This window comes from Trichosurus vulpecula, chromosome 1 (assembly GCF_011100635.1).
Source record: "Trichosurus vulpecula isolate mTriVul1 chromosome 1, mTriVul1.pri, whole genome shotgun sequence".
In the NCBI taxonomy this organism is placed as follows: domain Eukaryota; kingdom Metazoa; phylum Chordata; class Mammalia; order Diprotodontia; family Phalangeridae; genus Trichosurus; species Trichosurus vulpecula.
The window spans coordinates 168,295,886-168,367,974 of NC_050573.1; the positions used below are offsets into that span (position 1 = coordinate 168,295,886).

Genomic DNA, 72,089 nt, shown 5'->3' on the forward strand with positions numbered 1-72,089 from the left:
GACAACAATAGGTATTTCCCTCAGGGTAAGGGGGTGTATTGTATGCGCATAGGAAATAAAATTTGGTGGCATTGCATTGGCAATGCCAGGTGAGGGAGGGTACAGGTTTTTTTGAGGCAGTGTGTGCACATGCATTTGTAGATGATACTGAAGTGTAGGGGGTGGCATGGGGTGGGGGAAGAAATAGTTCTTCCCCTACCTTGATCTTGGGTGGAACTATCCCTGTTTAGAGAGGTAGCAGCCAGGCGTGTACCTGGAATCTCAGAAGCTCTTGCCTCCTGGCTTTACCAAGAAGTTAGTGGGAATCTTTCAGCACAGAAGGGGTTGGGGAGAGAGGTGACAATCACTAGAGGGTTGTTCGGGTGAACCAATGCTTGGTCAATGAGATGGGGTCTTTCATCCTAGTCTCCAATGAGAAAGGACCTTGCTAAGATGGAGAGGACCCCAGTATGGAAGGGTACAGGGAGGAAGCCCTACCACAAGAGGGCATTGGAGACTTGGCAAGGTTATGAGATGACACAGGGGCGAAGGCTATTGGCAATTTTTTCCAGGGGTTCTCTACTACTGGCTAGTCAAACAGCCTCAATGAGATCCTTTTCATAGGGAAACCCTCCTCCTTTCTCTGGCTTAGAAAAGATCAGCTGCCTATTCATCTTGATCCAGAAGATGCCAGTGCCCCTGAGGTACAACTTAATCCCAATGCCAGAGTATTTTTCTTTCAGAGTTCTGGCCAACTCCAAGTAGGTGGTCAACAGGTCAGTCATCTCTGGACTGAAATGGTAAGCCAAAAACCTTTTCCATGCACACAGCTTGAGTTCTCTTCTCTCAGAGAAAGATAGGGACCAACCTTAGCTCTTTCCAGAATCTGAAATGGGGGAGTGGGGAGGGGAAGCCAAACTCCAAAATCCATTATGTTTGTTGGTTTTGTAAGGTCCACAGATCACACCTGAGGGGCATTAGGTTCTGAGAACATTTCCTACAACACAGAAAAAGAAGGATGCATAGCTGGGATCCAGAAGGCATAGGCCCCTCTTCACTCTGGCCAGTGATTCTCTCATGAATGATTACACAAAGGAGTAGAAAAAAAGCACCTTGAAACTGAGCCATCTTAAATAGACTTAAGGAGAGTAATATATTTTATTTCATTAAAATAGATTTTAAAACATACTGTGTAAAAGAATTAGGATTCTCAATAATTTACTATTATTTACATTAGCAAATGTTTGTGGTTAGTAGACACTTAGCAATGGAAAGTTTCTTGGGAGAATGTAAGGCAAAGCACCCAGGGGTGCTCCCAGGCTAAGGAAACCACCACTGGAGAGGTAACCAACTCACAAATAGCTTTCTTCCTGTTTCCCCTCCTTTCAGATTAAGCATGGTAATTATTTTATTAAATACTTGACGAACAGCAAGTGAGGTCAAACCTCTGACTGCTGGGTGATAATAAAGAGACTCATTATTCCTACATTGAAGAGCTGTTAGCCCAGAACAGATTCTTTTCCTTTTGGCCTGATCTCCCAAAGTCTATCATTAAATCAGTGTGAGCATATCCAGGGAGAAGCCTGATCCTCAATGGTCTCTTGCGCTGCAGACAACATTACCCATTCGTGATTATCCTCCAGTAAAAACAATGAAAGCATACTTTAGCAGAACCCACTTGTCCAGATGTGAGCTGAAAACAACTAGAGTACACATCCTGGTTCCCAGGGATGTCCTGTAGCTACTCATGGCCTGGCTGGCTGACTCACTTTCCCTTCCTGTCCCCAGAACTTGGCAATGGTTCACAATCTCATTCCAAGTATTTTCTAAACTTGCCATGTGAGTCACAGATGTGTGTGAGGGTGGAGGAGAGCAGGGTTAGGAAGGGCATGCCCAGGGGTCTTTAAAGAAAGAGGAGAAAGTGGGACACTCCTCTTCAGGAAACATAGAGTGCAGACCTGTCAGAACCAAATGCAGTAGTTGCCCTCATAATATGTCTCCCCTGTAGGCACTGGGTGATTATCCATTGCACCAGGTGTGACGTGTGGGCTTCCCAGGAAATGAAGAAAGGGCTGGTTTTACTGAAAGGAAAAGGAATTTCCATGGGGGTGTTTTGACTACAGTGAGTCATATAGATGGTCCTGAGGCTTCCATGGCTGCTGAAAACTTTGCCATATACCCTTCCCTGATACCAGAATCCACCTGAATGTGAGTTCTCTTCCCCTGTTTCTGCTGTCTTCCAAAAATTTGTACCTTAGGAAGTGCATGGAGACCCAGTGACCATCTGAGCCACAGCACTGATTTCTTTGCAGGCATCATCTCATATCTGGGGTTAGATGACCACCTTTTGGTCTAAGTGGTTGAGGACTATGGAACAGCAGCATAAGTCAGTAATAAAAGGCCAGAAGGTGGGAGAATGGTCTACTGGAAGGTCAGTCCAAAATGTCCGTCTCAAAAGGGACCAGGTGATAGTAGGACAGGTTGGTGACATAGGCTGCTGGGTCTTCACTGTCCTCCAGCTCTGAGGTAAATTCACTGCCATTCTCAAACCTGAAACCAAAAAACAAAACAAAACAAAACAAAACACCCAGAGATGAGAACCTATTCATAGGTACCCATGTAGCGAGAAGAAAAGGGAGAGATACAAAGTTAAACGGACAAAATCCAAAGAACTCTATGGAAAGGCACTCCTAAGGGATGCCCATTCCCTCAGGTGGGATCTTTGGACAAGAGCCCTTTCAAGGAAATGCGTTCCAGGAAAATAATTCTAGTCAGTGCCCACATTTATAAAAAGCCACAAGAGCTACTCATGTGTAAACCTTGGTGAAAGGGATCCTTCTATCCCTAGTAAGAGCTCTTAATGCCTCATGACACCAATTCTCCTTGCAACCTAAAAATGGCCTTCTAAAGCCATAAATAACTGGGAGCATAGTTTTAGATCTGGAAGAGACTTTAGAGGTCATCCATTTTAACTGTCTCATTTTTTATCCTTGTAAGTAAACGTTAGCCCAGATAGGATATATGACTTATCCAAAGTTACAGAGGTGGTAAATACTGAGACCAGGATTTGAACTCAGATTGTTTGACTCATATAAAGTACTGTTTCCACCATACTACACTGATCTACAACCAATTCAGATATTTTAAAATCTACAACTAGTTCTAAGCCTTTAAAAAATAAAGCTGGCTTGGAAAACAAGTGAAGGCAATAGGTATCATACAAGAAGTAGCCCTCGTTTCTGACACACTAGAAAGAGAGAATTAGGGATCTGATGCTTTACTCCTCCATAATAATTAGTGTCCAAATCTTTTCTTTTGAGTAAACCCTTGATCAAAATTCTAGTAGGTGGGACAAAAGGTATTTATTAGAAGAATGGTGAATATAGCTTTAAAAATGTTTTGAAAGGAAGACACAAGACTAAACAAAACACACACAGAAGAGAGAAATAACTGGAAATGCCTGGTGAGCTTCCTTAGAGTTGTTGGCAGATGAGGCTTGAAAGCAGGGCTTATAGATCATGTTGCACAGCAGTAAAAAGACCCAGCTTCCAAACGACCCGATTGCCATCAAAACTCTATAGAAAGGGTTTCCCTAGTGTAGGTGGAAAAGGTGTATGTCATCATTTCTTGGGCAAACTAGTCTCATAGAGCAGTGGTTCCCAACCTATGGGCAGAGAGTTATTGCAAAGGGTCCATAAATCCATATGCGGCCTAAATGGTCATCCTATATTTTATATAGCTCTAACCACATAAGAAGCATGACTTAGTACGGTAACCAAGCAAGCGTACCTTCTATGGACTGAATAAACAATGTCTTAAGCATATATATGTTACTATTTTGTATGTATGCATCTGTTATGATTAATAAAATACAAATTCACTTAAAAGCACAATTGAATTTATGGATGTTCTTTGTCATAAGAAGACTTGAGTTCACAATCCCCCCTTAGACACTTACCTTGGGCAAGTCACCAAATCTCTGTCCACCTCAGTTTCCTTATTTATAAAATGGGGATAATAAGAATAGTCCCTACCTCCCAAGGCTGTGGTCTGAATAAAATGAGATAATATTTGCAAAGCACTTTCCAAACCTTATAAGCACTTTATTAATGCCAGGTATTATCATTTGGTGAGTAAAAATTAAATAAACCAAAGAACCAGCTTGCTTTTGTCTTTATGAAAACATGTTATGCTCACAGTGGTTTGGAACAAACCTATGAACTTGAAAATGACATGGATAAAGCATCTGCCAAGGTGCAAAATCTCCTGCTGAATGTTTTCCTTTCCATGTGCCACATCTGCCTCATTCCACAGGATGAATTAATGCGATTCAGGAGTGATAGAGAAGGAAGGAAGGAAGGAAACCCTGGGGAAATAGGTCAGGTGCTAAGGCCATGGCTTTAACTACTGAATTCACATGACCTCTGACAGTCGTGTCAAATACCTCTGCTCTTGAAACTTGTTTGAGGAGGCTAGAACAACCTGTTCCATTTCTGCCCTGAGGTTTGGGGTTTGGTACCTCTTTTAGCCAACCATGGCCAAGAGAGGGACAGACAGTGCTGTTTTTCTGTTCTTTCACGGGCTCATATGAGGACACAGCAGACAGATATAGTACATTTCCAACAAAGCACAATCATTTCATGTTGGGTTATTGTTAGTTAAAGTCTCAGGCACCCACTGTCTTTATGCTGTGACACCACGGAAACGACACCATCAGAAATAAGCTCCATCTCATGTCCTAGCAATGTGCCTACTCTCATCTGATTCACGGGCACAAGGCCAAGTGGTTAAACCTTAGTGGAGCTGAGGACAAACTTTAATGTAGAGAGACAGCCTGAGGGGCAAAACCTCCAATAAATCAAAACATCATTTCTCTCCATCCCCACTCTTTGCCCTCTGACTGGCAACTTGTCTGAAATTAATAAACAGACTAGTTCCCCAAGGTCAGGACAGCATTTCTTCCCTGGATTCCATATATCAGAGAAATGTTCCTGCTGAAAGGGTAAGCCAGGAGTTTATAGACAGTATTCCCTTTAAATGCTCACTTGAATTACTAACAGTCAGACTTCTGGGGTGGGGGAGCAGGGTCAGGGAGAGAGAAACTATTCAGAAAAGAGTCATAAAGGCCAGCTTTCTACCACCCTCTCCCCGAGAGGTCTTCTGTACTTTTTTAAAATCAAAATTTTTATTGATATCTTTTATTTTTTACATAGCCTAATTTCCCTCTGAATCTCTCATGCTCTCTTCCCTTCCCAGATAACTATCCCAGATATCAAAGACTTTTTTAAAATTAAAAATAAAGAGAAAAAAAGCAAAACTGTCAACCTGTTGAAAAATTCTAACAATACATGCATTGTTTGACAGCTATTCTCTACTCTACCTCCAAGTATACACACATACCTCTGCAAAATAGTGGGGTAAAGTGTCTCCTAATCTTTGGGGCCAAGCATATGCTTTATAATTTTGCATCTTTCAGTTTCAATTGCTTTGTGGTTGGTGTCCTTTCAATTTACATTGTCATCATTGTGTGTGTTGTTTAATTGGCTTGGCATACTTTCTTGTATCAGTTCATGTAAGTCTTTTCATGCTTTATCAAAATTGTTGTTTCTTATGACACAATCATATTCCATTATGTTCATGTACCACAATCAAGTTAGCCATTCCCTCATCAATGGGCATCTACTTTTGTCTACACAACTCTTTGCCACAATAAAAGATGCTTCTATAAATATTTGGCACATGGAGGGACTGTATTTTTAACATCCAGTTTCCCCCAAACAAAATAAAGACCAGATCTATCATGTAATACCAAAGTCTTTGCCTTCTCTTTCTGTTTCTACTGGGTTCCTAAGTCCCCGAATTCACACGATCTCTTACAGTCATGTCAAATATCTCTGCTCTCAACTTGTTGAGGAAGAAACCTTTTAAGTTTAAAGACTGGGTAGAGAGAGTAATTTTAGTGCTCAAAGTGCTTATGGGAAAGGACCTCTCTGACAACAGGAAGGACCCTCAAGTGTATGAAGAGCACCACAGGGTAATATTCTTCAAATATTACAACAGTTTCTAGGACCCCTTAGTAACTGAGGATAGAGGCAGGCAACAAGGATGGTGAAATGACTCCAGAACGTGCCACTGGATCAACTGTAGGCTTCCTAGTATGGAGAAGAAAAGACTTGGTTGAGGTTTAGGAGTGGGAGAAGTGGGAAAAATGCTAGGATATGATTTCTGTCTTCACATATTTGAAGGGCTTATATGACTTAGTCCCAAAGGAAAAACCAAGACTAATGAACAGGAGCCAAAGGAAGGCAGATTTTGGCTTAATAGAAGGAGAATTTGCCTAATGATAGGAGCTCTATGCAAAAGTGAAATGGGTTGTCTCAGAGGGTGATGAGTTCCCTGTACTGAGGGATTATAAAAGAAAGACCAAATGACTACTCATTAAGGATGTTATCCAAAGGTTTCATGCTTTAGAAAAGAATTGGATCATAGAAGCTCTGAGATCCCTCCCAATGCTAATAATCTATAAAGTGTCTAAAGAGTTTGGCCTTCCTCATCCTCCAGTGTAGTACATGAACTCAAATTTCCCTGTGGACAATGAAAAAGCCATCCTTAAATATTACTGTGCTCTAAGACACAATTAGCACAACAAACACAGAGAATCATGAAAAGATTGACACAAACTGATGCAAAATGAAGCAAGCAGGGCCAGGAAAAAGAGAAATGCATTGACTAAAAACAATGTAAATGTAAAGAATCATCACAATAGAAAAAGGAATGGTGCAATATTATAAAGAACAAGCTTAGTTCCAAAGAAGACATAGGAGGTATCTCTCAGTTTACACCTCTCCTTTGTGGAGGTGGAATCTATGGGATATGGAACACTGTATTAACGCAGATTTTTTTTCAATGTGCTGATTGGATTTAGTGAATTTTTTCTTTTTCTTTTCTTTAAGATAGAATAGTGGGAGAAATCTAGGTGATGTAAAAACAAAAGATATCAATAAAAATATATTCAAAAAAAAAGAAAAATCCACCCTTATAAGCTTCTTTAGAGCACGGACTATGTAATTTTTTTTTAATTCACCCATTAATTCAACAAACAAAATGAATATTAAATACCATTATTCTAGAGGTTGTAGGAGATACAGAGTTTAGTTAGGAAATAGTTCTTACCCTCAATATTATAACTTAGTAGGATAAGATATAAACACAGGTAGCTCCATGCACATTATTACATGACAACATGAATTAAAGAAATGTGTCACAAAAGGAATGCCGTCTGACAAAAGGGAAACTTGGAAGAGGGCCTAATGATGATGTGGATGATGACACTGATGACAACAACTAGCATTTTTATGGCACTTAAAGGTTTGCAAAGTACTTTGCAAATATTATCTCATTTGATCCTCAAAACAACCCTGAGATAATAGTATCCTCCTTTTGCAGATGAGGAAATTGAGACAGGAAGAGGTTAAGTGACTTGCCCAAGGTCACACAGCTAACAAGTCTTGAGTCTAGATTTGAACTTGGGTCTTCCTGACTCCAGCATTCTAACCATTGCACCACCACGGGTAGGGTTTTAAATGATGGGTAGGGATTTAGCAGGGGAGAGAGAGCATTCCAGGTCCATTGAAGAGCACACACTGCTCTGCTGTTACTTATTTTTTTCTCTCCCTAGCACTATGATGCTCGTGTCAGAAGCCTCATAAATGTTTGTTGAACCGAATCACCCTAAAGTTAATCAAAGTTTACATTGCTTTTTCTATACAACCAAAATTCAAAACAAAATACTTACAAATGTTCTGTTGAATCCACATCCAAGTGATTGTCTTTTCCATTTGGTATACTGTGGTCAATAACTATTGTCTCGGTATTTGCTAAACAAAATCCGTTAGACCTCATGATTTCTGAAAAGAAAGGCAACAGGGTTAAAGACACAGAATTCATCGCAGGATGTAGGCCTCATGGCTGAAATCAAAGCCAAGGAGAGGAATGCTACAAGGAGAAGTGTTGGGGGTACTGAACTGGTTTATGGCTCACTACTATGAACTGTTAGACTCAGTTTTCTCCTTGAAGCCCAAGAAGGAGTTAGCAAGATGTAGATGTCCATCAACCTGCCAGCTTCCCCTTTCACCTAATCCAAAGGTTCTTAACTTTTTTTGTGTCATGGACCTTGCTTTAAATCTTCTAAAGCCTATGAATAGGTAAATGAACAAAATAAAATACATGGGATCACAAAGGAAACCAATTTTATCGAAATACAGGCAGCTAGGTAGTACAGCATCAGTGCCAGGCCTGAAGTTGGGAAGACTCATCTTCATGAGTTCAAATCTGGCTTTAGGCACTTACTAGCTATGTGACCCTGGGCAAATCATGTAACTGTTTGCCTCAATTTCCTCATTTGTAAAATGAGCTGGAGAAGGAAGTGGCAAACCACTTAGTATCTCTGCCAAGAAAACCCCAAATGGGGACAGCTAGGTGGTGCAGTGAGTAGAGCACCAGCCTTGGAGTCAAGAGGACCTGAATTCAAATCAGGCCTCAGACACTTGACACACTGTGTGACCTTGGGCAAGTCACTTAACCCCAATTGCCCTGCCTTCCCCCCTCCAAAAAAAAGAAAACCCCAAATGGGGACACAGAGTCAGATGACTGAAAAACACCTGAACAAGAATAGTTATCAAAATATTAAAAAAAAATTCACAGATCATCACTGGCTCATAACTAGCAAGATCAGAACTTTCCTACCAAGATGGGGGGACCGGGCAGAAGGCAGAAGGATCAATATAGGCATACTTCAAAGGCATGTATACCATCTGGAAGACTATTGAGAAAAATAGCTACACAGACTATTTTATAGCAGCATTCCCTCCTGGGCTTCCTCTGCCTACCCTGCCACCTCCTATGTAAACTGATAGATGCCTCATCCCTCTCACGGAAAATCTTGCTAAAATAACCAGCTCCAGGCAGATTTCAGAAAAACCCGGAAAGACATGCATGAACTGATGCTGAAGGAAATGAATATTACCAGGAGAACATTGTACACAGTAACAGCAACACAGGGAGATGACCGACCTTGATAGACTTAGCTCTTCTCAGCAATGCAATGATCTAAGACAATTCCAAAAGACTCATGATGGAAAATGCCATCCACATCCAGAGAAGGAACTATGGGGTCTGAATGCAGATCGAAGCACATTATTTTCTTTTTCTTTTCTTTTTTGTTTTTTCTTTCTTGTGGTTTTCCCCTTTTGTTCTGATTCTTAGTTCACAACATGACTAATGTGGAAATATGTTTAATATGATTGTACATGTGTAATCTATATCAGATTGCATGCCATCTTGGGGAAGGGGGAAGGGTAGGGAAATTTAGAACTCAAAATCTTATAAAAGTAAAAACTAAAACTAAATAAATAAAATAAATGAAATAACCAGCTCCTCCCAATACCAGGCAAGGACTGAGCTCAAATATTAGTGAATAGTGCTGTCTTATTTGCCTCCATGTTTTAGCTTGCAAAAGCAATCCCTTAAAGCTTGGTCTTTCTGAAAGAGAGGTGGCCAGGGTAGTACAATGGAGATCTCAATGGGCCTCCATGTCAGAAGACAGTTTCTGACCCTAGCTCTGCTTACAACTGCCTGTGTTCACTGAGCTGTAGCTTCCTCATGTGCACAATGAGAGAACTGGACAGTAGGATTTCTAGTACTCTATGGGCTTTGAAATTTTGTTTTTTCTGATTCTAAGTCATCTATCCATCTAAGGGACAAATGTAGCCTCTAATGTCATGATATACTTTCTCACATCTGGTTCAGTCAAATTTATCTTTTCCAAGTGAAGATGTTTTCCATCACTTCCTCTGCAAGGTCACACCACAATCTAACAATAGATCTGATGGACATTAATAGCTCTCTCTCCTCCTTGGTGTTTATACACATGATTCAATTATTTGTAAATCTTGGCATATTCCCTAATCCCTAATTGTCCTCCAGCTGAGGCCCCCGTCCCTTCATAAATAATTGGTTTTTTCTCTTACCAATAAAAGGAACATTTATGCTACAAAATAACCTCCAAATTCCTGGCATATCCTCAACAACTCTTCACTGGAGAACTCTCTCACTTCCTTGGTCAAGATCTGAAGCATGGCAGCATACAGCTTAAAATAGCCTTTGATGGCATGTTGGCACCTCATGAGGCAAATGAGAACCTAGTTTGCTGTCCATAATCACACTGAGCCTCTAAATGCTCTAACATTTCAAAAGCTTTTTCCCCCTTCTGCCTTTCCAAGATTTGTTTTATTTCCCCCACCTCTCAGTCTGTGTTTTTATAGTCTAAATTGGCTTATGATTTTTTTTTTGGGGGGGGGGTCAAGCAATAAACTATTAGTTAAGCCCTTACTAGGTGTACTTACTACGGTGCTAAATTCTGGGGATATGAAAGAAAGGCAAAAACAGTCTCTGCCCTCAGGGAGTTCACAATATAAATAAATATACGTGTATATACATATATGTCTGTGTGCATCTATGTGTATGTACACACATATTTATACACACACATATACATACCCGTATAGTATAAATGGAAGATAAGCTCAGAAGAAAGGCACTGAGGGAGGGGTGAAGGACGGGGGACAGAAAGAACTTGTAGAAGGTAGGTTTGGAGCCAAGGTTTGAAGGAAGACTGGGAAACTAAGAGGTGGAGGTGAGAAGGGGAAACATTCTAGGCATGGGGGACAACTAGGGCAAGGATATGGATTCAGGAGATGGGGTGCTGTATTCAAGGAACAGCAAGCAAGAAGGCCAATATCACCGGATCATAGAGCACATGGAGGAGAGTGAAGTATAAGACGATCATAGAGGTAAGAATGGATCAGGTTGAGCAAAAGGCTATAAAATTGCATACCCTTTGAACCAGCAATACCACTGCTAGGTCTATATCCCAAAGAGATTTTTAAAAAGAGAAAAGGACCTATTTGTACAAAAATATTTATAGTGGCTGTTTTTGAGGTGACAAAGATTTAGAAATTAAGTGAATGCCTATCAGTTGGGGAACGGCTGAACAAGATGTGGTATATGAATGAAATGGAATGTTACTGTGCTGTAAGAAATGACAAGCAGGCTGATTTCAGAAAAACCTGAAAGACTTACACAAACTGATGCAAAGTGAAGTGAGCAGAACCAGGAGAATAATTGTATAGTGTAACATCAATATGGACACAATAACAGCAAGGATAACCAACTGTGAATGACTTAGCTATTTTCAGAAATATAATGATCCAAGACAATTCCAAAGGATTCATCCAAAGAGAGAACTGATGGAGTCTGGATGCAAATCAAAGCATACTATTTTTCACTTTATTTTTTTCATGTTTTCTTATTGGGGGGGAGGGATGTCCTGTGTCTTCTTTCACAACATGACTAATACATAAATATATTTTGCATGATTGCACATGTAGCCTATATCAAATTGCTTGCTGTTTCAGGGAAGGGGAGGAGAGGGAGGGAGAAAATCTGAAACTCAGATTTTTTTAAAAAAATGAATGTTAAAAAGTGTCTTTATATGTAATTGGGAAAAATAAAATATTATTTTAAAATTAAAAGAGAACTTAAAAAAAAGGAATAGACCAATTCAGGGCTGGGGAACCTATGGCCTTGAGGCCACATGGGGCCTTCTAGGTCCTTGGGTGTGGCCTTTTGACTGAGTCCAAGTTTTACAAAACAAATCCTTTTATTACGGGGATATTTTCTGTGAAGTTTGGATTCAAAGGGCCACACTTGAGAACCTAGAGGGCCACATCTGGCCTCAAGGCCACAGGTTTCCCATCCCTGGACCAAGTTGTAAGGGCCTTTAGAAGCAAAACAGAGGGTTTCATATTTGATTCTTTTTATTTAATATATGTTATTACAATTTCTATTTCTATTCTATTATGATTTATAATGCATGTTTATGTAGCATAATGTTTGATACAAGTATAATTTATTATGCTATTTTGTACATTTATCATTTTATACTTATTCTGTTTTTTAAATTCTAGGTTATCTGTGGCCATGTCAATAGAACAAATGAGGTAGTGATCCAGTTTCGATTCAACAAGCACCTCTTAAGCACCTACTGTGTGCCAGGCACTATGCTCCTTGCAGGGGAGACAAGCACAAATTTGAAACAGTCAAGTCACGGTGCTGCACTCATCCGGCCCCTCACTTGATCACACTGCCCGGACGATTGCTTAATTCTCTTGTATGACTGTCTGGTGAAGCTGCGGGTCTCGCTTCCCAGGTCTCTGGCCAGGAAGCAGCACTGACACCCTATACCCCTACAAAGCTTACTGCTTCCCCTGGCCCCTCCTCCTACTCATCCTTCCCATTGCCAGAAACAACACATCCTGTATTTATTTGGTGCTGGAGTTCTTCGTGTCATGTGAAAGGGCACAGGAGGTAAATTGAAACTTGAGGGTTTTTTTTTTTTAAATCCCAGGGGTCAACCCTACTTCTAGGTACAGAAGAGGAAACAGTATGAGGTTCTCCAGGGCCAGATTCCACGGTTTCAAGGTTTCTTGCCCCCTCCCTCGAACCTGGTTCTATAAAATGGACTAAATCTTACCCCAATGGTTTAGATTCACTTACTGGCCAAAAAAAGAAAAATAGTTACATTTAAAAACACCAAACTTCTTTCCCATTTTGATAAACTCATACTCTTAGCGACCATAATGCTGCAAACTGACATTTTCTCCCTTTACCAGGGGATTTTTCTAAATTGACAAATAACAAAGACCATCGCTACAAAATGTTCATAAGCAAACATCTTAGAAGGTTTTTCTTAAAAAGGCTCTAGAAAAATGGAATCCTTCCCACAAATAAATCTAGATTTGGAAGTAAATTTTCTAAATCCTACCTCTAAAAATGAAGATAATGGGTGCACAAAAAAGAGACTAAATAATTCCCAATGCCAGGCTGGAGCCTCAAATTTAAACCCCGCCCCCCTCCCAAAAAACAAAAAAACCTATGCTGCCTTGCTGTGTGACCCTGGGAAAGTCACAGCTTCAGTTTTCTCATCTGTAAAATGAGGAAAATGATAGCACCTCCCTCATAGGATTGTTGTAAGAATCAAATGAGATGATACATTACGCTCTTTGCAAACCTTAAAGTATTACATCGGCCTTGGCTATTGTTATTGTCACTAAAGATACGGAAGACTTCACATCCACTGGCTTTTTTCAGGGGTATCTACACTAGCCTGACTGAAATGAAAATGAAGCCCAGCCAAAGCATGTGGATGTTCTGGAGCTCATTAAAACAAGTCCTGGAGAAACATCTTTTCCTTCTTGTCCTCTTAAGTTAAGGTGTCCCCCAAAGCTCTATCCTCTGCTGTCTTTTCCCTCCGATGATCAATTTTATGTCAAATGAGTCTCTCGCTAGTCAAGGTCAAGGTCCCCCTTCATTTCCACCTTCCATTTGACCTCTCATCTGGGACCAAAATTGAGCTCGTCATTGTCTTTCCTACACCTATGTCTCTCCCAAACTTCCTTCTTTATGCTAAAGATACCACAAGCCTCCCAGTCACAGAGACACAAAACTTCAGTCATCTTTGATCCTTCCTTTTCTCTGACACTCCAGCTGCCAAATTCTGTTGATTCTGCCTCCACAGTAACTCTTATATCCATTCCTTCCATTCCAAACCAGTCTCTAATTCAAGCCTTAATACTTCCCATCAGGGCTCTTTTAATGGACTTCTAATTGGTCTTCCTGCCTCAAGCCTCTTCCTTCATCCTTCTCATCATCGCCTAAATTATCTTCTCAGTACATCCCTTGGATCCTCTCACCAGGACCAATCTAATGGACTTCTAATTGGGTCTTCCTGCCTGGAGCTTCTCCCTTAACCGATTCATCCTTCCCACTGCTACCTAAATTATCTTCTCAGACAATCCCTCGAATCACATCAGTCTCCTGCTCTCGAGCCTCCAGGGTTTCCCAACTGTATACACAATAAAATCAATCTCTGGAAACCTGGAGTTGAAGGCTACAATCTGATTGCAACTTACTTTTCCAAGCTTATTTCATGTTCTTCTTTCATCTAGTCTCGATCCCAGCCACACTAACCCATGATCTCATCCTATCTTGCTTTGTACGCCCACAGGCTGGACTGGAACATGCTCCCTCTACACCCCCACTTTTTGAAATTGTTCTCTCCTGATACCCCCAGCTGAGAGCATTCTCTTCCTTCCTCAAATTTCTCATGAAGCTTCATTTAGGCCTCTCCTTTGCACCTACCGAATTTTGTCCTGAGGCATGCATGTCTCTATGCACGTTTTAGCTGCACAATTAGATTATAATGCTTCTGGACTCCAGATGGAGACAGTTTTTATCTTTGTATTCTCTGCACAGGGCCTTACATATAATGGTCACTTAATAAATATTTGCTAAATTCAACTGAATTAAGCTAACCCTATTCTTATGAACAACCCTGGTCATAGAGTCAGAAGGCCTGTGTTCATGTGCTGGCTCTCTGACATTTGTTGTGTGACTCTTAATGTGTTTGAGCCTCAGTTTCTTCACCTGTAAAATTGAGACACTTGCACTGCCTCCTTCATAGGATTGTTGTGAGGAAAGTGCTTTATAAACCTCAAATGTGAATCCTTATAGCAAGTAAGATTTTAGATTCTATCTATCTAGGTTCATAGGTTCATAGAGCAAGTATATAGAGCAAGGCCTTCTTGTAAAGACATGGGAGAATGGCCCCTCCAGGCCACTTGGATTTGTCCAATATCAGTATTATTATTTCTTGAGTCGGTCTGTTTTTTTTTAAAAAGACATTTTTATTGATGACTTTGGCTTTACAATTGTTTCTCACCCCTTCAGAGTACATCCTCCTTTGTGACAAATAATAAAGTGAAAACACCCAATATCATGCAAACGGTATTCTGTTTGCTAATGTTTGCTAAAATGAAATGAATTAAGCTAACCCTATTCTCATGACCAACCCTGGTTGTAGAGTTAGAAGGCCTGTGTTCATGTGCTGGCTCTCCGACATTTGTGGTCCCTGTGGTCCTTCACCTCTTTGCCATGAAGAATCTCCATTGATTCATATGTTTCATTATTAGTTCTTCTAGACCTTCACTGGTTTTTCAGTCACTCAGATTCATCTTTTAGTTTAAAACATGGTTGATTTATTGGGACTAAAATCAGCCAAATCAAGTTGTTTGGCTAAACTGAGCAGCCATCTCAATCAAAACATTTGCTCTCAAAAAGATAACCTGAAGAGGAAAAGTATAAATGTCCTTTTTTAAAAAAATAGGTAGTTGTGATTTTTCTTAGTGCAGAAAAAGGACAGAATTACTTAAATGCATTTGGATTTTCAAGCTATTGACACTTGTACATTTTTATTTTCTCTCAAAAAAAGAGTCCTGCTTCATCATCTACCTTTCCAGATTTATCTCATATTACTGCTCCCTACCACATTCCAGGCAAACTGGATTACTTGCTAATCCCTAAACATGGCCCTCCATCTCTGTGGCTTTTTGGAGGTTCCAGTCACCACCACCTCACTTCACTTGCCTCGTGGCAACCTTTCTGGAATTTGCCAGATGTAGGCCCTCTTTCCTTTCTCAAAGTATTTTGTATTTTCTTGTCTATTAAGTGTTGTATACCCTCCCCCTCTTCCCCCATATAAGGTCCCTAAGGGCAAGGATGATTTTTCTGCTTTTGGCTCTATATTTCCAGAAGTTTGTGAAATGAATTGAAAAGACTTTTGCTTAAAATCATCTCCTTCAGATTCTCAGTTTGCCACCCCCAGGTTCACATATGCACTTCAGTTTGGAATTACTCTTCCAGTATAAACCAGGAGATAAAAATCTTAACAAGTATCTTTTCATTCATGGTTAAAATATAGCACAAAATGAATATGATAATTTTCTGCTTAATTTAACCAAAGTAAATATGAACATTCAGGAGAAAGAATGATCAGCTTTTGCAGTCTACACTAATCAAATTAGCCAGTTAATGCTTATCTTCATTTCCCTTTGAGTTTACAAGTGTAACCACAATGCTAGCAACTGGGAACTCTCCCAGTGGTCATAGGATCATATATTTAGAAATGGGGGGAGAGGGGGACCAACATGAAGTCCATCCCCTTGATTTACAGATGAGGAACCAGAGACATAGGGAGATAAGTGACTTAACCAAAGCCACACCAATTTTGTCAATTTGAACTCAGGTCCTCTGACTCTATGACTCTTTCCACTCTTCCATAATGGGTTTTCTTTTCTCATGTTGGATGAACATTTATTTTAGTAACAAGTCACTATATTATAAACATGTTAGGACGCCTAGGACACTATGGCATTTATTCAAGGACATATGTCCTTGATATTGTCCTAACATTTTACAACAATTCTCCCATTGTGAGTAATTTTTCAGAGGTTAACACTTAGCACCACCTAGTGGACCCACTAATCAAGCTCAAAAAAGCCTTTGAAAGTATACCTGAACCTTCAGAACCAGATTACTACGTAACCCATTCATCTCAAGGGAAAATTCTTTGTATAGAACCCAGCTATGCTAATCACAAGAGGCCAGCCCATTGATGACAATCCTGGTCAAAGTAAGTCTGGATGCTTAACCCAGAAATGCTATACAATGCGCAACCCTCTTCGTATGTTTATCTCAATTCAGTAAAATTAACCAAAATGTAGGTGCCATATAAATGATTATTTCCTTCCCCCTCTCATAATAATTACTATTTGCTGAATTAACAGAAGATGAATTTCCTGAGGTCTACAGGTGAATAATGTAACCATTTCTGAAGTTCCAAGGCTCATCATAGCCGCATCTTGAACATAATTTCCTAATTGCTAATTGTCTTCCACCCCCACACCCCACATTAACTAATATTTTCTATAGTACTTTAAGGTTCACAAAGTGAAATTTATGAGCTGCTTGTTTCTAAAGTCACTGTTCCTGTCTATGCTCACCTCTTGGTCTGGACATTAGTGGAGTAAGTAATTGAAGAAACCGGTAGGCAGACAGTTCAGTGGTATAGTGAATAGTGGGTTCAGGAAGAACTGAGTTCAAATCCTGCCTTTGACACTTACTGGCTGTGTGACTCTAGACATTTAACCACTGCCTGCCTCAGTTCTGTCAACTATAAAATGGGGATAATAATAGCCCCTGTTTCCCAGGGTTGCTGTGAAGATCAAATGAGATCATATTTGTAAAGAGCTCTGCAAAGCTTTAGGTACTGTGTGTGTGTGTGTGTGTGTGTGAGAGAGAGAGAGAGCTATTAGTAATTGCAAGAACTGGGTTGTGCAAATAAAGTATGGTGGCCCAAAGGTAGAAACTGGCTTCTGAGATTAAACAGATTTCAATTGAACTGATAATTTCTAAATGCCTTTGTGCACAAGACATTTTGATGTGGAGGATATAAAGGCACGATATGGCAATACATGACTGGGTCCTCTACCTTACAAGAGTTTAAAATTAAGGGAGAAAAAAATAATTACAAATACTTAAATAACAATGAAAGGCAATAAGTCTAAAATAAGTTGCACTGCCACTAAATGCAATAGGGGTTTAAGTGAAACTGTTTCTCTTTTGGCCAGGAACCCTGAGGGTCTTCCCCTCCCAGTTTGATTTTTTTTTTTTTTTGTTTTGACTAAAGGGGCCATGCCTTGACTCACTTCTTAAAGAGGCCTATTCACCGAATGGGCATTACCTCACTCAAAGTGAGAACCTGAGAAGAGCTTAGCCTGAAAGGGCCGGGGTCTCTCAGTGCATCTCCAGTCATCCTGCTGAACATTTGGCCACTGGACCCAAATGGCTCCGGAGGAGAGAGTGAAGCTGGTGACCTTGCACAGCCCTCCCTCACTCAAATCAAAGTCAACCAAAAGTCACGTCATCATTTCCCTGATGTCATGGTCCTCTTTGAGAATGAAGGACAAACACAATACGTAAAGTGCCTTACAAAGGACAGCAATTCTGGATTCTCAGGAGCTGGGTTCAAGTACTCTCTCTGTCACTTACCATCTTTGGGACTGTGGGTGGGTCACAGCCTCAGTTTCCTCTGCTGTAAAATGAAGGGGTTGGACTAGATGACCTTTGAGATCTCTTCCAGCTCTAGCTCCATCATTCTACTCATCCAAGGGACATAGATAGGGATTAGGCCTGTTATTTCATTAGTCTAGGATGTTCCCAGATGAGGAATTTCCCTCTAGCTGTGCAGTTTGGCATCTACTCTGAGATTTAGAGTCTTAGAATTGCCTTAGAGCACTGAGAGGTTATGTAACTTGCCCAGGGTCACACAGCCAGTTGGGGTCAGAGGCAGGATTTGAACCCAAGCCTTCCTCCAACATCATTACTCCATCCACTCCTTCAGGCTGCTTTTCACCTACCCAGCATACTATATAAATGTCAGTTGCCATTATTTTAAAGGAAGGAGAAATATCCATGGGGCTAGCTGGTTGGAGAAGGCTTGACAAGGGACATGGCCTTGACACATGCTTCCAAGGATGGGTATGACTGGCTAATAGGAAAGAAAAAGGGAGGATGTTCTAGGCAGCTGGACCAACCTGAGCAAAGGTAGGGATAAACCTAAACAGAGAGAAAGAAACATGACTAGAGATATCATACTACTTGCCTTCTCAAGGGGTGGGAGATAGGGAGAAAATATGAACTCAAAATTTTGAAAATGAATATCGAATTTTTTTCATGTAATTAAGAAATATTTAATAAAATAAATAAGCCTAGAATGGTAAGAAAGGGCCAGGAACTAGAGGTATAATGAGAGACAACATGTAAGGGCTAGACTATAGTAAGCTTGATGAAGTGAGTTTGACAGTTCTCTACCTATTTATTCAAATATTTTATAAGGATATATGTGGCTGTATGGCCAGTCATATCTGGTAGGTCCACCTTTAAGTTTCCTTTGAATTCCCTTCAGCTGGAGAGCTCTATCAGGGCTGGGGAACCTGCAGCCTTGAGGCCGCATGTGACCCTCTAGGTCCTCAAGTGCAGCCCTTTGACTGAACCCAAACTTCTCAGAATAAGTCTTGGCCACATGTGGCCTCGAGGTGGTAGGTCCCCCAACCCTGTGTCTAGATGATGCCCTCACTGTTCTCTGTGACAATCACCAAGTCTCATTATACGCATTTCTCTAAACAAAGTGTTAGAGTCAATCAGCTCTGCCTCTAACTCCAGATTGAAATGGACCTATACCTATATATACTAATATGGAAAGTGTATTCTTTTCCCTTTGACTTATTTACATGTTTATATTACCCTCCTACATCTATTTTTAGAGATTTGGGGGATGAAGATATTGAGGAGGAAAGGATTCTCATCCGGTTCTTGGATTAACCTCCAGAATTCTAAACATTGGGCAGAATTTGGTTCTTCCTATCTTCTGGAAGATAATTCCTCTTTAATGGAATGCCAGCAGATAGCATATCTAGAACCTAAGGCCCAGTTTTTATTACCCTTGGACTAGTTAGGAGAAAACTGGCCAGTTTAACTTGTTTGATATACCCTACCAGAAGGGGAAAGGGAGAGGGAGAGAGAGAGAGAGAAAGGAAGGGAGGGAGGAAGAAAGAAAGAAAGAAAGAAAGAAAGAAAGAAAGAAAGAAAGAAAGAAAGAGAGAGAGAGAGAGAGAGAAGAAAGAAAGAAAGAAAGAAAGAAAGAAAGAAAGAAAGAAAGAAAGAAAGAAAGAAAGAAAGAAAGACAGAAAGGGGAGGGGAGGGGAGGGGAGGGGAGGGGGGGGGAGGGGAGGGGGGGGGAGGGATATAAATCTACAAATAATTTTCAAAAATTAATTTAATTTTATTTAAAATCACATTTTATGTAAATTAACTATTTTTGGTTTGCCTGTTATTAATGTGAATTAGTAGTGCAGTATTGTCATCTGTTTGAGGACTGATTTGAACATCAATTCACAAATAGATAATTTTACATGATGAAAGGTAAAAAATTAAATCATTGTGAGTGCAAAGAGAATTGTCTAAGTGTTTCTGAAATAACATTTCTTGTTGCCTTGAGGGGTACAATGAAATTATTTCCACCATCCACTTTATTTGCCTCTTAGAGAAGAGCCTGGGAGCCATGTTTCCATTTAGATGAAATGTCTGGTACAATGTCATTACAGTATTGCAATTCTATTATTCTAGCAGCATTATCAATTCATTGATGGCCAATTAGTGAGCAAAGGTTTCCCATTTAGAATGCCAAGAGTCAAATTAATGTACAAAGACTAAGAACTGTGTGATTTGTAGCATCCTTTAAAGTCACTGCAGTCGGGGTCGAGGTTTACAGAGTACTGAGAGCCATTTTGTATTTCTGTCCTTTGCATGGATGACTGGGGCCCCAAAAAGTTCATCGCTTGAAGGCCTTCATTCTCAAAGAGGACCATGACATCAGGAAGGTGATGTCTTGATTTACAAGTGAATTAGATTTAAGTGAGGGAGAGCTGTGCAAAGTCACCAGCCTCAGTCTATCCTCCAGAGCCATCTGGGTCCAGTGGCCAGATACAGACCAGGATGACTGGAGATGGCCCCAGATGCAGTGGGAGACTTTGGTCTTTTTAACATTTGAAGTCTAGTCTTCTGGTGAAGAGCTTCTCCATACCTGTCTAGACTAGTCCTCATGCAACAGACACAATTTTATCATTAGGCCCATAGTTAAACCTTTCCAGCCTGGGAGAAACTGCCATAGCCTTCAAGAACTCAACATGAGTGCCACACCCCAATAAAGCATTAGAGTAAAACTGTTACGGAGGAATTTCAGTCTCAAAAAGCTATGTCTTAGCTCCCCTTTCTTTGTAATTTATCATAGCAGTGCCAATATAGGCCACACTCTCCTCCAAAATCTGGCTTACAGAAAACTTGCATGCGGTCAATACTCAATGTTATTTTTCATTGTATATTTCCTTACAAAGAGATATTATTTTAATGGTATGGCCTTCAATGGAAACAATCTCATTTATCTTAACTCCTTAACACCATTAAGTGAATTGAATTTATGCAAAAAGGAAGCCAGTCCTTCTTGGTCTGACACAGGATCTGACCACATTTGACCAAAAGTGATGGAGTAGGGGTTGGACTTGGAGACTTCATTATCACTAGAGCGGCTCAGCACCAGTTACATCTGAACTAAGAAATGGTGCATTTAGTAGCCATTAACAACCGTTTAAATAAAAGGTGATCCTCGAATGACTCCATCTAAGAACAATTCATTCAGTGTCTTGGGGAAGTGCCTTTGGCAGCCAGCTCACTCTGTTGAGAGTGAGAGGTAGTATAGTACAGTGGAAAGAGTGTTGAATTTAGAGACCAAGAACCTTATTTTTAGTCCTGGCCATTGACTATCTGTGCACAATTGGGCAAGTCACTTCATTTCTCTGGGTCTCAGTTTCCCTATCTGTAAAAATAAGAGGCGTTGGAAGTACTAATTGACCTCTCGGGCCTCTTCTGGCTCTAACTCTATTCTCCTATCAGAATCTAGGTTTTAAAATGAGGTAGAGAGTGGTCAGTGGACAAAATGATCAGCTGATCACACCTGCCCTCAACACTTTTCAGGCAATAATAACCTCTCTGATGTTATAAAGCTGCAAGAGATAAAGAGAATAAGCTTTTTTTAAGCACTTATTAGGAGCAGCCAGGTGGTGCCATAGTGCATGGAGTACAGAGCCTGGAGACAGGAAAACTTATCTTTGTGAGTTCAAATCTAGAATCAGACAGTACTAGCTATGTGACCCTGGGTAAGTCACTCATCCCTGTTTGCCTCAGTTTCCTCATCTGCAAAATGAGCTGGAGAAGGAAATGGCAAACCATTCCAGTATCTTTGCCAAGAAAATCCCAAATGGAGTCACAAAGTGGTAGACATGACCGAAAAATAAAAACAAACAAAAAGCAAGCCAAGCACCTATTATTTGCCATACTTTTTTTTAACAAATATAATTTAATTTGACCTTTGAACTTTGGCATATAAAAAAAAATCACTTGCCCAAGTGATAAATATCCAAAGCTCTTTTGGAAGGAAAACTTTGGCTCCATCTACCTAATGCCCATGCCCATACAAAAGTGTGCTTGGCCCTCTCTCTGGGCAAAATTACAATCTGATTCTTAAAACTTCTACAGAAAAAAAAAAAAAGCTGATAGCTAAAGCACGTGATCTTCATTTTAACCAGCAACAAAGACTTCAATCATTAATCCACTATGATCCAGTTGTTCTTAAATTTAAGATACCTAATACGTGAAAGCAACTCAGTGGAAAAAGCTTTCCACTGTTCAAAATTTTCCACGGTCCATTCCAGAGTTCATTAGAAAGTAAAGTATTTGAACCATATTAACCCAGCTCCCTGCAGAAATGCCTTCACCGACTTACGATTCAGTATTATGCCCCCAGGCTTTTAAGAAGCTCAGTGCCAAAAGAAGCTGTCTGAATGTTCCTATAGCTTCTCCCAAATCATAATGGTACATGTTTTTCCCAGTGCCATTTATCTACCGATCTGAAAAGAACTGAATTTCTCTTTGTTTAGTTCTAGGAGGACCAAAAAAAAAAAAAATTAGTGTCTATATATGCAAATGCTTTCTTTTATTGGCTAACAAATGATTAAAACCATGTGACCCAGTGTAATATTTTGGGGGCTTCTTTTCTGGGCAACTTAAAGGTGACTTCAGAACAGGGAGCATTTGGAGTTGTCATATTGCTCTCCGTGCTCCTTTTAAAAGGAACCAATTCAATACCCAATGTTTCATTTTGTATTGGGGTCAATTTTGTAAGCTGCCTCAGATCCTTTAGAAGTAGTCAGGATACATACCCCAAATCAATCAGTATATGCTATTTAATAAAAATGAGTTGTTCTCTCTTTGCTGTCACTTATACGACTTTTTGAACTTATTCCAGTAACTTTTTCCCTCTGGCCTAAGAGGGAGTAGATAGAACGACTGCCCACCCCAAAATCCTTTTTTCCCCTCACTGAAATGATTCACAAACAAAAATGTTTTTGAGAGCCAGAGTAATCAAGAAGGATGTGGTTTTTTTCTTACCTGATATTTTGACTGGACTCTGAAAACTTGGTTGAATTTTATGTACGTTATCATTCTTTAATACTTGATCTAAAGGGGATCTTTCAAAGAAGGTAAGCACCACTTCTGACCTAGAATACTGGAAAGAAAGATTGATCATTTAGAATTTGGGCTTATTTTAATTTCCTTTAATTTCCCCACAGTTTTTTATTTCAGAGCTTCGTAGAATTTCAGACAGAAAAAAAGGACCTCAGGATCACAGAATGTTAGCTATAAAAGTTACCTTAGGGATTATCAAGTTCCACCTTTTAATTTTATAGCCAAGGAAGCCAAAGCCCAGAAAAGCTAATATAGGTGTAGATTGGTAGAAATGGGACCTGGGTTCAAATCCAAGCTCTGACACTTTGTAGCTGCATGATCTCAAACAAATCATTTTACCTCCAAGCCTTGGTTTTCTCATCTGCAAAATGGGGATACTGACACTTGTACCTTGAAAGGTTATTTTTTTTTTGAAGGCAATCACGTTAAGTGACTTGCCCAGGGCCAACATAGCTAGTAAGTATGTGAGGCTGGATTTGAACTCAGGTCGTCCTCTTGACTCTAGGGCTGGTACTTTATTCACTGCACCCCCTAGTTGTCCCCTCAAAGGGTCATTGTGAGGAAAAACTTTTCAAGCTCTCAATGAATTAGAGTCATTACTAGGGCACTTGTCCAATGTGCCTGGTTAGCTAACACCTGGTTAGCAGTAGGCAGATGGACTAAAATTCACATCTCCTCCTTAGTAAGAAACAAAGAAACCTAGCCAACAGTGATGCTTTGTGTGCCAAGAGGGTAAACTGGCTTAATTCATCAAGGACCTGGGTTCAAATCCTGACTCTGAACCTTGCTATCTGTGTGACCTTGGAGAAGTACACTTCTTTTGAGTCTCCATTTTCTTATGGCTCCATGTCAATGATTCTGAGGACAATAAGGAAGTTATGGATAGTTATAGGAATTTAAAAAAAAAAGAGGCTAGCCTCTGCCAAGGTTGTCCTTATTCAACCCACTTCAATGGCACTCAATCATCTAGGAGTTACCCAAAAGGAAGGTGCTATCCCACAAAAAACTTATTTAGCATGAAAGGAACTGACCAACTTCAGACTCCTTTGATGCCAGCGGACATCACACTGCTTTGTTGTCATTCCCCACCCTACCCCCAAATATATCCACTTGTGATAAAAATCCTTCTCTCCCTCCCCGCTCCTTCCTTCCTCTTCTCTCCCTCTGTTCTCACCTCTTCTTTCTCTCCCTTCATCACCCCCCACTCCTGATCTCTTACTCCTCCCCCTTCCCATCAACCATAACACAAAGACGATAACACTTACTTTGCACGGCATGCTAATAATAGTTTTCAGAAGTTTCTCCACTTCATTAAGTCTGGCTTCTATATCATGAGCATCCTTTATTGCAATTAGCCCTAGGAATTAAGAGAGAAAACCCCGTCAAAATAAGAATCCCAAAAACATGGGCTTTTTAAACAAAGACAATGATGGTCCCACTGAAAATTGTAGCTTGTCCTGAAATGTGCAGAAAGGGTACATAGTTCCATTTTTAGTGCTTATACTGAACACTTAATTCTAGAAGGGAGTAATAACATTCCAGAAACTCCTGGTCTCGACTTTTACTATTTCCACTGATGACGTAATGAATTACTTTGAGTAGCTTGGCTATCTGATGATGGGGAAAAGTGAAGCCACATAATGAGAAGGCAGGACTCACTGGAAAAGATCCAGATATTGGGAAAGATAGAAGGCAAAAGGAAAAGGAGATGGCAGAGGATGAGATAGATGCATAGCGTCATGGAAACAACGAACATGAACTTGGACAGACTTCAAGAGATAGGGAAGGATGGGGCCACAGGACACAACTGAATGACTGAACAGCGACAACAACAAAAGGGAAGCAGGAGTGGGGTTAATAGCTGAAAGCAGGAGAAAATCTCTGCTATTTCTGAGAAGTCTGGATTAGGGACCCATACAGCAAGGGACAGGAAGGAGCCGGAACTACAAGGCTCAACTCTGGAATATCACTAACTGTGCTTAAGCATCCCTCAGCTGAAGTGGGCTGCAGGGGAAGATGGGAAGTCTTGAATTAAATCCACCCACAGAACTTTGTGGGTATGTAGCTACAGTGGCCTGTCGCTAGAGGGCCTCAGTAACCTTCACCAATTCGCAGAGCCTGTTGGAAAAGTGCTTACTTACATTCGCCATTTATTTAAACGCTGAGTTTACAGGGGAAGATGATTAGCTCTTTGCTCTAAGAAAAACAAACTGGATATGAGTCATAGGTCTTTCCAAGAACCACATGAACTATCCCATTGATGTAAGGAAGTAGAGTAACTCTGAGCTCAACTCAAATATTCACGAGTATTTGAAAATTCTGTTGATTTCAGTGTTTGTGTCGAGTAACTCTACTTAAATAATTATGACTACAGACACCAGACCTGTGACGTCACTGGTATGTATCATAGGGAACTCCCGGTGAGTGGCTTCCTTGGACAAAGCTGGTCTCCATTACTTATGAGCATCATCCCTCAACTTAGGCTCTTAAGAGAGCTGCCTAATAGGAATGTATATGCAGAGCCTATATTGGAGGGCATGCCATCTTGGGGAGGGGGGAGGAGAAGGAGGGGGAGAAAATTTAAAACTTATGGAAGTGAATGTTGAAAACTAAAAATAAATATATTAACTTGAGAGAGAGAGAGCTGCCTAGCACAAAAGTGACTGTCAAACAAGAGGCAGCCATGGGCAGGCCCACAATACTCCTGCTGCTGAGCCAGATTAAAATGGAAATATTTACGAAGTAAATAAAAATAAAATAAAATATAGATAACATTAATATGTGGTTTTCTAAGTCCAATATGTAGTCCAGGGAGATCCTCACCTATGGTTTGGTGCAGGAGAACCTGCAGCCTCGAGGCCACATGTGGCCTTCTAGGTCCTTGGGTGCAGCCTTTTGAATGAGTCCAAGTTTTATAGAACAAAAACTTTTATTGAGGGGATTTGATCTGTGAAGTTTGGATTCAGTCAAAGGGCCGTAAAGTCAGTTTTCTAGAGGTAGGAAAAGAAGACTGCCAAGCATACTAGAAACTTCCCCATAACTCACTTAGCCCAGGAACCATTGTCTGTACTGCCAATGGGCAAACCACAGAAACTATGTAACTGTTGTTGTTAAGACGTTTTTCAGTCACGTCCGACTCTTCGTGACCCCATTTGGGGTTTTCTTGACAAAGCTACAGGAATGGTTTGTCATTTCCTTCTCCAGTGTGTCCCCATTTTACAGATGAAGAGCTGAGGCAAGTGACTTGCCTAGGGTCACACAGCTACTAAGTGTCTGAGGCTGCATTTGAACTCAGGACTTCCAGACTCCAGGCCCTGTGCTCTATCCACTGTGCCACTTAGCTGCTAGAATGATAGGAGCCACTGATTAAGACAGGTTAGGAAGTTTAAACGTCACTAAAGCGCTGTGCCCACAGGCATGGATAGAACCCCAACGGCCCCACAGTGCTTGGGGTGCATCAAAAGGTGAGATCTAATTTTGTGGGGCTCAGTACTTCTGTGGAAAAGATGGTTAATTTGTATGAGGGGGGTGAGGAGAAGGCTGGATTCAAAATATAAACTTAGGCCACTGGCTGGATAAATTGTTTATCAATCCAGTATATTTTCCCTTCCCCTACTAAATTCCTATAGCACCTATTATCTGTATCCTTCCTGGTGTACACACACACATAATATACACGTACATGTATAAACACACATATATGTGTACATTGCATTCACATTCATATATTCATATACAAACACACATATATGCTCTTGTAAGGACAAATTTATTTGAACGCTAAGCATCTGATAAATAGATCTAACAAAGCAAAAGCAATAGATTAAATTGGTCTAACATGACATTCCAAGAAAATGCTTAGTCCCCAATTAAATACACGCAAAAACTGTAGGTGTCTTACTACTTAACATTATCACCAACTTTACTGGCTCATGTCCTCATTTGCGTATTTGAAGGTTTCAGGAGCCCAAGGTGTGGCCTTGGGCAGTGGTTCAAGCAGGCAGCAGGAAGGGGAGTGGGTAGGAGGAGGCGGTGACACCTTGGAAGCCAGCCTTGGAAGGTGTTATTTAAAAGTCCAGAAGCCCTTGAACATACAAGCAGCCTATAAAACAGCTGTGCCATATTTAGGTAAAGGAAAACAAGCATCCCTACCTCCCAAATCCTCCTTCCTCTCTGCACCCCCACCCCCAACCCTCTCATGTTGCCTTAAATAAGAGGAGGGAAATGCCAAGAAAAAAAAACCAGATGTATCAGATTCAAGAGAGTCCTTCCTGCTCTCCAAAGGATCCCCACTAAAGTCTTGAGTGCTCTCCTCTAATATTTCAAGTCTCTAACACCTGCTTTTCAAAAGAATCATTCCAACTCTGAGGCCAGCTACATACAATCCTTTTGAAGACCTCTGCTTAATACAGAAAAAGAGCACAGATCCACACTTTCCTGGAGAGATTCTTTGTCCTGGGAAGAGAGGCAGACCTGTGCATTTCTTCCTTCCACTAATGGCGGATCGATAACTTGTCTTACCTTTGTAGACTTAGACAGTAAGCAGCCTGGGACCTTGAGAGATTAATTGACATGCCCAGGGTCAGAGAAAGCCTTTACGTGTTAGATGTGAAGCTTTAATCGAGGTCGGCCTCAATCCCTTATACTTCACTATCTTTCTGACCATCCAAATAATGCCTCCTCCTTCCCCCTCCCCTGAAAAATATTTCTAAATCCAAAGGAGGCAAACCAAACCACTGTACTTAACATTTAGTCAGTAGAATTGTGAATTGGGCCAACCACTCCCAACAGCAAAGAAAGTTACTATGTAACCGAAATGTCCATACCCTTTAACCCAGAGATCCCACTGCCAGGCATTTTTTGTTCTTTGCTATAAGGGCTCTCTGGGATCAGGAGATATATTGGGAAATACAGGTGGTGTAGGGGAAGGGAATAAACATTTATCAAATGCCTACTGTGTGCCAAGCACTTTACAAATACTGTCTCATTTGTAAACTAGGATACCAATAAGCAGATATTTGTAAAATATTGAATGAATGCTTATGATATAGCTAGCATATTAGTTTCATACAAGTCAAATACAGTTTCTTACTCATAGGGCTATTGAGTAAAACTCCCAGAACTTTATTTTTGTGTGTTCTGTGACTGTACACTGGAGCCCGCCCCCCACCTTTTAAAATCAATGTGCACAGCCCATCTCTGCCAGTTTTCATTAAATATTAGCCACGAACCTCTGAGATCATCTAGTTCAATCTCTATTTTACAGAGGGAAGGGAACAATCATTTCTATAGGCCCTACTATGTGCCAGGCACTGCGCTAAGAGCTTTATAAATATGAACTCGCTTGATCCTCATAACAATGCTGGAAGGTAAAGGGTTATTATTGTCCCTACTTTCAGACAAAGAACATGAAGCAGATAGCAGTCAAGTGTCTTGCCCAAGATCACACAGGCCACATTTGAACTCGGGTCTTCTTGACTCCAGGCCCAATGCTCTGAAGACTTTTGCCACCTAGCTGCCCATAATAAGGAATAAGGGTAAGGAAACTGTAGCCCAGACAGGGGCAGAGACTGGCCTGCATCAACACGGCAAGTAGCAGAGTCCTGATTTGGCCTCTGATTTCAACCCCATTGGGTGTTCTTTGCATACCACAGTGTCTCTGTAATATTCGCAGGGTAATATGATTTTTTTTTATTTTTTAAGTTTATTTTTCCCCACTTAACAGTATTTCATTTTTCTAATTACATATAAAGATAGTTTTCAACATTCACTTTTATAAAATTTCGAGTTCCAAATTTTTCTCCCTCCTTCCTTCCCTCTCCTCTTCCCCTCCGCAAGACAACAAGCAATCTGATATAGGTTATACGTGTACAATTGGTAATATGATTTTGAAATGACTACAGAGGTTTGTGTATTTGTAGTAGGCACAGAGATTTAGAGTTATTTTATCTTAGCTATTATGGTGTACTCTTGGTTCTGTCTATGATTTATTGAATGTAGAACATTGTTCCTATGGGGAAATAGGATGTGTAGAATGACATTGTTTTCAATAACAGCTGTGGCAAGACTCAGGGCGTGCGTTAGAGAATGTTAGAGGGGGCAGCTAGGTGGCACAGTGAGTAGAGCACCGGCCCTGGAGTCAGGAGGACCTGAGTTCAAATTTGGCCTCAGACACTTGACACGCTTACTAGTTGTGTGACCTTGGGCAAGTCACTTAACCCCAACTGCCCTGCCTTCCCCCCCTCCAAAAAAAAAAAAGAGAGAGAGAGAATGTTAGAGCTGGCAGCTAGGTGACTCGGTGGATAGAATGCTGGGCCTGGAGTTAAGAAGATCTGAGTTCAAATCTGGCTTCAGACACTTACTAGCTGTGTGACCCTGGGCAAGTCACTTACCCTCTGGCAAACCACTCCAGCATTTTTGCCAAAAACAAAAAACAAAAACCCATGGGTCACAAAGAATTGGATACAACTGAACAATGCAAGAGCTAGAAGGGACCCTAGGGCAAATATTATTTATGATCTCCCTTTTACAGATGAGGAAAGTAAGAACTAGGGAGGTTGGCTTATCCAGAAGGACTCAGCTAAAGAGTGGGAGAGCTGGAAACGGAACCTAGATCTATCCAGAAGTCCTGTGCTCCTTCCACTACACCACACTGTACTGTGTTAGAAAAACCACAGTCTTGGGTTATAGTGTTAGGCCAGAGCAAAGCACTCTTTGCTTCCCCCTTTGTAAAGTAAGAGAGTTGGACTAGATCAGTGCTTTGTTTTGCAAGGCCCATGGTACCTAATAATCTCATTACGGCACCTAGTGCTTTTAGTGGCAGCTTAGATGAAACCACAGAAGTACAGCTCTGCTTCTCATCCGACTCTCACATTAACTCAAGGAGACACCCACAGCACCAGACAAGGTCACTTGATGAAGGCAGCAGTGGGGACCTCCTTAGGGGTTTCACCTGTCAATGCAACTTGTCCAGCCCTGACTTGGGCACTAGTCCCACGGTGAATGGCGAATGGGGGTGTGGAAGGTAGGGGATCGGTAGGAGGGACTATGTGGAGTTCCCATGGCTGAAGAAGAATTCTGATCTGCCATGCTCAGCTCTCCAAGATCACAGAATGATGAATCTAGCAGTAGATAGGACCTCAGAAGTCATCACCCTCCCTGTACAGATATGGGAACTATGACCCAAGGAAGTTGATTGGCCCAAGGATGCAACAGGCATTAGAGAGGAAAGATGAAGGGCGAGGGGGGGTACGATCACAGAGTTGACATTCTTTGTCCTCTTCCCCACTGCTTCACTTTGATATTTTCTAGCTCTGTCAAGATCTTTCTGCGGGCCTTTTAAACAGTCTTAATTTGAGTGCAGACCCAATGGAAACCAACACTCTCAGCAACAAGCTACCCACGTTCATTCCTCTTTCTTTAAAAATGGAAAGATTCAAGTGGCTCCTACATTTCTGAAACATCTCCTAGATTCAAAACAGATCTGTCAGGTCCTGAAGAGCTGGGAAAGACAGTTTTCACCACCAAAGTCCTTGGCAAAGGTCACATGCTTCAATATAAGAAATGGATGCGGTTTTGGCAATGGAGATATCATTTTAGAAGATGCATTACCAACCTCTGCTTTGCCGACATACCCAAAAGACCACAGGGACTTTCCATATGACTTGCTGCCCAAGCCTCTCATGTATTGTCCCCCGGTATGAGAATGTGAGCACCGTGGAGCAAGGGTTGTCTTGCTTTCCTATTTGAATCACCAGGGCTCAGCAGAGTGAACTTAGTAAGTACTTAATAGATAGTTTGTTTTTTTGTTTTTAATCATTATGTTCTCTCCCTTAATTATCATTCAAAAAAAGAGAAAGACACAGACAGAAAAAAAATAATTATGCCCTCCTCCCACACCCAATTTCATCAGAAAACATCGGAAAAGAAATGCTCATTTCTTTGGACAAGTGCACTGTGGGGATTTTGTGGTTTTTTTCTAAATAGGTCAGGTCCAAAACAAAATCATGATTATCAATCAGTCAATATTTATTTAGTGCCCACTGTGTACTAGGCACTGTGTTAAGCATTGGAAATAGACGCTCCTGCTTAATTTACTCTTCTCTTTTCTGCTAGTCCCCCCGCTCCCAGGTTTACATCCCAAAATGAATCTTGTATTCAGTTTCCCACCTTTCCTCTTAATACTCCCCCACACGTATGAACCAAACTGAACCATCTCCTGGATGGCTCTCCCACCCCAGCCTTTGCTCACGCTGTTCCCTTTGCCCATCATGTCTTCCCTCCTCATCTTTGCCTGCTGAATTCCTATCCTGACTTTAAAGCCTGATTCAAGCATTTCTGTTTCTATTAAACCTCCTCCCCCCAACCCCTAACCCCTCCAATGAATGCACAAGTGACTGTTTGTACTCTCTCTGACGTCTTCCCATATACACCACTAGGTGGTAGTGGGCTCCTCCTCACTGAACGTCTTCCAACAGAGACAGAACATCCTAGAGCTAAAATTAGTTATTTCTATACCTGGGACAAGCAGCAGGGGTGAGGCCACTATGGGAAAGAAGAGAGCCTCGTTACAGCTCTGGGATGATCATCGATTTGTCACATGTTTAAGGAAGAAACTCTTTGGAAAGACATTGGTCAGCATTGGCCCGTCAAGGTTCTTTTCAGCTCCTATGATTCTGTGATTGAGTCCAACACCCCCGCTTTCCAGATGAGGCCCAGGGCGGGTACAGTGACCTGTCCCGGGACAAAGAGCTGACAAATGTCAGAGTGAGACCTGCCTCCAAGCCTAGGGCTTTTTCCTCCTCTCCCACAATGTCTCCTTCATCATGCTGGTTGTCTTTTTCTGTGTTTATGTCTTGTCTAACTGAGAACGGGCACCTGTGTTCTCCTTCTGGGCATCATACTTGGCCTCTGCCAGCCATTGTGAGCACTTCTGGGTAAATATTTGTTGGTTGCTTCAGATCACGGTGAAACAGTCTGAGAGTGAACCATCATTTAATCCACTGAGTCACTGTGGGCCATTGTTGTGGTTGATAACAAGAACTGACAGGGGCTCTTAACGCACTTCACTATTAGTAAGAGTTGGTTCTCATCACTGTCTCGCATGATCTTCAGGACACCCACACAAGCCAAGCAGGTACTGAAATTACTATTTCATCCCCATTTAACAGATGAGGAAACAGAAGGTCAGAGTGTCTTGTCCAAAATCAGACAGTTAAACATCAAAGCTGGGAGCTTAATGTAGCTCGTTCACTGACGAGTCCAGGGCTCTATTAACTAATGACACGTTTTTCACTTCCTGATTCTTATATTTTCCTCTTTGTGTCAGGGTCAGTCAGTCAACTAGCATTTATTAAATGCCTAGTGCCGGGCACTGTACTACATACTAGGAATTTAAACAAAAAAAAAAAGTCCCTGCCCCCAAGGAGCCTACATTCTAACACACAAACAAGCTATATACAGGATAAATTAATAAAATAGTAATAAATGAATGACAATAAATAATAAGATAATTGAATAATAAATGACATAAATAATAATAAAATAATACAGTCTCAGAGGAAAGGCATGAAGATTAAGGAGGACTGGGAGGAGACTCTTGCAGAAGGTAAGACATGAGCAGAGACTTGAAGGAAGCCAGAGAAGCCAGAAAGTCAAGATGAAGAGGGATAACATCACAGGCATGAGGCCAGCCAGTGAAAATGCCCAGAGTTGAGAGATGCAGTGTCATGTGTGGGAAACAGCAGGGACCCACTATCGATGGATAGATTGCAAGTGCATAGAGGACAATAAGGTATAAGAAAATGGAAAAGGGAGGAGGAGGAGGCCAGATCATAAAAGGCTTTGGAAGCCAAACAGAGGATTTTATATTTGATCCTTAAGGTAACAGGGAGCTGTGAGAGTTTATTGAATAGGAGGATGATACGGTCAGACCGGCATTTTAGGGAGATCAATTTGACAGCTGAGTGAAGGACAGAATGGAGTGTGGGGAGATTTAAGGCAGGGAGACCAGCCAGCTGGCTAACCGCTGAGTACACTGTATATATGTAGAAATGTCCAGAATCTAAAGCTATTTCTCCATTTCAGTGTGTCTGTGTTTGCTGAATGGAAGCCAAGAGACTCTCATCAAAGCCTGAACATATTTCAATGGAGCATGATGCAGTGGGAAAATCAGAAGGCCTGGGTTCAAATCCTGCCTCTAACACTACCTGTGTGACCTTGGGCAAGTAAGTCATTTTACCTCCCTGGGTCTCAGTCTCCTCATTTGAAAATGAAGGGATTGGCCAACATGACTTTTGAAGTCCCTTCTAGGTCTAAATATATAATCCTGTGAATAGAAGAATGCTTTATAAACAGCCATTCACTCAATAAGCATTTGATAAGAGGGCACTGGGCATACTTCCTATGTTCTTCACTGTATTCTAAGAAAAACAGGAAGGGAAATGGGGATGAGGCTTGACATAGGAAGAGAGGAGATGCTGAATCTCCAGCACTGAAAGAAAAGAAAAAGCAGATAATAGTTTCTAATAAAACTGTGCTCCAGTTGGTATTAGACATTATTATCTATTAAATCCCCCAAAGCATTTTCAGGCTATTGGTGAAAAAAAGTGCTGGACTTGGAGTCAGAGGACATGACTTCAAAACCCAGCTTCCCTTCAAACTGCCTGGGTAATAGGGAAGAAGCCATTTAGGTCTTTGTTTCTTCATATGTAAACTGAGGAGGGGGCAGAGACTATATGATCTCTGAGGCCCTTTCCAGCAATAATAGTACTACCAATAATGTTATTTTATACATATATATGTATATATATATACACACATATATATACATATATACACACACATGCATATATGTGTATATATAGAGAGAGAGATGGATAGATAGATAGATACTGTTTTAAGTTATCCTATTAGATCCTCACCACAATCCTGGGGGTAGGTGCTATCATTATCCCCCTTTTACAAGTGAGGGAACTAAGGCAGAGGTCATATGACCTGCCCCAGTGTCACACAGCTAGTAAGTGACTGAGGTCACATTTGAGCTTGGGACTTTCTGATTTCAAATTCAGAACCCTAGACACCCCTGGAACTTACAATGGATGCTTCTTGGGCAGCAAACTCAACCTCAGTCTCAAGGATGGGCTTTCCATGGTGCTGATATCTAAGAAGTTGTAAACTATTGAAAGGAAATACAAAGCTAAGGGCTCCAGATGTGAACTTCCATTTCTCCGCAGAATTTAGTTATTTTAGAGTTTACTTAAAAGTGCCTAGCCCAAGACAAGAAAGTTAAGGTATGGAGACCCGCCCATGTTTCATCTAATTCAACAAATATTCATTTCACTACTAATGGCATTATTATTGGCATCCAAACAGATCTCCTAAATTCAGAGAAAAAGGCTCTTTGCCTTATTCTACACTTTGCCTCCCTTAGGTGGAAAAGTAACATTTTAGTTGTGTATGTGTGTCCTGGGAAATGGAACTTGGGCACTATTTAATCAATTACTGTTAATTTCTTTTGACCAAAGCATTACACTTGAGACTATATTCCAAAGTACTTAGTTAAATGCAGTAAGAAAAAAATGATATAGGCCAAGCATGAGGGAACATGCCTATAATCACTGCTATTGGGGAGTTTGAGTTTGGTTGCTTGAACTTAGGACTTTTGAGCTTCAGTAACCTAAAGCTGGTCCAGTGATCCTACTGAGTCTGGCACCAGGGGGCCACCAAGGTGCCAAAGAATGGACAAACCATCCCAGGTTGGAAATGGAGCAGGTCAAAGTTTCCACACCAATCAGTGGTGGGGTTGGACCCACTAGTAGCCACTTCACTCCTAGGCTGGGCAAGACAGGGAGACAGTCTCAAAAAAAAAAAAAAAGGGAAAGAGAGAAACGAGCAAAAAATCTTCATAACAGCATTATTAATAATTTTTAAAGTGAGTATACTGTAAAAAGATATTCTCTTCCAAGTATGGGATTAAACTAGATGGCCACTGAGGTCCCTTTGAATTCTGAAGTTCTACATTCTGGTCCAGGAGGAATAGATTATTTAATAAAACGATAATATGTTCAAAAAGCACAGCTCACCCAAGAAGAGCTTAATATATCCACAAATGTCCCAACCTCCACAATTTTACAAACTCCTATCATTGTTCTTTTTCAAGATTTTGGTACTAATTAAATGATTAGTTTAGACTTTTAAAAATCTGCCTGCCTAGTTGAATAATCATTTAGAGGTCAATCCTGTTAGGTTCTAATTTTTGCTATTATCATCACAATTTTGAACTTTATTTTACAAATGCACTGTTGAGAATCACAGAGCTAAAAGACCTTAAAAACTATATAGCCCAAGCCCCTCACTCTATAGACTGAGACCAGAGATTAAGAGATTTGCCCAAGGTCATACAAGGTCATACAAGCAACAAAGGCAAGATGGTGGCATATACATTGTCTACACAGACTAGAATTTTTGCTTCATTTACTTATTTTTCTGATGCCTTACAAGGCAAGAGAGAAAAAAGAAAAAGTTTTTCATCAGTGAAACATTTATGTGCATGTCTATAATGGCAGGACACAAGAAAAAATGTTCTATCACCCCTAAACAAAAACTTGCAGCAATAATTCTCCAAATGTGGTCTGCAACCCCCAGGCCCTTTCAGGGTGTCTATAAGGTCAATCAATCAATAAGCATTTAAATACCTACTATGTGCCAGGCATTGTGCTAAGCACTGGGGACACAAAAAGGAGGCAAAATACAGTTCCTGTCTTCAAGAAGCTCACAATTTAACAGAGGAGCTATTTTTCCTAATACTAAACTATTTCCTAATACAAACTATTTTCCTAATACTAAAATGTTATTTGCCAATTAAAACACTCCTCCCTTTTCAAGCTACGTATCTGTCTGAGGCTGGATTTTTTCCAAATACTTCAACTAAAACAGCAAAACACAACAGGATGAATGCAAAAGCAGATATGATCATCCAGCTATTTTGCAAGCCAGACATTACAGAGATTAGCAAAAATATTTAAAATAATGCCACCTCTTTCAATAAGTTTTGTTGTGGGAAATATAATTATTTTTCATTTATAAAATGTTATTTATGTTAACATATAACAGATTAATTATTGTAATTTTAATAAGTATTTTTAAATGCAGCCCTTTTCAGTTTTACTATGATAAATATCAATATACACAAAACAAAAGGGTCCTCAATAACTTTTAGGAGTATCAAGGCATGCAGAACACTAACTTAGAGAACAGGACTCACAAAACTTGGGCTGCCACTCTGGAGATTGATCAGAAGGGGGCCCTCAAGTTCCATGTGTGCACCGAAGCTTGTTTCTATTAGTAGGCAAAGATCTCACTTGGAAAGAAGTCCACCAGCCTCAATTAAAGAATTGCTCTCAGGGAGCTGATACAGAAAATGATGCATGCCCTGGCAATTTCCCTAATTTCTGCTAAAATACAATCACTTAGCATCTATTTGACTTTTGATTTTACATCACATAACACCGGTGGCACAAAGGGCTGTATTCAGCTTTGCTCCAAGCATCTGGAAGTTGGAAATAGAAACTTGGCGATAATACCCTCTTCACAGCAGGTTGCCAATTCCATACTCATATAGGGAATGAATTGCCGGGAGCAGTGAGTGCTCTTCTCTCCTAAACTGGCTCCCTCCCTGAAATCTACTAGCAAGGAATCTGTTTCGCAGTCAGTTTCCAGTTAAATGTCTTTATGCACATAAAAATGATTGATTTATTTCTGTGTGCCGAAATAGATCACTTTAGGAAAACACAGGAATCGCTGAAGATGAGTTATTGTTCCCTAAAATTTCAGAACTGGAAAAGATCTTGAAGATTTAGAGCTGGAAGGGACCTTGGAATCCACCTCCTCCAGCTCCCATATTTGACAAGGATATCTAATTTCACTGCTTGTGGGCAGCCATCCCTCCATGCCTTCATGAGCTGCTGTGTCGGGAAAAAAAAAAACAAAATAAAACTGTCCTTGGTGATGTGGCTGTTCAGTTTTCAGTCCTGTCTGACTCTTTGTGACCCCATTTGGGGTTTTCTTGGCAAAAATACTGGAGTGGTTTGCCATTCCTTCACCAACCCATTTTACAGATGAGGAAACCGAGGCAAATATAGTTAAGTGACTTGCCCAGAATCACACAGCTAATAAGTGTCTGGGGCCGGATTTGAACTTAGGAAGATGAGTCTTCTTGACGTCAGGCCCAACACTCTATCCAATGAGCCACCTATCTTTCCCCTGTACCCCTCACCCCTTTTGGTGATGAGCTTCTCTGAAATAAGCCACATTGGATGATCCACAATCCTGGATTACAGACACATCTGCACCTGAAGCCTTACTAGTTCCATAGGCCAGCCAGAACTTGTACTTGGGTGGGGGATAAAGCCTTTGAAAATCCAGGGTGTCATGTCTAATCAATGATGAGGCATCTGAGCAGGTTTTTAGAAGAGGTTCGAGGCGTAAATAAAGCAGATAATTACCTCCACCCTCCACATTCAGAAACCTAACTGTAATTTGTGTGACTTGGTCCTAACATTGAAAATGTAACCAAATGATGACATCTCTAGTGAATTGCTAAAGACTATTATTTCCAGAGAGCTAGCCAGCAATAGCTGAGATGTCAAACACGTGGCCTGCATGTGGCCCACAGCATTCCAAAACCAGATTAAAATGTAATTGGGAAATATTTGACAAAACAAATAAAAGTGCAATGTTCTATCAGGCCTGACTCTTTGTGACCCCATTTGGGGTTTTTCTTGGCAGAGATACTGGAGTGGTTTACCATTTCCTTCTCCAGCTCATTTCACAGATGAGGAAACTGAAGCCAACAGGGTTAAGCGACTTTCCCAGGGTCACACAGCTAGTAAGGGTCTGAGGCCAGATTTGAACTCAGGAAGAGGAGTCTTCCTGACTCCAGGCTGGGCATTCGGTGCACTGTGGTGTCACTTAGCTGCAATTGTTGCTGTGGTTCAGTTGTTTCAGTTGTGCCACACTCTTTGTGACCCCGTTTTGGGGTTATCTGGGCAAAGATATTGAAGTAATTTGCTATTTCCTTCTCCAGCTCATTTTACTCATGAGGAAACTGAGGCAAACCGGGTTAAGTGACATGCCTAGAGGCACATAGCTAATAAGAGTGTCTGAGGTCAGGCTGAACTCAGGAAGATGAGTCTTCCTGACTCCAGGCCCAACACTCTATCCACTGCACCAGCTAGCTACCCATTAATTAAGCGGTTATTATGTGCCAGGCACTGTGCTAAATGCTTCACAAACACTATTTCATTTGGTCCTCACAACAAACTTGGGACGTAGGTACTATTATTATCCCCGTTTTACAGCTGGAGAAAATGAGGTGAACAATTTAAGTGACTTGCCCAGGGTCACACAGCTAATAAGTATCTGAGATGGGATGTCAACTCAGGTCTTCCTGACTCCAGGACCAGTGCTCCACCTAACCTGAACACAGCAGGTATTGAATAAATGTTTGTGGACTTGGCTTGGCTTAATTTGAAACTATTAAAGAAACCCTAAAGTCCAGAGAACAGGGAAGAAGGGGAGATTATGATTCATGATGTATAGGAGGCACTGGGTTTATACCCTGGGCAGATTAATAATAGCAATTAAAGACCCATATGCACAAAAATCTCCAAAGAAGCATTATGTGTCGGAATAAGAAGCTGGAAGCAAACTTTATGCCCAACACTGGGGAACTGCTGAACCAAATGTTGTTTGTGATTGTCGAGTTGTATCTAACTCTTCATCACCCCATTTAGGGTTTTCTTGGCAAAGATACTGGAGTGGTTTGCCATTTCCTCCTCCAGCTCATTTTACAGATGAAGAAACTGAGGCACAGAGAGTAAAGTGACTTTCCCAGGGCCACACAGCTAGTAAGTGTCTGAGGCCAGATTTGAACTCAAGAAGAGTCTTCCTGATTCTAGGTCCAGAGCGATAACCATTGTGCCACCTAGCTGCCTATATAAATGGCAGCTATTAATGTGTCAGTGGTTGGTCTTGGACCTATATCATTCCTTATGTTCAGTATTGCATTCAAATACACTTGGAAGGGCAAAAGTTGTCATGGTGGATAACACACTGGGCTTAGAACTGGGCAAGTCACTTAACCCTGTTTGCCTCAGTTTCCTCAACTGTAAAATGAGCTGGAGAAGGAAATGTCAAACCCCTTCAGTATCTCTGTCAAGAAAAGCACAAATGGGGTGGTGAAGAGTCTGAAACAACTGAATAAGAACAACAAAAAATGTTCAATACTGAACAATAAGGAATGGTGACTATGAAAAATCCAGGGCAACATAGGCGAACTAGAATAAGGTGATACAGTGTAAAGAAAGAAGGCCCAAAAGAACAATATATGCAATGATTATGATAATTTAAATAAAACCTATCGAACTCAGGTCAAATGCAATGGACAATTCTAGTATTAAGCTATTAAACAGTCTTCCACTCTATTAATAATCAGTAAACTACAGAAATAGAAAATGTCATGGACAATCAGTCCCAATTATTCTTTTAGGCGGTTTTCCTTCACTGATTTCTGGTATTGTATGGTTGAGTGGAAGAGGAGGGGTGATTTCTTTGGGTGTAATTCCCATGTCCTGGGATTAATGTACAAGCACATCCTATCTTAAATTCACAATGATTACTGCCTGATTTGTTGGTTTATAAATCCAGGCTACACCTACTTGTATTGTTTAGGTTTTAGGAAGTGAAAGGAATAAATGATGGGTTTGGGAGCAAGCAGTCTTACAGCTTGGAAACCAAAGCACTCAAACAAAATTGATCTTAGTTCTGGAGTGCCTGGGTAACAAATGCCTGTGTTAGTTACAGTCAAACTTCCCAGTGAAGGCTAGAGCTAACTCCGCAGGAAACACTGGTTATAGCCCTTGGCAGGGAGGCTGAATCCATACTGGCACAATTAGGCAGTCTTTCACAGGGGTGGAAGAAGAATTGGGAACACACCCCTCATACAAGTGAAGTTCTGTTGCTTAGGAAAATTTCTGCAGAGGCGGAAGAGTGGCTTACTGGATAGGGGTTTGGCCTTGGAGGCATGGAGTCAAGTCTGGACCAGCATGCCAGGCACTGTGCTGAGCTTCGGGAAGACCTGGGTCCAAGACCAACTGCTGACACATATTAATAGCTACCATCTATAGGGGCAGCTAGGTGGCACAGTGGATAGAGTGCTGGGCCTGGAGTCAGAAAGACTCTTCTTGAGTTCAAATACAGCCTCAGATGCTTACTAGCTGTGCGACCCTGGGCAAATCACTTAACCCTATTTGCCTCAGTTTCCTCAACTGTAAAATGAGCTGGAGAAGGAAATGGCAAACCATTCCAGTATCTTTGCCAAGAAAACGCCAAACAGGGTCATAAAGAGTCTGAAACAACTGAACAACAAAATCTCATTTTACTTCCATTTTACAGCAGATGAGGAAACTGAGGATTTTTAAAAGAGGTTAAGTGATTTGCCCTGACCTGGGTCACACAGTTAGTAAGTATCCAAGGTAAGATTCAAACTCCAATCTTCTGGCTCCAACTCCAGCTCTCTATTCCCTACTCCATATCTCAACAATGTGACTCTGGGCAAGCCACTTAACCCTCCAAATGCCTACATCTACACTTACAATTTGCAGAGTAGGTGCTGGCCTGAGTTGGTAGAAGGAATTAACTCAGCTTGAGTTCCCTATATTCATGAATGCATAATACATGTATGTACCATACTATCTTATATCACATGTATGTATGTATATACACATAAATATATATTGTTTAGCATAGTATATATTTATTCAGAAGGGGTCATAGTAGATAGAGTGCCAGGCCTGGAGTCAGGAAGACTCATCTTCCTGAGTTCAAATCCAGACTCAGACACTTACTAGCTGTATGACTCTGGGCAGGTCATTTAATCTTGCTTGCCTCAGTTTCCTCATCTATAAAATGAGTTGGACCAGGAACTAACAAATGACTCTAGTACGTCTGCCAAGAGGTGGTCATGAAGAGTGAGACACTACTGAACAATATAAACTATACCAATTCAGTTAATAATGGCCCTTGCATAACAACAAGCATACTTTCCTCCATTTTGGAAGTTTTTTTATTTTGTTGGTTTTTGTTTCATCATTTCTAAAGAATTTAAGTTGAGGGCCACTCAGAGGGCAACTTGAGCAGGCGGCAGCCCATTATACATGAAGAATTTAACCAAAATAGAATGAAGAACCATGAGATTTAGAGATGGCAGGGCTCTAAGAAGCCATCTCGTCCAATGAGACCTAGAGAGGTAGTAGTTAACCACAGAGTCAGTATTCAAGTGAAGGCTTTCTGACTCCAAGTCCAACTTTCTTTCCATTGCCTCAACATCATTAGAAAAATATGATTCAGAAAAAAAGGCAGGAAATTCTGCAGCAAGAATGAAGGACAAGGGCTGGGTGGCTCCATTGGAATCCTCACAATGTCAAGTGACTTAGAAGATGGCTCCTCAGAACACTGAGTGAACACCTGGGAGGTGGTTTACAGGACACAGACAAAAGGAAGGGCAAGAACAGGTGCTTGCCGTCGGCAGGTACCAGGTGCTACGCTAAGCATTTTACAATTATTATTGATGAAATTACAGAGCCATGAAGTATCCATGGGTTTTGTGTTTGTTTCTTTTAAGATCATTTGAATATCCCTCCAGACATGATGTGTATGGTCTTTCCTACCTAGGAACCCAAGGAAAAAAGATAAGCCCTGAACACATAGGCAAAACTTGGTGAAAGCTACAAACACATCTCAGAAGAGATAGGACACATGCGAGAGAGATAAGAACTTTATGATAAGCGTTCTTGAACTGGGCTGAGAACAGGATACAATAAACTCAAACTTGGGCTACGTCTATACATGAAGAAAGAATGGGGATGGGGAGTTGTATTAAAATAAGTTCTTTTGGTAAGATATCCAATTGTTCTTTAGAGAGACATAATGCAGATGTTCTTTGCATCTCTAACGCTGTTTCCTCAAGGGAAGAGGATCATTTCCTTTCACGTGCAAGAATGAGATTAACATAACTTGCTGAAATAATATTATAACCTTATTTACAAAGCATTTTCTTAGGAAGTAACTAATGAACATATTTAATTACAAATGTTGCTTCTGACACATACTAACTACATAAGTATGGACGAGTCACAGCCTTTTTGCTCTAAGCAAGAAAGAATGTGTCATTGTGGATTGACATTGGGAGTTTCTTCATTCTGCAATTCCACGTCTATACCAGTGAAAACAGCTATACTACTGGGCATGTAGGCAGCACAGTGGATAGAGCACCAGGGCTGGAGTAAGAAAGACCTGAGTTTAAATCTGTCCTCAGAGACTTACTAGGTGCGTGACCCTGGGCAAGTCACTTAACCCTGTTTGCCTCATTTTCCTCATCTGTAAAATGAGCTGGAGAAAGACATGGCAAGTCACTCCAGTATCTTTGCCAAGCAACCCCCAAATGGGGTCAGACACGATTGAAAATGACTGTACAACAACAAACCAATGAAAAAAACACAGGCGTAGACCCTTTGTTCCAGATGAAAAAACTTTAAAATACAAAAGAGTTAAATACACAGGATTCAGGGATAGAAGGGACCTCAAAAGGCATCTAGTTCAACCCCTTTGTTTTACAGATGAAGAAACAGACTTAGAATCTAAGTGGATCTGAAGCCAGGTCTCCCCACTCCAAGTCCAATACTCCTTACCCTATTTTCACTTCACTATTTTTTTTCCCTACAGTATCCCCTACTAAATGTCCCATTTCCCACTTTTGAATTCTCTACAAAAGAGAAGTGAACTTAAGAGTTAAACACTTGTGAATATCATTAAAATAGACCAGTCTTCATTTTAAAATAATGCTAGGCATTCATTGGACACTCTATTCTCGGCTCTCACTTGGATCCTGTCAAAACATTATGAGTCTTTGCTTCTTTCGAAAGACGACTGATAACTAAAAATATATCTCACTAAATAGCTTCAATATTTTGTTCAACCTAGAAAAAATTAATTAAACAAAGCTAGGCTTATTCAAAAGCCATAACTGAAAAGAATTATGCAGTGGACTTAATTGGAAAGAAGAACACTTTCCAAAGTGCTAAGGAAATTAAGATTATCTATATTATCATTCACTGGCCTCTGCTCCTAAGAGTAAATCAAGGGGAAATTGATCTGACAATTTCTAGTTAATTTTTACAAGACAGTACAAGATTAAAAGCACAAGATTTTAAAGAAAATTACCTGACAATCAGCCTAATTCTCTCCTTCCAAGCACTTGGTACACTAACAACTTATGTTTTGGGGCCACTAAAGTGAAGAAATTCCCTGACTAGGTAAAGACAAGACAAAGATATATTTACCAAGTCTCTCATCCCTAGATAAGTCTGTCAGTAAGTCAGTCAATACATTTTTATTAAGCACCTACTACGACCTGGGCACTGTGCTAAGCACTAGGGCTAGAAAAAGAGGCAACACACAGTCCCTGCCCTCAAGGAACTCACAATCTAATGTGGGAGACAAGAAGCAAATAAATTTGCACAGACAAGCTATATGCAGGGAAAGATGGGAAATAATTAAGAGAGGAGGCATTAGTATTAAGGAGGATTAGGAAATCCTTTCTGTAGAAGATAGGATTTTAGTTTGAACTTAAAGGAAAGTAGGTAGAGATGAGAAAGGAAAGCATTCCACCATAGAGAATCACAATAGAGATAGAGGAAGCATTCCGTGATAGAGACCAGAGAAAATTCTCAAACTTGAGGGCTGGAGTGTCTTATTCATGGAACAGCCAGAAGGTCAGTGTCACTGGATTGAAGAATATAAGAAGATGGGAAAGGCAGGAAGGGGGCTAGGTTGTGAAAGGCTTTGAATGTCAAACAGAAGATTTTGTCCTTGATCCTAGAAGGGATAGGGAACCACTGGAGTTTACTGAGTAGGGGGTGAGATGGTCAAGCCTATGCTTTAGCAAAATCACTTTAGTGGCTGAATGGAGTGGGGAGAGACTTAAGTCAGACAGATCTACCAGCAGGCTACAGCAATAATCCAGGTGTGAGTTGATGAACGCTTGTACCAGGGTGATGTCAGTGTCAGAGGAGAAAAGGGGTTGTATTTAAGAGATACAAGAACCTAAAGATGATTTTGCCTCTCTACCCTAAAAGAATTAGATTGAATTATAGTCAAAGAACCAAATGTGTAATCTCATACTTGAGATTACAGACTTGAAGAAGATGGAAGACCTAGATTCATTAGATCCACAGAGTCTTGCTGGTGAGCACCGCCAATCCAAAGTGGGTTTCCCTATTTTCAATTTCTTGTAGAACTCATTATTCTGACATCTAACTACATTTACTCTTTGCCCTACTAGCATAGTGTCTAGGAAGAAGCACTGCTCCTGTTGTCTTCCATAGGAAAGATTGAAATATGTTGAAGGACGCACTTCATGAATTCAAATCCTCAGACATCTACTAACTTTGTGACCCTGGGCAAGTCACTTAACTCTGTTTGGCTCAGTTTCCTCATCTGTAAAAATGAGGTGAAGAAGGAAATGGCAAACCACTCTAATATCTCTGTCCAGAAAACCCCAAAATGGGGCCACAAAGAGTCAGACTGAAGTCAGACTAAAGCAACTGAACAACAGTAACAAAGGTGTTAGGAATTCAGAGATACATATGCTCTGGTTTAGACAGATAGCTAAAAATCCTCTTAAATTACCACCTTCCTCTTGCTCTGTACTGCCAGTAGCCTATTTCTCTAGTGGCAGGGATTTCTCAGACTACACACTTACCATCTCTGCTTCAGACAATAGGTGTCTATTGTCACAAGTGCCTTAAGAATCAGTTTAGAAAAGGAAGGTCTATTCCTTATTGTTTTATTCAGTCAAGCCCTCCCTGTTGTTAAAGAGTCATAGATTTACAGCCCTTTAGGACCTTAGAAGCCAGAGTCCAACCTCCTCATTCTACAGATGAAAAAGTGCAGCTCCATCAATTGGGGAATGGCTGAACAAGTTGTGGTATATGAATGTAATGGAATACTATTGTGCTATAAGAAATGATGAGCAGGAGGACTTCAGAAAAACCTGGAAAGACTTATGTGAACTGATGCTGAGTGAAGTGAGCAGAACCAGGAGAACATTGTACATAGTAACAGCAATATTGTGCAATGACTAGCTATGTCAGACTTAGCTCTTCTCAGCAATACAATGACCCAAGACAATTCCAGAAGACTTAGGATGGAAAATATTATCCACATCTAGAGAAAGTACTGATACAGTCTGAATACAGATGAAAGCATACTATTTTCTCTTTTTTCTTTCTTGTGGTTTTTCCCTTTTGTTCTGATTCTCCTTTCACAGCATAACTAAGGTAAAAATATGATTAATATGGTTGTACATGTATAACCTATTTTATTGCCATTATATCGCTTGCTATCTTGGGGGGGGATTTGGAACTCAAAATCTTATAAAAGTGAATTATTGTGTGTGACTAATGTGGAAATATGTTTAATATGATTATACATGTATAGCCTATATCAGATTGCATGCTGTCAGGAGGGGGAAGTGAAGGAAGGTGGGAAAATTTAGAACTCAAAATCTTATAAAAGTGAATGTTGAAAACTAAAAGTGAATAATTTTTTTAAAAGCAGAATTCTTAAAGGAATTTTCATATTACAAATACTTTTTAAAAAATTCTTTCATCAATATTCCAGCAAGCTCTAAGATTATAAAATACAGAACTGTTACTGATATAAATTAATACAGGGAGTTTCCTCACCAGGAGTTCCATGTATGAATTAAATAGCAAGTCCAGAGCACAAAAAAGATAAAACAAAGAAACTGATGAAAGAGACATAATTTGTCTATGTGTAAAAGGATTCTATCCCTCCAAAGTTTTCATCTCTAAATAGGGTTTTGCTTCCACAGAGTGAAAAGCAGGGTATGTATCATTTTTCCAAATATTTTCTTTTGTCCTAGGAAAGGTTAGTGTCAGCTATACGTTTAAGGAAACATTAGAATTGCTACATAGGAGTAATCAATTAATCAATTTCTTAAACACATGTCATGATTGAAATTAAACAGGCACAAATAAGTAAATGTTGAAGGCTATCTCTACATGTAATTGGAAAAAAATAAAATACTTTTAAGCAAAGAAAAAAAGAGAGAAAAGTGAGGCTCTGAGTAAGTGTCCAAGGTCACACAGCTAGTAAATGTTAGCAGATGGATTTGAACCCAGGTCTTCTTGACTCTTAACACTCTGAACTACTCTACTATTCTGCCTCTAATTCTAGAATGGATTCATTTAGGAAGAACTTTTTCCTGTCCTTACTGGAGGAAGACTTTTTACTGCTCTGATGAAGAATCTTAATGTCTTAGGCTGATGCCCTGAATCTAGGGAACATATCAATGACACATAATTAGAGCTTAGTATATTTAAAACTAACCTGTAAGGGGAAAAAAGGCATATTAAGACACTACGGGATCTTCATGCAAATTAATCCAGTCATTCTGGAAAACAATTTGGAAGTATATGAGGAAAAACTCATATACTAAACTATGATAACTTACTAGGCATATATCTCAAGGAAGTCAGAAACAGAAAGAAAGTTGCAATACATAACAGAAACATTTCCAGCACTTCTTTCTGTAGAAGCAAAGAAGTGGAAATAAAGGTGGGGGATGAAAGAACATGGAATAGCAGAATAAATTGCATACAATGTAATGAATACCATGGTACATTAGGAAATGATGAATTTGAGGAATTCAGAGAAACATGAGATCTGTATGAAATGATGCCCAGAATAATAAGTGGAATGTACACAAAGACTATAGGATGAATGAAATGAAAAGAACACCAAAAGGGAACTTAGCTATTAAAAACCAGTTAAGGGTCAGAAGGGCAGGTACATAATGAAGCTTTTCCTTTGGCCTCTCTACCTTGGTTATAAGGGAGAGATCAATGGTTGGGGTTAGGGGGATAAGATAAGAAATGTATCCAGAAATAATTGTAGTATTTCTGTATTTGGTACTGTATTTTGGTACTGTACCAAACTGTATCTGGTACAGTAATGTACTGTAGCAAAAAAAAAAAAACCCAACCACTTCAAAAGCACCTATTTTGCTCAAAGGAAACTCTAAATTGGAGTAGAAATGGGTAGCCCAAACCAGCATAATTGATATGGAAGCTGTATCAGCAACCATCTATTTGAAAGGAGGGGGATGAAAAATGAAAGGATGGGAGGGAAGTTGTCTATTCTAGAGAAAATTATAACAGGCACATGGCTCATTTGCTTGGAAGTGACATTTCTGCTCAATCTAAACTGACATTGTGATTAATGCAGCCTCCAGCCAGTACAAAAAAGAATGGATGGAAGGAAGAGCTGCTTTGACTCTTTTTTGGTTTGTTTCACGGACCAGCAATATTATCGATGAAAGAGCTTGGCTAAAAGGAGTGGGTAATTGGGGGAGGGGGAAGGGGTTATGTTTTCAGTGGCACCAACTCGGAAATAAAAAAGGGGGCTCCCGGTAGGAAGTCAATGATAAATACAAAGACAAATAAAAACTGTGATTTCGGTTAGATAACTGGGCTGAATGACTGATAATGAAGAGCTGTGCTCATTGTCTCCCAGATGCTCAGGCAAGCTCCCATTAATGAACTGTCGACACTGTCAACAATGGGAAGAGGCACAATGGAAGCAGTGTATTTATTGGTGTCTTCCCAGCACAGGGACAGCTGCGGCTCCCACAGAATGCCCAGAACAAAACCAACTCCCTTCTGGCTTTAGGAGGAGAATGCAGGGATGTCGATTATTGCTGACAGCGTGCAAGCCAAGAGCCTGTAACCTACCGTCTGCCTCTCCCCATAGACTCTCAAGGGCAATTTTTATATGTACTTAACCCAGCTCCAAGATGAAATCTATTGAGAAATTATGAAATCGCTTAAGTTTTATTTGTTTTAATTGCTACCATTAGCTTCAAATCTACTAGTGCTGCTACAATTCACTTCCCACTTAGCTATCAAAGCGATCCTCCAAAAGTTCAAGCGTGTCCATGCCACACTCCTATTCAATAAATTCTAGAGGCTTCTGATCACTCACGTCCAGGACCAAATAGAAAATCCTGTTTAGCTCTTAAAGTGCTTGAAAACTTGGCCCCCTTCCCACTTATCCAGTCTTTGTACACCTAACTCATCACCTTATACTCTGATCCTGTGACACTGGTCTCTTTACTGTTCTTCCCCCAAGACAGTCCATCTCCCAGGCATGGAATGCTCTTCCTCCTCATCTCCACCTCCTGACTTCTCTCTACTGCCTCAAGTCTCACTTTCTGCAAGAAGTCTTTCCCTATCCCCCTCAAAGCTGGTGTCTTCCCTCTGATAGTATCTCCAATTTATACCATATGCATCTTATTTGTTAAGTGGTTTGCATGTTGTCTTTCTCATGAGATCGTGACCTCCTTGACGGCAGGAACTGTTTTATACCTTTGTATACCCAGCTCTTAGCAAAGTGCCCAGCACACAGAAGGTGCTTAATAAATGTTTGTTGATTTGACTTTGACTTCCATCTGCACACAAAATTATAGTCCAACAAAAATCACCTACGTGGAGATGTGTTAAATAAGAGAGTCTACAGGCAGAAACAGAGAGGGATATTCCTGACTTTAATCCTAGTTAAAGCCAAAGCCTAGCCTGAGTCACACGCATAATAATCATAACAATGGTGACCATACTAGATGGCATTTATGAGATCCTTTAAGTTATGCAGAGAACTTTACAAACACTGCATCTGATCCTCAAAACAGCTCTCTGAAGTAAGTACTACTATTATCTCTGTTTTATGAAGGTATGACTACCTATCTTGTCCTGAACATTTCAGGGCAACCTTATACAAATTTCTTAATCCAATCCCTCTTGGGCCATGAAATTTATCTGAAATTAAAATTTGTGTTTTGCTCTAATAGGTGGCCTGGAATGTTTAATATGCCAGCTTTAGTTGATCACAGATTCAGGAATGTGCTTCAGGAATTCAAAAAAGAAAAAAAATCACCACTTATTAAATGTCTGCTATGTGAAAGCTCTCTGCTAGGCTTAGGGGCTACAAAGATGGTGAGGATGGGGAAGTCATTGCCCTGCCCTCAGGGAGTTTACAATCTAATGTGGGGATCTAACTGGATATGATATGATACAAGGGAGTACGTGAAGAGAAATTTAAGCAAAGTGCTCTAAAAGAAATTGAGGGAAAGGACAGATCACTTTCAGCTGGAGAGAGCAGAGGAGAAATAAAAAATAAACTTAAGATAGGGGAAAGGCAGCACAGCAAAGATATGGAGAAAATGACAAGAGGAAGATCAGGGAGAAGAGAAAAGAAAATGAAGAAAATGGGAAGAAAGGAGAGTGGCAGCTAGTGACACTGGGGAACAATAGTTCAGACTAGGTTACTTCTCAGGATATGAACATGTTGATTCTGGAAAGGTAACCCTGGACAAAAGAAGGCATCAGACTATAAAAAGTAATGGTGTCCCTATGTCACGTGGGTGACAAGTAGTAGAGCTGCTGGTTCAGCCACAAGCAACGAACTTTTGGGGAAATATGCTATAATTTCAAGAACAGCTAGAAAAACTATAAAATCAATAGGTGGCCATAGTTAAATCGTAATAAGCCCTGAGTAGAACCATAGGCAGGCTTCTAGTAAAAGCGAAAAGTGAATCTAGTTCTCAAGTGTTTACAATCCAAGGAACAGTAGACAGAGTGACTTGGAGTCAGGAAAATCTGAGTTCAAATCCCAGCTCCAGACACTTACTGACTGGGTGACTGACCCTGGGCAAGTGAATCTGTCTGCCTCAGTTTCCTCACTTGTGAAATAGAGATGATAATAGCACCTACTTCACAAGGTTATCTGAGGATCAGATATGTGCAGTAATATATGTAAAACATCTTGCAAAATTTAAAGCGCTATGTAATATATATATATATATGTATATATATATATATATATATACCTAAAAACTAGGGGCAGGATGGGAGAGGAAGAGGAGGGCAGAAGGTAGCCTCATTGTGCTCCAGTATACCCTGTGAATACCAGAATACGCAGCTGCTCTGAGAGGTACTCCGATGTAATGGGAAGCACTCTGGAGTAAGGTGAGGCCTGGATTAAAATTCCATCTCTGATATATACTAACTATACGTCACAGACACCATAAGGACTGGTTATTTAACTTTGCTGAGTCTCAGTTTTCCTAGTCTGTTAAATGGGGCTAATAATGGCTCTACCAGGGATACTGTGAAAAATCAAATGAGATTTAGATAATGGAGATGAGTTAGGAAGGATCACGGGAATGACTGAATAAGACACCAGATCAAGACTGCACAACATACAGCCCGAAGGCCACAGGCTATGCGGGCCCGCACCAGATCAAAAAAGGGAGAAAAAGAGAACACCAAAAACTCCTCAGAAAGAGGCCGTGAGGTCAAAGGGTCTAGTGATTCTCCCCAGTGGTAACACTTTGTGCAGTTGCTCTCCCAAAGAATACAGGTTTCTGAGTCCTCTGTCAATGCTTACATCCATGGCCACCCTGGGCCCTGTGAATTTTTATGTGCCTTTGTACTCTGTGCCAGACATCATGGCATATCATGGCAGCCAAGAATAACTCCATAGAGTGTAGACAACGGGATAGACAGCATTCTCTCCCATGCTCAGCCCCAGTACTCTAGGGGACTGAATTAGACTCCACAGCCCTTTAATTATATGTAAATTTTAAAATGTGTAGAGGAGCCAAGGTGATCACACTGCTCTGAGGGTGTTCAGTCACACATCTCTAGGAGCTTACAGCCTGCTGCCAATTTCCATCTGAAACCAACCAGCATTTTTTTCCTAAAGCTTTGAAGATTTTTCATCCATACTAGAGAGCAAATATAACACAGTACAGAAATTATTTCAATAAATTTAAGCAAGTAGAACCTGATGAAAAATAGTACGGAAAACAAATATGTATTTTCATTACAACACATACATTTTTCATGTGTTATAGTTTGGCTAGACAGTCAATGTTGCACAGGACAAAGCACCCTGAATCAAAAACCTTAACTACCACTAACTAGTTTGTGACCTTAAGCACACAGCCCTAGTTTCCTTATTTGTAAAATTGGAGGCCAAGCTAGTTTCTATCAGAAGTTCCTTCAAGGGGCCGCTAGGTGGCGCAGTGAGTAGAGCACCGGCCCTGGAATCAGGTGGACCTGAGTTCAAATCCAGCCTCAGACACTTGACACACTTACTAGATGTGTGACCTTGGGCAAGTCATTTAACCCTAATTGCTCTGCCTTCCCCCCTCCAAGAAAAAAAAAAAAGAAGTTCCTTCAAGTCAAGTCTGTATCTAGACAACCCTGTTAGGCAAAAATTAAGTTATATGGAAAAGAAGTAAAATCTTTCTTTTCAACGCACAAGTTTTATTCTCTTACTCTGACGCCTTGTTTGTAGCTTTGAGGTGACCCTAGGCTCTCTGGCAGAGCACAGCTGAGGTGGGTCCTACCAAACTTGAAAAGCTGCCCAGCAATGGACTGAATGTATATATGTTGGTCAGCTAAGGATCGGCCTAGGTAAGACTGGGAGAGACTCACCACTCTCCAGATTGTTTGCTTAGTCTCTGTTGTAGCAGGAGGGGTACCTGTGTTGATGGAATAAAAGTTCTTGAAGTGCTGGATCAGAGAAAGAAAAAATCTTTTTCTGATATTTTGGTATTATTCCTCACTAATTTGAAGGATAAGATAGAGGAAAATATCTTTCCCTCTTTTGTGGGGGAGGCAAGTAGGGTTAAATGACTTTGTCCAGGGTCTCACAGCTAGTGAGGGCAGATTTGAACTCAGGTCCTTCTGACATCCACTGTGACACTTAGCTGCCCCTTCTCTTTATTTTACAAGGATCAGAATTCTTTTGGGTGCATGGCATGAACGCTTACTGATCAATTAACAAGTATTTATTAAGCATCTAATAATAATAGAAAGCATATATATAGAGAGAGGCTTTATAAATACATAGGTTATAGTTATAAAGACAATATATTTATTATCTTAAGTGATCTATATGCTGGGCGGTGTGTTGGGAGTCAGAGATACAACAAGAAAGTGCCCTCAAGATTATTCCCAAGTTGCTTTTCCTTAAGAATCCTTATGGAAAGGACTGACTGTGGACATAACATAGGCAGCAGCATCATCCGTCCCGAAGACAGCAGGGTCAAGGGCACACAAATGACAAATCTGACCCCCTTCCCACCATCTCTCTTCTATTCTGGAAAAAGGTGCCCAGCTAGCTGGTGCAGTGGATAGAATGCTGAGCCTGGAGTCAGGAGGATTCCAACTCTATATATGACCTTGAGCAGGTTACTTGGCTGTCAGTTTCTTCAGCTGTAAAATGGGGAGAATAGCACCTACTTCTCCAGGTTCGTTGTGAGGATGAAAGGAGATAATCTTCATAAAGCACCTGGCACATAGCAGGTACTATATAAATGCTGCCCATTATTATTATAAACTGAGGTTAGTGAGGCAACACAACTTGCCGGCAGAATTGTGGTAGCTAGGTGTGAGTGTGTTTATCTTTCAGCCATGGTTCTTATTCCCTGTCCTCCAGAGCTCAAAATCAGAAGTCGGGTTCAAAAGTACCATTGTCTTGGAGATTTTCCTAACAGTGATCTGCTGTCATCTGATTTCTTCTCCAACTAAAATTTCCTCACTTTGACATTAATTTGTTAAGTTTAAAAAAAGAAAATATACCTACCCAAAAAGGAAATCCAAGAAAAATTATCAAGATATAATCTGAAACTATCCCCAGAACTTTCAAATAGACAGGGCAAATCAGAGTACCAGGCTTAGTCAATCAAGGCAATTGAAGCTTGCTGGAGTGATTTCATAGTCCCTCCCAAATGATTTCATTTATCAGGATGTGTCTATACAGCCAGAGTAAATCTCTGAACTAATAATAATAATAATGATAATGATAATAATAATAATAATAGCTTTTATATAGCTCCAGGAACTTTACAAATATTACCTCCTTTGAGCCTCATCAGCCCAGGTAGGTAGGTGCTACTATTCTCCCCATTCTACAGATGAGGAAACTGAGGCAAACAGAGGTTGGATGATTTGCCCAGGGGCGGAACAGTTAGGTAAGTGTCTGCCTTGCTCTATTCACTATACCACCTGTCTGCCTCAATTATCTGGATAACTTAAACCAAACAAACAAAAACTCTCCATATCATGAAGGGAAAATTAAGACTGTCCCAAGACACTGATTTTTTGTATCAAATTCACTTTGCCTTGTCACAGTATTTATTAAGCATCTCCTGATGTGCCTGAGCCCTTCAAGTCAAACATTATTCAGAACATTCCCTTTTAAGATCATAGTATTTTCTTTCCTCTTTCCTTTTATATACCTTCTTCATTCCCTCTTTGCCTTCTTTCTGGTCTCCATTCTCTCTTTCCTTTCTTCCCTTCCTTCCATTCAAGCCTCCTCCTCCCCATTCTCTCTTCATTTTTCTCAGTTCCCTCCTCCTTTTCCTCTTCCAAGTTTCCTCCGTTTTTTTCCTTCTTTCTATCTCTCTCTTCTCTCTCCTGCCCTTTTTCCCCATCCCCCCTTCCTTCCTTCTCTTCTGCTCAGTCTCTCCTGGCTCCAATAAGCAGTGTGGGAAGAGGCACAGACTAGGTGGTTAGGAAGAAAAATAACTATTTTTCTAAAGACAAGAACAGTTCCCAGGGAGCCAGGATCATCAGTCACGGGTTCAAGAGAAGGAGGTGGCGGTAGTTAATAAAATCCACATGTTTTGACAAGGAGCTGGGGCCAGGACGTATGCTACTACACAGCACTGGGAAGAAAGTCGAAGCCAATCCTCCTCCCTCTACTCCCCACACGGCTGAATTACTAAAGGACAGCGTGGCATCTGGCATCACGAGTTTTGTCATCGATTGATCAAGAGAAGCCAAAGTCCTATGCCAATAAACCAAGCCTCTCTGGGGAATCATTCCGGTAACGCAGCAGGAGAAGAGATGACAGATTCCTACAGACAACTTTACAGTATTTGTCTTGTCCTCATTATCTCCTACGCGGAGTCTGGGCAACCGCAGAAAACAGCTCGGGGCCACCTCACCTCCATCCTTGCCAGCAGTCAATCCGCTGTTTCTGAAACAATGTACCCGTTTTCTTCAGCAAGACCCCCTCCCTCTACCTCCCTCTCCCCAATAGGGCTGGGGGGAGCGGTGGTGGTGGTGGGTAATGGGATGAAGGGGCAGAGTAAATAAAATTATTGTTTCAAAGGACAGGAATCGATGTTTGGTTCACCAAGACAAAGATGTCAGCAAGCATTTATTAAGCACCTACTATGAGCTGGACGTTGTGCTTTATTGTAGGTGTTTAATCAATGTTAGAATTGGCGGGTCCTTGTCTTTGGGGATAAGAATAGGTGCAAATGTCTTGCATTCCCCTCGCTACCTTATAACAAACAAATCTCCAACCCGTGTCACGAAGTAACCAACAAATAGAATCCATGTTACCTACCTAATCGTCATGCTGTTTCTTGGAAAAATCTCAACTTTTCCTTATTTAAACCCAAGACTTTCCTCAGTTCCCTTTCCTGACTCTGACCTTAACAATCCGTGAGACCTTTGGCAAGTCACAACCTCTGGGCCTCAGTTTCCTTATTTGAATGAAGGTTCTAGACTCTGAGGACCCATCCAGCTCTACATCCCCTAGTATAATAAGTCTATACTAGGAAACAGGCGGTTACGACGTGTGGCCAAGTTCATTTCCAAGTTCCAACTAATCAACAGTAGGTAGCCTTCATTTTTTTCTGTCCCCCACCCCCCGCCCCCCTTATCTGCATTAAGGCCAGCCCCCATGGATGTAGCTGAGTGTGAACCGGGAGTCTTCTTTTTTTTTTTTTTTAATTGGCCCCTCAGCAGGGGAGGAAGAGACGCAATATTTACGACTACAGTAACTCCCTCACCTTTCGTCTTCCCCTCTAGAGCCCTTACTTCAGGCTATGGTCAGTCAATAAGCATTTATTAAGCGCCTTCAATGTTCCAGGCACTTCATTACATTTTTCAAAATGATCTCGCAAGCTCTTCGCTTAATAATGCCCTTCATTTAATAAAAACTCCTTCCACAGCGTTTTCCCTCTTCCTTTCTCCTCCCTCCTCCCAAGTATGCCAAGTGGTCAAGCCACAGATGGGTATAGAAAGGCAGAAAGGGAGGTGTCTCCAACCAACCTTGCAGGAGCGGGGACCGTGACAGCTCGGGTCGGTCCTCGGGGAAGGAGTCTCGGAGCCGTTGGAAGAGGCGTCCCAGGTCAGAGTAGCTTCGGTGCAAGTACAGAACGTTGCGGTCGGACCACTCAGTGCGGATCTCGAAGAACTCCTCCTCGTCGCCCCGTCGGTTGATAATCAGTCTCCGGATACCATTCACCCAGCAGCCCCGCACGAACATGTTCACCAGCGACGTGCCCTCAAATACCGCTGATGCCATGCCCGCGGTGGCCGCACATGCCCCGGACGCGGGAGGGCGCCCCGTCCAGCCGCGCCCCGGGAGCAGGAGAAACAGAAGGGGATGAGGAGTGGGCTTGCTTGAGGACGCTGAGCCGCGGGCTGAGTCCCCGGCTAGGGCTCCCGAGATCCAAACAGGCAACAGCGTTTGCTTCCTTCTGCGCTCCCTCAAAGACGCTGGCTTTTAAGGAAACTTTTCATCACGGGTTGCTGTTGTCTACGTCTACGTTGCCGGGTGTTAGGGCAGCCCTTCCCCCTCTTCTCCGTTGGCAGACCGGCCCCGGCCCCCGGCCCCAGAGGAAGTGGCTTTCGGGAGGCTAGACAACTTGCAAGGTTCTGCAAACTACCCGCCCTCTTGTTTGGCCTCGCGGAAAGTCAGCCCCGGGGTGCAAGGGTCACCTCTGGCTCCTGACTCGCCTCCGCAGTTGACGCCCACTCGCCCTGGTCCCTCCAAATGCCGAGGTGGCACGATATCCGGGGCGCCGGGGTTCCCCCCAGCCCCCGCCTCCGCTTAAGTAGAGGAGTTTCCCGAGGGTAAATCCCTGGGCTCGGGGAAGCAGCCGCCGCTGTTGTCGCCTCCGCCCCTTCGCCCCGCGACTCCCGGGGAGGGACCGCCCCGCCGCCCCGCCGTCCCACCCCCGCACTCCCGGAGAGTAGAGCTGGAGCAACTGAACAAGTCCGGCCGAACTCCTCTCTCCCCCGACTGCGTGGGGGGGAGGTGGGGGCGAGGGGGGAAGCCCGTGCAAAGCCTGAGTCCCCTTGTCTGCCTCGACTCCGCGGGAAGTGCCAAACTGGGGGTGCAACGAGAACACACTCCTCCTTTTCCTTTTCCTCCTCCTCCTCCGCCTGGCTAGTGGGCTGATGCTGCTACCGCCCTCCTAGCTGATACACGCAGTGGTTAAGCTACAGCCTTCCCCTAAGACCACGTCCCTCCCGCGCCTGTCCGGTGCCTTCTCCGGGTCCCGTCCCTCCTCGCCGAGATGGTGATTGGGCCACCAAGCAAGGAAGAAGAGCCCGAGGACCGAGACACCCCCACCCTACCCCCCATGCATAGACTGCTTCTCTTTTTCTTTTTGAAATCTCGGAAGTAACCGGGCTTCGGTGGGAGGCGCGCCTGCCACCCTCCTGACTTCACAAGATATTGCAAATCTTCCTTTTTTCTTTCCCCCCTCCTTAGACCTCCGCCCCTAGGAGGGGGCTCCGGGCTCTGCCCATTCCCTTGGCTCCGGCTGGGGCAGACTGTGCGTCGTATGGGGGTGGAGTAAGGGTGGGCGGGAGCCTCGGTAGGGAGGGGAAATATATAGTTTTGTTTTTTTTTCCCCCTTTGGAAGAAAACTCTGCTGCTTCAAGTGCCAGGAATTCCTCCCGATCCTCCGGGGGAGGAGGAGTTTGGAACATATTGCAAACGCCTGCAGGGTTTGTTTTGTACTCCTTTGCTTCTCTTCTAGTCTACAGTTAAAACACCGAAAGCGCAGCACCAAACCCGAGCCTTAAACTGATAAAAGTACAGCACGAAGAAAATAAGACCCGGAGGAAAAGTGATGCCAGGTAGTTGGTATCGGCCCAGCACCCGGGACAGAGAAGATGAGAAGCGCCAAGAAAGCGAGCAGCAGCAACCTGTCACCCCTCCTGACCAGCGGGGGATGAATGGGCTGCGCGTTGTCCCTGCCCGGGTACTCGGTAATGGTGCCTCCAAGTACCTCGTGGCTTCTTTTTGTGACACATTCCGATCATGCTTTAATTCCACGGAGAAAGCCACAACCCAAATGATAACAATGTCTGGGAAGTGCACTTGGTAGAACCGAGGTAGTTTTTGCACCAAGGACAAGCTTCCTAGCAGAACAGAATTAAGATTCAGTAAATCCAAACAAACAAGTTTTTTGGCAAATCAAAATAAGACCTTTTCAAGGGCTATTACAGAAGGATAAACTGGGGGAGAGGGAAAAACAAATTGCTAAGTCTATTTTTTGAAAGCTCTCCACAGTCTCACACCAAGTTATCTTCCAACCTTAAGCACACACTGAATTGACTGCCAAGCTCACCGGCGAATTTCCCCAAACTAAGCAGTACAACTGCCTCCCAGCAGAACTAGCCTTCCCCCAGGCCTCGCATTTGCTCCCTTTCCATCTCTTCACTTTTCACAATCCTTCCAGGCTCAGCTCAAGTACCACTTCTCAATGAAGTATATCCTGATCCCTGCAGGATCAGGGTAACGGCTGTTCCTCAAATGACTTTCCTTCCTTCCTTCCTTCTTTCCTTCCTTCCTTTACTCCTTTCCTCCTTCCTTCCTTCCTTCTTTCCTTCCTTCCTTCCCTTCTCTTTCATTTCTCTTCCTTTCCTCCTTCCTTTGTTCCATCCACTTATCTATTTATTTATCTACCTGTCCTTCTCTATGCATGTATTCCCCAGCAGCCAAAAGTTCCTTGGAGGCAGGGAACTGTGTTTTTGTCTTTGCGTTCTCAGGGCGTACTTAATAAAAGTTTGATTTGAAATTCAGTTTTGGTCTTTAAGTATGTGTGTATTTTCCCAAGTGAGCTGGCTAGGAAACTGTGGGATTCAATTTAATTCAATAAGCAGTTATTGAAGCCCTATATGTGTCAAAGACTGAATTAGACTCAGGGGAGACAAGGACAAAAATGAAATGATCCCTGCCTTCAAGGAGCTTTTTACATCCTGCTTGGGAAAACAACCCATTCACAGAAAAGGGCCTGAGCATATGGGCTATGACAATAATAGCTACTTGGCCCAGTAGATAGATCCTTGGGCCTGTGATCAGAAGAACCTGAGTTCAAATGCAGCATTATACACTTACGCTGCGTAAACCCGGCAAGTCACTTAAATGCCATTTGCTTCAGTTTCCTGTAAAGTGCCTGTAGTTGTTTTTGTTCAGTCATTTCATACTCTTTGTGACTCCATTTGGGGTTTTCTTGGCAAAGATTCTGATGTAGTTTACCATTTCCTTCTCGGGCTCATTTTACAGATGAGAAGACTGTGACAAACAGGATTAACTGACTTGCCCAGGGTCACATAGCTAATATCTAGGTCAGATCTTCCCGATTCCAGGCCTAGTGCTCTATTCACTTCAAACCTAGCTACCCTCAAATATAATAAACACTATGTAAATGTTGGCTATTTTATTTATAAAAATACAGCTTATTAAGGTTTATAAAGTTTACAAACATTATTTCCTTCTTATAACAACTCTGGGAAGTAGGTGCTATTACTATCCCATTTTAGAATCGAGAAAACTGAAGTAAAGATTAAATGATTTGCCCAGGCTCACATAACTAGTAAGTAGATTTGAACTCTGGTTTTCCTGACTCCAGTTCCAGCACGCTAGTTCTGTCCCTTTTTTTTTTAACTATGTAAAAGAGGTCATTTTCTGCCTCATTTCTTACCTACCGTTAATCTCTGAATGGGCTTTGCCTCAGTCAAACTGAGACTTGTTAAAGACCTTAGATTAAAAAAGCCTGGGACTCCTACTGCATCCAGGGTCATCTCCAATCATTCTGATCTATGTCTTGCCACTGGACCCAGATGGCTCTGGAGGAGAAAGTGGGGCTGTTGACTTTGCACAGCCCTCCCTCACTTAAATCCAACTCACTTGCATGTCACGGCATCATCTCCCTGATGTCCTGGTCCTCTTCAAGAACAAAGGATAAACAGTAGCAACAACCTCTGTCCCTCACCTAGCTGACACAGTTGATGAACCTGAAACAGAGACTGGAAAGGAAAAACTAATGGGGTTGGAAGAGAATCAGGAGACGAGTAATAATGAAGAAAATTGTCCAAACTGAAAACTTGCACAGCTCTGAGTCACAGTAACTTGTATTTATTCCTTCTTTCCCACTTCTTCCCTCCCCACAAAGCTCTTTGCTGAAAGCAATTGGAAGATAATTCCAAGTGATTACTTAATGATTTGGCATTTGGTCCCAGAAACACCATGGTACCCACTTAACACACTTTACAGCTTGGTGCTTTAGGAAAATGTGGGCAGAAGGAGGAAGAGATGGCAGGAATGAAGCATTCATAGTAACAAAAATGGATAATGGATATCACCAAAGTCCTGAAATACAGAGGTCAAGAAGGAGTTCTGAGGTTTGACTCCATATAAATATATAACCTAGCTTCTTTCAGTCAATCAGTCAATATGTGCCAGGCACAGTGCTAAGTGTTAAAGATACAAAAAGGGGCAAAAGACAGCCTCTGCCCTCAAAGAGCTTACAGTCTAATGGGGGAGAAAGCAAGCAAGTAAATATGTACAAACAAGCTAATATATACGTATGTATACATATATTTAATGTAAGAAAATCCTTCCTTTTTTATTTCCCACCTCCCTTATTACTAAGTATTTGAGGGAGGAGGCAGATCTTCAGTTGGCAGCATGCCCTATAAAAGCCCCAGGATTGTTGACTTTAAAATTGAAAAAGTACTTACAGATCTGCTGGCGCAAACACCTAATTGTACAGCTGAGGGAACTGAGGCCCAGAGAGGTGAAACAATTTTTTCAAGGTCTCACCATCAATACTTGTGGTTACTTGGAGAAATATCGTACTTGTCTCCTCATTGAGAAAAGAGTTTTCTCCTCTTTTGTAACCTCTTCTTGTGGGCTTAATCTATAATTAGCATTTGATAAATGTATATGAATCAATGAAGCTCATAATGCAGTTTAAATTGACAAATATTCATTATGCAGGAAGCACCATGCTAGCCGCTTAATGTGAAAAATAAAAAATGAAGTAATTCCTGGCTCCAAGTAGTTTACTTTTTAACTTGTACAAATGGATGAATTCCAGGACATTTGAGGCCAAATGGGTCCACTGGGGGAGGATGGAGTGGGAGATGAGAAAAGGCTTCTTGGTGTGATACCATGTGAACTGACTTGAAGAAAACATAAAAGGGCAGCTAGGTGGCACAGAGGATAGATTGCTGGACTTGGAATCTGGAGTCTGAAAGACTCATCTTCGTGAGTTCAAATCTAGCCTCAGACACTTACTAGCTATGTGACCCTGGGCAAGTCACTCAACCCTGTTTGCCTCATTTTCCTCATCTGTAAAATGAGCTGGAGAAGAAAGTGGCCACCTACTCCAGTATCTTTGCCAAGAAAACCTCAAAAGGGGTCACCAAGAGTCAGACACAATGACAAGGAAGAGAGCATTGCATTTTTAAGCTGTCACATTCTAATTCTTTTGTACCAAAGCTTGTTATTCTGCCTTCAAATATGTACAAATCAAGACCTATGATTCTTTTCCCCCTAAATCCACTCCCTTTTCCTCTAATCTTCTCTGTTTTTTCTGAGGGCATCTGGTCATCCAGGTTTGCAAACTAAGAGACATTTTGTATGACTTCACTTTCTTAAAAGTCATTTAAAATTTCTTCATGAAGCATTTCAGGGATTAAGGTGTTAAAAGTGCAGTTGTGGTGGCTCCATTGTCACTGAAGATGAAGACAGATTGTTTTAGAAATCTTGACACTTTAAGTGCAGCTAGGTGGTGCAGTGAGTAGAACACCAGCCCTGAGTCAGGAGGACCTGAGTTCAAATCTGACCTCAGACACTTGACATACCTACTAGCTGTGTGACCTTGGGTGAGTCACTTAATCCCAATTGCCCTGCCAAAAAACCAAAAAAAAAAAAAAAACCAAAACCCAAAACAATAGGGTTGAACAATCTCAAAGGTCCTTTCTAACTCTAAATTCTGGGTCCCCAGTAAAGTAACTGAATTTAAAAATAATTTAAAAAAAAAGAAATATTGACATTTGTTTCACCTGATGGTCAACCTGACATGGTTATGGAGGTTCTGGGAGGTAGCAAGGGCACCTTTGTTTGGGACTTTGACAATCCTTGTGAAACAGTTGAAGATGTCTCCTGCGCTTTTCAACCCAATCATGCAAGGGACCTTAGAGTTCAAGGCCTACCAGAGAAATGGTGTCACGTGGCCAGAGGTCACACAGCAAGTAAGTGTTTGAGATGGAATTTAAACCAAGCTCTTCCTGACTCCAAGTCTGCTACTACACCATGTTACTGTTGTTCTGTCTTTTCAGTTGTATCCAACTGTTCATGAAATCATTTGGAGTTTTCTTGGCAAAGAGACTGGAGTGGTTTACCATTTCCTTCTCTAGCTCATTTTCAAAGTAAGCTGACTAAATGGTTTTCTGAGTTCTTTGGGCCTCCTTACTGTAGCAAGTACTTTCTGTTGGTGAAATTTCTGGAAAACTACAATAAGTCTAATAGCACACTTCCTAACACATAACAAATGCTGACAAAACAAATAAATAAATAAACTAATAAATGCTGACTAAATGGTTTTTCATTCATTCAATATCTTTGCCTCTTTCCATGTGTAACTTTGTGGTGCCAACATTTTGTTTGAATAGGACAGATTGAAGCTGTCACCTTAATAGTCCCCCATTCATTCACATGGTCAGTGGTTCCCATTCCTTTTCTGAATTTTCACAAACTCCTCCACCTGGCATTTAAGAGCTCCAACCTACCTTTCCAGCTTTATTTCATATGTCTCCCTGATACACTCCCTATTACAGGGAGGTCTAGCTAATTTAGCAAACTGAACCCTCCAATCTTCTGCTTCTAAGCTTGAAGCATATTCCTTTCTTCAGCCTTTCAGTATCCCTATCCTTCCAAAGCTGAAGTACCTGCTCTTTGGTGAAGCTTTCCTTAATCCCCTTAATTGTTGGGAGGGAGGGCCAGCGAAGGGAGAGGGAACTAGTACCTAGTAGTGCTTGATGGGGCAGCTAGGGGTCCCACTAGATAGAGCACCAGCTTAGAGTCAGGAAGACTCATCTTCCTGAGTTTGAATCTGGCCTCAGATACTTACTAGCTGTGTGACCCTGGGCAAGTCACTCCACCCTGTTTGCCTCAGTTTCCTTCTTTTATAAAATGAGTTGGAGAAGGAAAGGGCAAACTACTCCATTATTTTTGCCAAATGAAGTCTTGAAGGGCTGGCCTTGACTGAAACAACTGAACTACAATAATAGCGAACAAAGTGCTTGAGGCTATTATCTCATTTGATCTCTCAGTGCTCTCTGACTCCTCGTTACCCAATATTTGCCTGTATACCTCTCAGAGTTGGAATCTCCCAGTAAAAAGTGAGCTACTTGAGGGCAGGCACAGAATCAGTTTTATCTTCCTAGTGCCAGTTCCTAGCTGGAGTCTTGCTGGTGCTTAATGCATGCTAGTCAACTGAATTGATATCACATTCCTTTTCTTCCCCACCACACACTTCCTTCCTGGCACTGCCCAACTGGGAGCATTTCTGTAGCAGTAAAAAAGCTAAAGCCATAGAGTTTTATTGGCCCAGTTTTCCTGGGAGATGTCTCTAAGCGTCCTTTTCTGTATAAGGTCTTCTTGAGAGTAACCAGGTTGTTCATTACCCCATTCCTTTCTATATAGCTCTGTGAGATCTTTTCTACTAGCCAGACTTTCTTTTCTGTGAAAGAGAATGAAGCCCCATGAATAAAAGGAAATTAAGCATTTTCAAATCAGCCTCAAGGCTAAAATATATCTGTATCAAATGTTAGGAGACAAGAGAAACTCTGAATTAAAAATTAGGAGGCCTGGATGTCATTCATGGTTCCACAATTCACTAGCTGTTTTCTCTCAGACAAATCCTTTATTCTTTCTGTGCCTCAACTTTCCTTTCTGTAAAATAGGGTTAAAAAGACCTCGAGCTATTGTTAGGATAAACCACATGGTGTGTGTGTTAGAGGTGGCATAGTAAGCCACTAAGATGGGAAATATGCTATGTAAATGATTATCCCTCTAAACCGTATGGATTTGGGGTAGGGATGTGTGGACTGGTATATTCATATAGCAAAATTAGGTTTATTAGTCAAATGCCCAAGGCTGCATAATAGAAAGTGAAAACAGAGAACAAAGGGGAGCTCTCTTGGTCACATGTTTATCATTCAAGCCCCGGTTTAGAATTTCAAAGGTGTACCTAAGGAGGCTTCTCAGTTGGAGGTAATAGCTTTTGAAACCTGACCCATCCTGTAAATGAACAAGTAAAGGGCCCAGAAAGCCAGAGGCCTCTATGTGGTTTGGTTGGTTTGGAGGGAAGATCCAATATAAACAATTTCCTACTCCCCCTCCCCCAACCACCACAACAGCCAAGGGTAAAAGAAAAGAGAATTATTAGTAATCACTCTTCCCAGGGCCTTGTTTCCTCTGGTCATGGTTTCCCACATATGACTCTACAGAAGTGGATCAGGACTGCGGAGTGGGTGTCCGTCTAGACTTTTCAAACTCTTCATTGAGAGGAGAGAACACCGGCTTTTTCTTACATTGATGACATTTCTCAGTAGTAAGTATCATATGGGCTCAGTTGGGCAACTTTAATTGTTTAGTCATGTCCCACTCTCTGTGACCCCATTTGGGGTTTTCTTGGCAAAAATACTAGAGTGGTTTGCCATTTCCTTTTCCAGCTCATTCTACAGATGATACAATTCATACAAATACAATCAAAGGTCCAGTTCTTATTCCTATAGTTAATGGAATGTACTTATGGAAAGCACAGCTAGGTGTTATAGTGCACAGACCAATGGACCTGGAGTCAGGAAGACTCATCTTCCTAAGTTCAAAGCTGGTCTCAGGCACTTACTAACCAGGTGCCTCTGGGCACTTCACCCCATTTGCCTCAGTTTCCTCATCTGTAAAATGATCTGGGGAAGGAAATGGCAAACCACTCCAGCATCTTTGCCAAGAAAACCCCCCAAATTGGGTCTGTATATAATAAATATATAAATAAATATAATAAATAAAGAGTCTGACATGACTGAACAACAACAACAACCCTCATGGAAAATCAGTCTTGAAGTGAGAAGCCCTCATTTTGAGTCTGTTTTGAGACAGAGTAGCTATGCTATTGGAGCAAGTCATTTGCCATTTAATTTTTCTTAGTCTCAGTTTCTTATCAGGTGGGGATAATAATAACATTACTACCTGCTTCACCCATTTGTGGTGAGGAGAGCTCTTTGCCAATCTTCAAATATAATAGAAATGTGCATTTTTATTTTAATTTTTCTAGGTCAAGGGACAACCTTTGTATCAGTAAAGGGCAATAAGTGGGTTTATTTGTCATGCTGGGAGACTATACCTATGAGAAGTATAGTCAGAGAAACAATGAAAGAAAAAGGGCACGAGAGGTTAAAAAAAAAAGATGCAAGAGAAGAAAGAGTAGAGTATGACGTGGTATGGTAGTATATAGTCTAGAAGAATGTAGGGCATATAATATTATGTAATACTGTAAATGATGTAGTCTAGGATAGGATGGCATGGCATAGCATGGCATGATATAGTATATAGAGTACAATGCAGTAGAGAATTTTTGCTGTTATTCAGTCATGTCTGACTTTATGGCTCCATTTGGGGTTTTCTTGGCAAAGATACTGAAGTGATTTGCCATTTCCTTCTCCAGCTCCAGGAAACTGAGGCAAACAGAGTTAAGTGACTTGCCCAGGGTCACAGAGCTAGTAAGTATCTGAGGCCAGATTTGAACTTGGGAAAATGAGTCTTCCTGAATTCAGACATGGTACTCTATCCACTGCACCACCTAGACCCCTAGGATTTGCATAAATACATACAAAGGAAAATAAAGATTAGTGAAAATTATCCTATCCAGGCTTGCAGGTACCTCAGGGTTTCGTGGATGCTGGGTTAAAAATCAAACTCACTGCTTTTGTGCAGACCACAACACTCCCAAGTGCCTCTCTACCCAGAATAAAAAGGCCACAAAACATAGATAATATTACATTTTTAAGACTAAGTCAATATGTTGCTCTCAGGGCTCCTTATGTGTGGACTAGTGGCCCCTGTTTCTATTTGAGTTTAATACCACTGGCCTACAGGATAAAAAGCTGACTTCCTCACTCAAAACCAGCAACACCTGGATTCTGAACTTAACAAACACCAAGTAAAACTATGGTTTCCATAGGCATAGTAGAATAGTTGTAGAGGATTGTGCATTAAACTGCAGATCTCTCTTATGTAAACTTGCTTTTCTTTTTAAGTACTTAAAAAATTCAACCTGTAGCTTTCTATACATACTGCTTCTCTGTTCTTTCTGGTCTATTGTTCTCTTTTCCAAAAAAAGTCCCAATGATCATTTTTCCTTCCTTCCTTCCTTCCTTCCTTCCTTCCTTCCTTCCTTCCTTGCTTCCTCCCTCCCTCCTTCCTTCCTTCCTTCCTTCCTTCCTCTTTCTCTTTCTCTCTTTCTTTCTTTCTTTCCTTCCTTCTCTCTCTCTCTCTCTCTCTCTCTCTCTCTCTCTCTCTCTCTCTCTCTCTCTCTCTCTCTCTCTCTCCCCTCTATCCTATTCTACCCTATTCTCCCCTACCCCTGCTTGGAAAAGTAAAAGAGAGAAAGAGAGAAAACTTTGTAGCAAATATGTATAGTTAAAACAAATTCCCACATTATCCATGTTTTAGGGTCCTGAGAGTTCCTAGAGAGGGATTACCATATGCTTCTGGAGGTAGAGAAGCAGTAAAGGCCAGAGCCAGAATAAAAGGGAATAAAAACCTTGACTTTGACTGCTCTGCCATTATCCAGACTTCTTCAGCACCATGGTGAAGGCCTATCTGACATGGGGCTGCTTCCCTGGCAACAACCAAGTGTGTTTCCTTTCTGAGAGAAAGTACAAGGGGAGTACCAGAATATGCTTAAAGGCCTGCCTAACTAATCCCCGGACTCACCACAACATCAGCATTGAACTGGAAATTATATCAACTGTTCATGGGCTACTGTGTTTCTTTGCATTTTTGTATTTTCTGTGTGGTAAAATACAGGTGGTCCCAGAGCCAATATTGGGAGCTAGAAAGCTTTCCCCCACAGCTGTGCAGGCCTAGACACAAGCTAAAGTATATTCTGAAGTTCAGAGTAAACTCTGAACAGAAGATGAAACTAAGAAATGTGATTCGTAGGGTGGCCCTCCAATACTTTAATTGAGAACCTGGGGTTCTGGACCACGAGTTATAGTGTGTTTATTTTTAATAAGTTTTTATTGATACTTTCTGTTCTTACATCACCACAGTACCCTATGTATTCCTGCTCAGGAATGGTCTTGCATGATTTGGACATCCTTTCCTTTGTAGCTGACAGTCTTTCTCTCGATGACTTACAGAACTCATTGAGATTTCATCGGTATAGGAAGTGCTGGGTGAGGAAAGTCTCTCTACCAGTGCAGACCATGCATAATTTTGTAGTGCTAGAGAGTTTCCTGGGTATCTTGAGAAGATAAATGATTTGCCCAGGGTCACACAGTCAGTGTGAATCAGAGATGGGCCTTGAACACTCACACCAAGGCCAACTCACCATCTCCTATGCCCCACTGCCTCTCCTGATACCCTATTAATAAATTCATTCTCACATCAATCTAGTCCTTTACCCTTTGTAAAGTGCTCTTCTCAGAACAACCCTGTGGGATAGCCAGTACAAAAAGTTTTATATCATTTTACAACTGGGTAACTGAGCATCAGAGAAGTCAAATGACTTACCTGTGGTCACTTGGATAGTGGTTGTATGTATAGTAAGATGAGGGGGCTGGGACCAGGTCTTTTATGCCCAATGCTTATTCCGCTACACACAGCATGACCTCTTGAATTTTCTCTTTATGTTACCACATCATTAATTTTACCTTGTAGATAGTAATATATAGAAAAAACCAAGAACCTACAGCATTTCTCAGTTTACTGTATAGCCTAGAACAGAACCACAGCCCAGACATGAAGAGGCTGTGATTTCTTAGTTGGTAGAAGGAGTGCCCATATGGATGAAATGATAGATTCTTGCAGTAATGAAATAATTGTGCATGTTCCCAGTTACACCTTGGAAGTACCCCTTGCCCCTGGACCCTTTTCTTCTAGTTGGAGGGTCGAGGGTTCCTCTCAGAACCTCCATTTAAGGAGGGTGCCCATGTCAGCTATCTCTTAATTTCCCACCAGACTATATATCCCTATGCTTCTCCATCATTTCCCCACTGGGTCCCCTTCCTCCAAAGGGAGTTTGGGACTTCCTTTCCAGCTTCCTTTTAATTTGTTATCTTCTCCTTGGAAGGTAAACTCCTTGAGGGCAAAGACTTTTTTTCTTATTGCTTGCATTTGTGCTGTGCTTACATAGTGCTTGGCATACAGTAAGTATTGAGTAAATGCTTGTTGACTGATTCTTGACATGTCCCTGAGGGCAAGAATATCTTATATGTTATATTCTCTCGGTGTTACCTAGCATAGCGCATAGTAGGTCTCAGTCAATGTTTGATGAATAAATTAGATGAATGAATAAATAAACAAATGCATGGGATATTCGATACTGTTGTACATCTTTCAATGGATGGCAAGTTGGAAGACTTGAACAATTTCTTATATTTTTGAGTATTTGCAGATAATTTTCTTTCATCTTCCCATTTTGTGATCACAAATTTAGATCAAAGAATTAGGAAACTTTGTATTAAATGAGCAAGATGGTGGACATGAATGGAGTTTGAGTCCTGGTTATCTTGCTTTATGAAAAAAAATGTGCTTCAACTGAATTCCAAAAATGAAGTCATATGTTTAAATAACTAATAGTTTTAAAGGAATTAAATTGGCAGTTTCCTTTGCAGAACATATAATCACTCCCTTTCTAATGTATCTGCTTTTGAATCTGAATTTTTCCATATCAAATTCATTGAAAATATGGTATAACTAAATGGGAGGAAGCCTCATACAATAGAAAAAGACCTTGTTCAGGAGTCAGAGGGCCTGCATTCAAATCTTGCCTGTAATCCTTGCTATATGGAAGACTTTGGACAATTCACTTAGGGCCTCAGTTTCTTCATCTGTAAACTGACCCGGGTTGGCCTTTGAAGTCTTGTCCAGCTCAGAATCTAGGATCCCATAAATTCATAAAAACTTTTCTTGCTTTCCTCCCTTTTCTTTCACTCCAGATAGCCTGAAAATGCCTTTCTGCCCAGCAGAAACTAGAATCATTCCAGTTGATTCCAATTAGTCACAATTTGTGGGATGTGCAGAGAGACATATACCTTGCTTTGCTCTCTGGCTATGTGGGCCTAACCTACAGGACTCAAATCTGCCCAAACATCATGTGTTTGTTCATCCGAAAGAAAAAAGCCCAGGGCGATACCGGGTAAGTGTCAGCATCTACAGAGATGGCTTTTGTAGCATTGTAAAAACACCTTTGCCTTCAGTATTGGGATGAATTGTTCTGACAGCTATCCTGAAGGGGGAAAGAAATTGGACTTTGGAAAACTGGAAAATGTTTTCTGCCTGGGCCTCCAAAGGACTGGTGTACTAGAGTTTGGCAGGAAGATCCCCTCATTTGGAATCCTGAAAAACTCAGAGAGACAGCATGGATTTTAAACAACCTCCAATTTGGGTTACAGCTTGAAGAGAAATTGAAGGGTTGTAGAGAGGGTAGATTTATCTTTTTTTTTCAACTAAGGGAAGATTGCTAGCCATATTGGGCCTTGACAGTAGAGTAGAGGGAAGAGATTGGACATACTTTATTTATGCTTGTATATGTTTTAGGAAAAGACTGTCTTTCTGTTTTTCCTCCAGAATTCCTTACTCTCTTGAGTCCAAGCAATGGTAGCTGCTGCCCATTCCCCAGGTTAGGCTAGAAATCTGGCTCAGAAACTAAGGAAAGTAGGCTGCTCTGAGAGTTTTTTTTTCCCTTTTGTTAATAACTTGTTTTAAATTTCAGTGGCCTGAGATAGCCTTCATATATGATACTGTATTTGGTTTAGGAGTTTGGGACAGGACTCAATCAGCGAAGGCCCTTGCCAGACGGTGAGTTAAAAACAGTCCCTTTGTTCAACATCCTTCCAAGGACAACACAGGTTTAGAGGGAGCCATGATAGTTGAGTTCATTTAGGCTCCATTTAAAACCACATCACAAGATTCTTGTCTTTACCATCACTCCCTGTGAAATGGAAGGTCTGCCAGGGGAGATTACGGGTATGCTTTGGACAACTCAGACTTCCATGACATACACATATTTTATCCTGGAAGCTTCATGCCATGTAGTTAAATTCTGGCTGACAATGAAGGGTTTTCTAGACCTCAGAGGCCCCTTTCAAAGTGTTATGGATAAAATATAAACAGCATCTTATCCTTGGGATAATTTTTGCCTTTGTGCCTTCTTTAAAAGTGATTTTTATGAGATTTTTTTTCAAATTACTTAATATCTAAAATAGTCTTCTCACAAGTCAGTCTAACAATTTTGACTCCTGCCATAAAAAAAAAAAAAGTAATTTCCTCTAGTCTAGAGAGTATGGCTTCACACAGTGCATTTTTTTAAATGGCTTGGTTTCTCTATCAGTGTTTGACATTACTATAAAGTAATGTTAGCTGAAATAGCAAATAGTAATGACGTAAGAGGAATTATCATCTCCCTGGAAATATCTTTATCTGAACCATAGAGGAATACACAGGGAAGCAGCCTTGATTGTGTAGCTTAGGCTCAGTGCTCTCTAAATTATTCATAATGTGACATCCTGGTGAAAGAAAAATGGAAGAAACTTGACAAAACAACATAGCACATTCAAAATTGTGTGCACTATAATTCAAGAAGCATATGCATTTGTTATCCTCCTTCCTCACCCTTTCCACCTCTGCTACACACGGTTTATTATACAGTTGGCCAGCTAGACTTTTCCTCAATGTTGGTTATTAGCTGTGAGGAATATTCAGTGTGTTTTCAAGAAAAAAGGGATTGACAAGAACCTTTGTATCAAAGGAAGAACTTAACAGAGTTCTTTTTGTTCTTAGAAAAAGAAGGAGGAGGGAGGGTAAAGCTTTTGTAGTTCCAGTACATGGTGGTCTCCCAACTTCTCCAATGTGATGACAAAACCCTAAGAAGATGACTAGGATGCTTTTTTTATGCCAGTTTCTATGACAACATCCATCCCAAGGAAGTGAAGTCTCTGAATGCCGCTGTAAGTTTCAGGGTTATTTTTAGGGAGTTGGCATATTTTGATTTTTTTTTAATCTGAGGATTATAATCCAGGTGGCTGAACCTTTATTTTATTTTCCTAACTAAACCCTTTGATTTCTTCAGTCCTTCTTGTGTGCAAACCCATTTTGTAATGCTCAGCCATCCAGTTCTTATCTTCACCCATGCAAAAGCTTTTCCTATCTTCCTAGAGAGGGCAGAGTAAGTGAGAACAGACCAGTTATGGGCTAAGAATTCTTATATACCTTTGTCTTCATCAAGAGCAAGCAATTACTTTGGACATTCAAGGATGAATAAGTCATCACTGTTTACACTTACCTTTTTCAGTTTAGACTCATTGGCCTAACAGGAATGCTATCCCTGAACTGGTGGTCTACAGGGAGAAATGTAAGACTCTGGAAGTCTATTATTTTTGTTGTATATATATTAATTTTGAATTATGCTTGTTTTTTTAAATAGAAGAGAAATTTAGTGAGACATAGTAATAGCCTTTTTTTATTTATAAGTCTCTATTTCTACAAGTGCCGTATTTGCTTAGTTTTTCACATCTTACTAACCCCAGTGCTACATACTCAGATGATCACAAGCTACGTGCTAAGACAAATCTATGGGATGATTTTAAATAAGGTGATGTTTCCTAAACTTGATGAAATTTAGGAATGTGTGCCATTAGAGCCAATTGGTGATGAAGTAGATAGACCACCGGGACTAGAATTAGGAAGACCTTATTTCAAATCTGGCCTCAGATGCTTAGTAGTGATGTTATCCTGGGCAAGCTGCTTAATCTCTGTTTGCTTCGGTTTCTTCAACTGTGCAAACTTTAAATCGTATTCCTATCTGAAAAAGGAACTATGAAGTGTCACGTTTCCAACTTAGATATTTCTGCTGAAATATGTTAATGAAATGCAAAAAAAAAATTTAAGCTGCTACTACAAAAGAATATTGTGTCTGAAAGAAAGAAATACCACAGCACGGTCAACTCTGACAATGGACTTCGAGCAATCATGTCTAACCATAAGGGATACAGATGAAAACAATAATTTCATCCTTTCTCCCTCACTTTCCCCTGTTGCTACAACTATATTTGCATCTTTCTGTTAAGAAGAGGTGATAGGAAGAGGGATGTTTGCATTTCCTTGGCCTTCCTGGGGCAATAGTTTATGTTAAAAGCCTAATCAGAGACTTAAGAAAGAAGTTTTCTCCTCAGGTGGCAAGCAGGAACCTGTAATTCCTTTTTCATTAAGGAAAGGAGAGGCTTGTATTAGATACCTTTCCAATTTTCACCTCCTTCCTGAAAAAAAAATGTATATTTACATAAGAGAGTTGGTAAGGCATTCCCCTTTTGAAAAGGAGCAAATAGGTTTATTCCTTACACTAGCTCTATAATAGGTAAAAGCAACATTTGAATATGTATTTTATTTTGTATAAAGCCTGGAAGTTGAGTCTCTAATCTTGTCAGCTTCATTCTATATTCCTTAATATAGGAAAAGTCAGGTGGTCCAGTAGG

The 72,089-nt window shown here is 41.1% G+C and overlaps 1 protein-coding gene across 1 annotated transcript; it reads right to left on the bottom strand.

The window, feature by feature from the left end:
* Positions 1-1,108: 1,108 nt before the first annotated feature.
* PXDC1 (PX domain containing 1) lies at positions 1,109-58,114 on the bottom strand. The gene is made up of 5 exons (XM_036768497.1): positions 55,353-58,114; positions 24,342-24,433; positions 22,999-23,116; positions 7,775-7,886; positions 1,109-2,529 (listed from the first exon to the last, which is right to left on the bottom strand). Exons 1-5 carry the CDS (start codon positions 55,606-55,608, stop codon positions 2,412-2,414), a joined length of 696 nt encoding a protein of 231 aa, XP_036624392.1. The 5' UTR covers positions 55,609-58,114; the 3' UTR covers positions 1,109-2,411.
* Positions 58,115-72,089: the final 13,975 nt, after the last annotated feature.

Bases quoted from the DNA above. Each gene is read 5' to 3' on its own strand.
- PXDC1 (XM_036768497.1), bottom strand. From the start codon at position 55,608: ATGGCATCAGCGGTATTTGAGGGCACGTCGCTGGTGAACATGTTCGTG. The intron at 23,117-24,341 runs GTAAGTGTTATC...CTTTCTTTCCAG, and splicing joins TTATTAGCATGCCGTGCAAA to TATTCTAGGTCAGAAGTGGT. The intron at 7,887-22,998 runs GTAAGAAAAAAA...CTTTCTTTTCAG, and splicing joins GAGTCCAGTCAAAATATCAG to AAATCATGAGGTCTAACGGA.